Raw genomic sequence first — 72,089 nt, 5'->3', positions numbered from 1 at the left:
CTGTGAGCAGTGAGTCCCGGTCCAGATAGGGCCGCAACTGGTGCACCATGCGAACCTGGGCAAACGCCCCCCTCGCCACAGCTGAAAGATTGTTCTCTAATGTGAGCTGTGGATCGAGGAGGACACCCAACTTGCGGACCCTCTCTGAGGGGGTCAATAATTCCCTCTCCCAGGGTTATGGATGGACAGATGGAATTGTCCCTGGGTGGCAGAACCCACAGCCACTCCGTCTTATCCGGGTTGAGTTTGAGTCTGTTGACACCCATCCAGGCCCCAACAGCCTGCAGGCACCGGCATATCACTTCCACTGCTTCGTTGACTGGACATGGGGTGGAGATGTATAACTGGGTATCATCCGCATACTGATGATACCTCACCCCATGCCCTAGGATGATCTCACCCAGCGGTTTCATGTAGATATTGAATAGCAGGGGGGAGAGGACTGACCCCTGAGGCACCCCACAAGGGAGTAACCTCGAGGTCGACCTCTGACCCCCCACTAACACCAACTGCGACTGACCGGAGAGGTAGGAGGAGAACCACTGGAGAACAGTGCCTCCCACTCCCAAACCCTACAGCCAGCGCAGAGGGATACCATGGTCGATGGTATCAAAAGCTGCTGAGAGGTCAAGAAGCACCAGGACAGAGGACAAGCCCCTGTCCTGGGCCTGCCAGAGATCATCAATCTAATGTACACCAAAGGCTAGCTGGGAAAAAATGTGAGCCTCACCTCCCACCACTATATAAGAATAATATACAGTGGTTCCTCTACCTAAGAATGCCTCTACTTACAAACTTTTCTAGATAAGAACCAGGTGTTCAAGATTTTTTTGCCTCTTCTCAAAAACCATTTTCCACTTACAAACCCGAGCCTTCAAAACTGTAACCGGGAAAGGCAGGGAGAAGTCTCTGTGGGGCCTCTCTAGGAATCTCCTGGGAGGAAACAGGGCTGGAAAAGGCGGGAAGAAGCCTCCGTGGGCCCTCTCTAGGAATCTCCAGGGTCTCCACCCTCCTTGTGGTTTCCCCAGTCACACGTATTATTTGCTTTTACATTGATTCCTATGGGGAAAAATGCTTCTTCTTACAAACTTTTCTACTTAAGTACCTGGTAATGGAATGAATTAAGTTCATAAGTAGTGGTACCACTGTACTTGGTTCCTAAAGAAATGCATGGAGGAAGAAGCTGCTTGTGCTGTCATTTTTCCCATGTACACTTTGCCAACTCCTCCTTTTTTCCCATTAATCTTCAATATTGGTTGATTAACCTTCAATATTGGTTCCATCAACTCAAGAAATGCAACAGCAAGTTAAACCACATGGGCATCCAATAGAGGTGTGCCTTGGGTTGGACTGCAAAAACTATTTCAAATACCCTGTCCACCTCATCCATCCATCCATCCATCCATCCATCCATCCATACATACATACATACATACATACATACATACATACATACATACATACATACATACATATATTTAGGATTTCTATGCCACCCTTCTCTTTAGATTCTGTAGAATGCAGTGGATGGGATTTTATACACTGAAAATACATTGGTTTATATTCCATGAATCTGTTTTAGACATTGATCCAGCTTGATCTCTTTGTTCTAGCCCTCCTACTTTTGGAAATGTCTCTCCTGGCCCACCATGTCAAATGCTCGAATTGTGCAGTCCAGGAACATGCTTTTTACTTTATGGATCTCCCCATGTGCAAATTCAAATTCTGCTAATCCGGGCAAAGAAATGATATCTGTGAAACTAAAAATAAAACTGCATTTCTTCAGTCCTGGTAATATATATAGCACAATATAGCCCTTTGAGGATGAAGCCTGATCTACATGAAAAATTTGTGCAGAATCCATTTCAGTTTTTATTGTTTCTTTTTATACACAAAAATCAGAAGCTGTTGTCTCTCCTACTTGCTTCACTTGAACTTCCAGAAGAACTAACTCCAATGACTATGGAGGAATCACAACATATAAGGGCCAACATGCAACAATTTTGTGGTCACCAAAATGTTGCCGGCAATGTGATCTCCATTCTTCACACTTATTTCGATATGATTTTTCATTGAGGTCAATAAATTGTGCTGTTTAGAATCCAGTGGGCTAATCTGTTTCAATAAAGCCAGCCACAGGAATGATTAAATAAATGTACTGGGGTGTTTATATGGACTAAAATGTCCATATTCATGATAACAACACAATCAAGATACCCATCGTTTTTTTCAATTTGTTTGTTAGTTTCTTTTTAATTTCCGAGTTCAGTCCTCGGCTCTAGAATTTCTTAATTATTTTCTATCTAGGTTCTAAGCAGACCTGACCCTGGATTTCTAGATTTGTTTTCTTTAAATATTGACAAATCTTCCCAATCCACATGAACTGCTTCCTTTTGTTCCTAAAATCTAGCTGAGATGACCTCTTAAATTTTCATTTTTTTTCTCTTAGTGATTTGTGGTAGAATAGGCTAATATAGGACATTCTTGACCCAAGTGGTTCTGATAGAAAAGTTCCTCCCTATTCTGTTGTATTTGAGTCTGAGCCCTATGAAATTTTTACCTCTCTTTATGATTTTTTAATGTGCACTATTGGATACTGGGGGGGGGGGTTGCCACACATTATTGGTTCAGCTATTATATATCTTCAAATATATACAATTTGTCTGACTCTAGTTATCAGTTTCAAAAAAAATTCTTAACATATGTTAATCATTTTCTGTTGGGAGATCAGTTTTAACACCAAAAATACTTTTTTCAGAAATTGTATAAATAAATAAATACATGCATTAAATAAATCTTGCAAGATTACTACTCTTCATGTCCATAGTGGTTACAATTCCATAATATATTTTTTGTAATAATTTTATTGCATGTTACAAATATAAATTAACTAATACAAATTAAAAAAAAAATAAAGAGGAGAAGGGCAAACAGGTAGAAGAAAGTAAATAAAAAATAAGGATATACAAATGTGACTCTCCCTTCAGAAAAGTATAAACAACTTCATTAACTTATGACTTTCAATAAAATAAACATTTTACATAACATTTCGATAAAATAAAGATCTCTTCTTTCCAGGTCTAACACCTTATCAATAATCCAATTATAGAAACTCATTATTCAGTCCTAATCAGCAATATTCTACCCAAAACAATCACATATTATATTTAAACTGTAATCAATCTATTTTGTATTTCAACTTAACACTTTCTCTAAGAAATACTGTAAAACAAATAAATAAATAAACCTCTCATTTATAAACTGATCTAGTCTAGTTGCCCAATCCTGGTCAAAGAGAAATTCCATTAACAGCTACAACATATATATTAACCTTGATAAAATTAGTCTATTCTGAATTCCTTCTGTTTACTTTTCTTGATCTTTATTCCTGTCAAATAATGTCCAACAAGCTGGTTTCTTATCAGATTCTCTTTGTCTCCTCTCATGAATAATTTCATTAATTTAATGAATCCCTTTTATAAATCTAAGATAAGGACTTTCCAACTTCCAAGTCACTCTTTTGATGTGCTATTGTATGACCCTTTTAATTATTTAGGTAGCAGCTGGTTTCATCTGTAAATCCATTGTGGCATCTTTTTCCACATCACTCTTCTATTTTAAATACACTTTCAGATCCACAGTATCTTTTTCCATATCATTTTTGGAATCTCACATTAAAAAAAAATCCCAATCCACATTCAAATCAGCCTCAATCAATGTTTTATTCAGTAACATCTGTTGTTCTTCTATATCCTCTGTTATAGTATCAGACAATCTTATAAGTAATTTCTGAGTACACTTCTCCCAAATAGCCTTAATTTATTCTATAGTCAAACAGTATTACTCTATTGTATTTAATGGTCTCTTCTCCTTTAATTGTAATCCTTAGTTCTCTCTTGTTCCCTCTAGTCAACCTTCAAAAAGTTCCTTCTTATCATCTGTTTACTTTCCAATCAGCAACACTTTCCCACAGGAATATTTCTTACAATTAATTTCTTTATCTGTTTTAATCTTCATATATTCCTTTATAAAACTTTAAATATCCCACAGGTGATATTCTTTCATCCAGCCCCTTAGCTTTCCAAAATCAATTTACTAGTTCCCTTTTTGCTGTTTTCCAAAAATTAAAGTTACTTATTTTAAAACTTAAACTTACATAGAACTTTTCTCACTCAAGAGAGAAAGGAATTCTCCCTGTATATTAAAACCTGTCCTGAGGGTTCTTAATATCTAGAAAATTGGTAACAAGCAGCTTCCTAAAATAAGAGAAGATATGAGCAAATCAGGGCCAATTTGAAGGTATGGAACCTCATCCTAGACAAAATTATTTTCCCCCTTCGCTGGCTCCCAGAATTTTGAGCCTGCTGGAGATTATGATTTTACCATCTATTTGCAGGACAATTCTGGATGGATCAAAATTATGGATGATCCTTGTCCTCTTGCAAGGGTGCTCTTTGAAGACTTTAGTTCAGTATTCAATACATCATACCAGACATTCTTCTAACTAAACTAAATCAGTTAGCAGTACCTGAACAAACTTGTAAGTGGATCACAAGCTTCCTAACAGATGGGAAGCAATAGATGAAGCTAGGTCAAATCACATTAGAAGCCTGTACAATTAGCCTAGGGCCCCCCCAAGGCTGTATACTCTCACCACTTCTCTTCTCTCTATACACCGATGACTGCATCTCAAACGATCCATTTGTTAAACTACTGAAGTTTGCAGATGATACAACAGTGACTGTCTCATTCAAGACAATGATGAAACCACATACAAATGATAGGTTGAACAGCTAACCTCATGGTGCAACCAGAACAATCTGGAACTGAACACACTTAAAACCATAGAAATGGTGGTAGACTTTAGGAGAAACCCTCTCACTCAACCACCTCTTGCAATACTAGACAACATAATATCAACAGTAGAGACCTTCACATTTCTAGGTTCTATCATATCTCAAGACCTAAAATGGTCTCCTAACATCAAAAATGTCATCCAAAAAGTACAGCAAAGAATGTTCTTTCTGTGCCAACTCAGGAAGCTCAAACTGCCCAAGGAGCTGCTGATACAGTTCTACAAAGGAATTATTGTGTCTGTCATCTGCAACCCAACAAGACAGAAACAGACTTCAGAGGATAATCAGAACTGCAGAAAAAAACATTACTGCCAACATACCTTTCCATTGAAGACCTGTATACTTCTTGAGTCAAAAAGAGGGCAGTGAAAATATTTACTAACCCCTTGCATCCTGGACATAAAATGTTTCAATTCTTACCCTCAAAATGAGGCTATAGTGCTCTGCACACCAAGACAACTATACACAAGAACAGATTTTTCCTGAACGACATCGCTCTGCTAAACAAATAATTCCCTCAGTACTGTCAAACTATTTCCTAAAGCTGAATTACTATTACCATTAGTCTTCTCATCGTTCCTCTCACCCATCTCCTCCCACTTATGACTGTATGACTGTAACTTGTTGCTTGCATCCTTACGATTTATATTAATATTGATTGTTTCCTGATTGCTTGTTTGTACCATATAACAATCATTAAGTATCGTACCTCATGGTTCTCGACAGATGTATCTTTTTCTTTTATGTACACTGAGAACATATGCACCAAATTCAAATTCCTTGTGTGTTCAATCACACTTGGCCAATAAAGAATTCTATTCTATTCTATTCTATTCTCTCCTTAATCCCAAGAGGAGTACCGAGAAGCTCACACTTTCACTAGGTCATCATTTAGCTGCAGAGTCCTTCGGAAGTTGGTCAGCATATAAGTTCAATTAATAAATAAATAACAAATCTTTACTGAGTTTTGTATTTTAACTTTTTTTAAATAATAATAATATTAATAAAAGTTCTTCATCCTAAAATGGACTGATTCAGGATGATTTTTGTGTGTGTTTATGTTCACACGCATTGGATATTATTTAGCAATAATAACCTCCACATGGGTCTTTTCCTGGCATTAATGACAGTCTAGGCTGGCAGTGAAGGCGAACCTATGGCACGGTTGCCACAGGTGGTACCCAGAGCCATATCTGGTGTCACGTGACCGGTTGCCTTAGCTCAGCTCCAACATGCATGTGTGTGCCAGTCAGCTGATTTTTGGCTCACACAGAGGCTTTGGGAGGGTGTTTTTGGCTTCCAGAGAGGCCCCGGGGAGATAGGGGTGGGCATTTTTACCCTCCCCCAAGTCCAGGGAAACCTTTGAAGCCTGCGGAGGGTGAACCATGAGCCTACTGGGCCCATTAGAAATTAGAAAACAGGCTGTTTCTGGCCTTCAGAGGGCCTCCAGCAGGTGGGGGGAAATTGTTTTCACTCTCCCCCGGAATTATGGATGTGGGCACTTGCACCTGTGCAATAGCACATGTGCATGCTCTTTAATCACCCAAGGGAAAAAAAGGTTTGTGATCACTGGTCTGGGGTCATCATCTCCTCCAAGTTAGTTATAAATCCTTAGGAAACACTTGGTGCCTTGATTATTAAGTTTAATGAGCACTGAGAATGTGTCTGTATGAATTAGAAGAAAGTGGTTAGATTTCTTTTTTTACTTGCCCTGAGAGTAACAACATGCCATCTTTATCTCATTAATTTTATTTTTTTAGGGAAGAGAAGGCAGGAAGGAAAATCCAGGATTTTACGCCCAAAAACCTCAGCATAAGGTGAAACCTATTTAAACAGTATAAATTCCCTGTGAAACCTTACTAAAGCCTTGTATCTGCAGCCTATCAGGAAATGCCTTTCTCTAAAAATGTCAAATGTTTTTGTAAACAGGTCAGGACAAGCAAGAGGTGATGACTGGGAGCAGGAATAACTTCCCCAGGGTTTTGTGCAGAGCATAATAAGCCTTTGGGAGCTCGTGAAATAACAAGCACTAGCCCGGCATGAACCAGCTTTCATAAGCAATGGTATAAATAATTGTACATTGGGAATGTTGTTCTATTTTTTATTTTTCCAGTGTCCTAGAAAAGGAATGACAAAAAAATTATCTCAAACAATAAGGGCTCAATGAAACGTGGGAATGGAACAATTGGTTCAACTAAATCATGTGTTTACTTCAGACACCGCTAAACAGGAACTAGCTTTTAATTGGAATGGCTGCCCTATTATCCCAAAACTCTAGAAATCTTATAATTCATTCAGTCAACTGGACAAATATTCTCCTAAATACCAAAGAATACACTTGTCAACTTTGGGTTTAAAGGGCTGACTAATAGACTCATCTCTGAAGAGAAACTCTAGAATTTTCTATTTGTATTTTACTTCATTCCAGTTTTCTTAACTGAAACTGAAGCTAGATCTCTTTTGATTTCCTTCACAGCCATTTTGAAAACCAATGTAGCAGGAAGTGCATCCAAATGACTTAAGAGGTGCACAATCTCTTCCCAGTCAGGAAAGTAGTTGCTCTTTGACTCATGTGTCAGGAACAAAAGTCCAGACAAAGTAGGACAAAATTAAATAAGAATTAACTGTTTTCTCATCTGGGTTCATTTCACTGCATTTCATTCTAACCAGTGGTGGGTTGCTGCCAGTTCAGACTGTTTAGCCCATACTGGTGGCATAAATTCGTCCCCGCTTGCCGAACTGGCAGCAATGGCTGGCTGACCATGCCCCCAAACCAGTTCTCTAATCACCACTCCTTGAAAGCGTTTTGCCATGATCTCTCTGCGCATGTGTGACATGACGGGGGTGCACTTCCGGCACAATGAGAACCGGTAGGGAAAGTAAGTAGAACCCACTGCTGATTCTAACCAAATGATTATCAGTAATATGGGTTTGGCGGGTGAGGTCATAATTTCCTCTCTTACATGAAATATCAACATTTGGTCACTACCATACCCTTGGATATAATTTGTGTGTATACTGTTGTTGCTTTCTGGCCATATCTAGTGGCCTTGCAAAATACCAATATGCATTGTTTGGAAGATGATCCAGCTCTTTAAGGGTCATCTACCCATAAACCTTCACTCTCAAAACAAGGGCATCCAGGGAAGCCAAACTCCATTTCCTTTGGCAATTAGAAGGAAACAGAAGCACCAGGAAAAATCCAGCCTAATCCGTGGCGCATGTTCACCTGAGGAGAAAAATCTACATTCCGTACATCCATAGTATTGTTGGTGAAATTTAGATTTATCTGTATTTTGCTGTATAAGCAACTCGACACTGCTTATTTTGCACATGGTTTCCTATTGTATGTATTTCTATTTTTTCCAGTTTCATCATCCTGTTTCTTTAATAAAGCATCCAGATCTATGCACATGGTCTGTTTTATTAGAGGATAAGTGGTTTTAGCTGCATATCAAGCTGCATATAGTGTAACGTGTAGTGAGGACAGAACAGTCACAACTTTGGGACAGTTTTGGAAGCTGCACAAGGTTTTCCAAGCTATCTGAAACTGCACCCTCTGGAGATGAATGTCTTTGTTGCTATGAATGATGGCACTATTTCAAGGAAAAGAACGCCATCAAAAGTGTAACACTTCTTAAATGGAAATAAGAAAGCAGTTACATATCTCTCCTGTTAGGATGTTTAATTTATTTTTTTAATCTTACAATTAGCAATTTTTTAAAAAAACTGTTGGATCAAAATCTTCAAATATATATTTCCTGTTGCTACTGCTTTTGTTTTACTTCTTACGTTTCAACCAGATTTAATTTATTCTAAAAGTCATTTTGAAAAATACGACTATCATTCATTGAAATGCTTATGTAGATACAGTCATACCTCGTCTTACGAACCTAATTGGTTCCAGGGGGAGGTTCGTAAGACGAAAGGTTCGTAAGACGAAACATTGTTTACCATAGGAAACAATGTAAAGTCAATTAATCCATGCAACCAAAAAAAAAACCCCTGCAAAAAAACACTGCCGTCCGGCTGTCACCTTTTAAAACAGCCTGGGGGCTTCCCAGCAGCCTCCCGAACCCCGAACTCGGAAGTTCGGCAAAAGTTTGGGGTTCGGGAGGCTGCTGGGAAGCCCCCCAGCCTGGCTGTCACCTTTTAAAACAGCCGGGTGGCTTCCCAGCAGCCTCCCGAAGCCTAACGCCAAACCCGAACTTCCGCGTTCGGCATTTGGAGTTTGGCATTCATAACACAAAAAAAGTTCGTAAGAAGAGGCAATTTTTTTCCGAACCCCGGGTTCGTATCTCGAGCTGTTCGTAAGACGATGGGTTCATATCTTGAGGTACCACTGTATATAGTTTTATGTGTTTTTAAAAAAATCTTGGTTCCTTTTCTTTCCCCCCTTTTTAATTTTTTTCCTTTTTGTTTTTGTTTTGGCATTTAATCAATAAAAGCAAGAATAGTTAGTTATGTAAAAAGCTATCTGTAGAAAGCCATACCTGTGTACAGTGCAGGAATATTGAGCTTGGAAATATTTTGAATTTGAAGATGCAGATTCTTCTTTAGTTTATAAGTGGAACACATCATATTTCATTTGAAATGGCAGTCATTGCTCAACTTAACAGAACGCTTTTACTCTTTGTAAATCAGGATTTCCTTCCAACATCATTTTTACAATTGTTTTTAACAGGAATGTGTATATATTATGTCTGCATCTACTGATAACAGTCCTAGGCAGCTTGCAACAGATTGACAAAGATTTCTGACTTTCAGTTAAACAACAGTAAAAAGCAGATGACCTGATCTAAAAACACACACAGGCATGCATGGGCAGAGGGTGGGGGGGCTTTACTATTCCTACTTTTTATTAATTTATACAAAGTGAAACAAAAACAATGAAAAACACTCAGCCCTACAGGCGGCATGAAACAATGGAACCATAATCAAATCAAACCAAATGTGGGGACTCACAATCACCACAAATCCAGACCGTAGATCCATGCTGAGTTTTAAGTGCTTTTCAGGATTCTGGGAGGGAGGGTGCTGCCCAAATCTTGTTTCAGAGGTCAGGAGTTATGACATTAAAGTTGTGGGGTTCTCTAGGTATCTCAGATGCTGAGGAATTCTGGGAATTGATGTCACACATCTTAAAGATGCCAAGTTTCATTAAAGATAGCATCAGTCAAGCAACATTCATTATTTTCTTTTCAATTTTCTTTTATTTTTTTAATTAACATACAAACTCACAAAAGAACAACCAAGAGCAAAAAACAAACTAAAGAGGCAAAAAGCAAAAATAAGTGCAGTTAAAAAAAGAAAATACACATGTTATTTTTCCTAGTTGAATATTGGTAAATATATTACAACATTATTAGATCCCCCCTCCCCCCGTGAAACAGGACTACAGTATACAGTGATACCTTGTCTTACAAACTTAATTGGTTCCGGGATGAGGTTCTTAAGGTGAAAAGTTTGTAAATCAATGGAAAAGCGATTAATGCGTACAACCCCCAAATTCACCCCTTTTGCCAGCCGAAGCGCCCGTTTTTGCACTGCTGGGATTCCCCTGAGGTTCCCCTCCATAGGAAACCCCACCTCCAGACTTGTGTGTTTTTGCGATGCTGCAGGGGAATCCCAGCATCGCAAAAACAGGTGCTTTGCTGGCTATGGAAGTCCAGAAGTGGGGTTTCCCATGGAGGGGAGCCTCAGGGGAATCCCAGCAGCGCAAAAATGGGTGCTTCTCTGGCAATGGGAGTCCGGGGGTGGGGCATCCCAGTGGCGGCGGTGGGTTTGTAAGGTGAAAATAGTTTGTAAGAAGAGGCAAAAAAAATTAAACCCCGGGTTTGTATCTCGAAAAGTTTGTATGATGAGGCGTTTGTAAGATGAGGTATCACTGTATAAGCTTTTGCAACTCTATTTACCCAAAATCATCTATCTACTGTAGAAAAAAAAAGTGTTAACAGGTGATCCTAAAAAATAGAAACTAACTTTAAAACTCTGTTAATAATCCATTACTGTGTTTTACTTGCAAAAAGTCTGCAACAGCTTCAATTTCAACCTTAACTAGTACAGTGGTACCTCGAGATACGAGTTTAATTCGTTCCGGACCTGGGCTCTTAAGTCGAGCAGCTCTTATCTCGAACGACTTTTCCCCATAGGAATTAATGTAAATAATTTTAATTGGTTCCAGCCCTCAAAAAACTCACAAAGTTAGTCTAAATTATGCAGAAAGACATGTTTTTAATGAAGAAATGTACATGTACATATAAATGAATAATGAAGTTTCTTTCACTTAACTTGTAAACTTTCTTAAACTTTTAAATTTACATATGTTCAACTTCTCTGCCACCCAATCCTGTAGGACAGAGGTCCCCAACCCTTTTTGCACCAGGGACCGGCTTTAAGCGATCAAGAGAGGAATGGGTGAATGAATGGACGGAGGGTGGGAAGGAAGGAAGGAAAGAGGGAAGGGACAGGAACAGAGGAAGGAAGCAAGGAAACTTATGAAAGGGGAGAGTAAGAGAGGAATGAGTGAAGGGAGGGAGGGAGGGAAGAAGGTGGGAAGGAGAAAGAAAAGAAGAAATAGAGGAAGGGAAGGTAAAAGAGAGAAAGAAAAAGAGCAAGAAAGAAAGAAAGAAAGAAAGAAAGAAAGGGGGAAGGGACAGGAACAGAGGAAGGAAGCAAGGAAACTTATGAAAGGGAAGAGTAAGAGAGGAATGAGTGAAGGGAGGGAGGGAGGGAAGAAGGTGGGAAGGAGAAAGAAAAGAAGAAATAGAGGAAGGGAAGGTAAAAGAGAGAAAGAAAAAGAGCAAGAAAGAAAGCTGCAAGCACCCCCCCGAGCCCCCCAGGCTGGCTGCAACCTTTTAAAACACGCGCGCCGCTTCGCAGCTGTCTCCTGAAGCCGAACGCGGAAGTTAGCGTTTGGCTTCAGGAGACAGCTCCTTGGCGCTTGTATCTCGAATTTGGGCTTGTAAGTAGAACAAAAATATCTCTCCCCTCCCAGCTCTTATCTCGAGTTGCTCTTAAGTAGAGCAGCTCTTATGTCGGGGTTCCACTGTACTGCCATTGTTTCTTGTCCATCCAGGGTCAATTATCCTTGACTGATTCTTAATAATAAAGTTTTTCCTTAAAATTATAACTGAGATCTTTACACATAATCGCATTTCATTCCCCAGAGCAGGGCTGTCAAACTATGTTAGTGAAGGGGAGAAAAGTCACAATGCCTCACATGATAACAATGTGAGGACGCGCATTTGACACCCACGCCCCAGAGTCTTAGATCTCTGTAGTTGGTTTCTCTACAACATTTGTTGTTCAAAACGTCCATAAATTGTCTTAGGCAAGTCCATTTCATCACTTCATTCTGTCATCTCTAAATTTGTTGGATTCATAGGTCTTTCAGCTATCTCCGCCAAATCTGTAATTTCCCAGCAAAATTCCTTCTCCTCCAACTCCGGTCAAGCAACATTAATTATAAGTACTCTGGGTCTGCTCTTTGTACTAATCTCTTATGAATAGATTGGAGTTTCTAATATGAAGCAAAACAGATCTATAGAACTAATGGATCTGCTATCTGCCTATGCTTTTGAGAGAGCAGAACTCAGGAGAGAATGTCACTAAATGATCATTTTTGCCATAAAACAGGACCAAAACTGTTACTGGGTCTATTTCACTAAATTGTTAATCATCAAAGAAATAATCTCAGTTTAGCAATAACCAAAATGATTTCAATTTTCTACATATCAAATTAGCTTAGTGCTGTTTTATATGTCTAGTCCTGTAATAGCATGTATTTTTAGATGGTACAGTGATACCTTTTCTTACAAACTTAGTTGGTTTTGGGACGAGGTTCTTAAGGTGAAAAGTTTGTAAGACGAAACAATGTTTCCCATAGGAATCAATGGAGAAGCAATTAATGTGTGCAAGCCCAAAATTCACCCCTTTTGCCAGCCGAAGTGCCCGTTTTTGTGCTGCTGGGATTCCCCTGAGGCTCCCCTCCATGGGAAACCCCACCTCTGGACTTCTGTGTTTTTGTGATGCTACAAGGGAATCCCAGCAGGGGAATCCTGCATCACAAAAACGAGTGCTTCGCTGGCAACGGAAGTCCGGAGGTGGGGTTTCCCATGGAGGGGAGCCTCAGGGGAATCCTAGCAGCACAAAAACGGGTGCTTCGCTGGCAACGGAAGTCTGAGGCGGGGCATCCTGTCGGCGATGGGGGGTTTGTAAGGTGAAAATAGTTTGTAAGAAGAGACAAAAAAATCTTAAACCCCGGGTTTGTATCTCGAAAAGTTTGTATGACAAGGTGTTTGTAAGATGAGGTATCCCTGTATTTAATTCGTGGCTTTGTCCATGTTTACTGAGATACTGGGAGGTGAGTCAGGGATTGGCCATGTTCTATTTTGTTATGGATTCTTGTGTATACTCTTGTCTATACTCTAGTCCTCTTTCCCTATCTCATTCTGCTTCAGAGAATTTTCTTGGTCACTATTGGAAGAAGATTCTGAATACTGTATCTTCATCTATCTTGGGCAAATCTAAAGGATGTTAAAAGAAGGCTCCATTATTGTGCTGGCTTTTGCAGCAATTTTCTTCATATTTAGAGGCAGGGATGACTTCTATGGGTTCGCCCAAGTTCAGGAGAACCCATAGCTAACATTATGGCCAGTTCGGAGGATCTCCAAATCCCCCCTGGCTGTCCCACCCCACCCTGTCCCTCCCAAGAGTCTCCACGGGGCCTATTTTGGAGGTGAGGTAAACATAGGGCTGCACGAAAGCTCGGGGAGAGGGAAAATGGCCCTCCAAAAGTTCCAGAAGGCAGGAAATAGGCCCATTTCCAGCCTCCAGAGAGCCTCTGGAGCCCAGGGAGGCAGTTTTTACCCTCCCAGAGGCTTAAGGAAAACCTCTGGAGCCTGGGGAAGGTTAAAACACTCCCTCCCCCACTGTAGTGCAGGAAACCGACTATGCCATGCCCACCATGGGCATACCCACATCCACCCAGCAACCGGGCTGAGAACCCATAGCTGAAATGTTTGGAGGTCTAGGTAGTGAATGTCTAGTAAGAAACCTTTTCTAGCTTTGACTTGTGATGAAAGGCAAAGACATCAAGGAGTGGAAAGAAAGGAAGAGGTTTTAAGGCAACACAAGGGATTTCAATGAGGCAAATTGCATTTTTTTTCTTTTCTCCACAAAGAGAACTGTACCACCCCCTTTCCATAAAGCACACCAAAAGGCAAATATAAACTTCTTAACACAAGCCAAGAGAGATTTTTTTTCCCCTTCTCAGAAAATGCAGTGTTTCAAAACCACTATCATAATGGTTTTGATTTTGTTTCAGGAGGCATAAATATTCAGAGATAACCAAGTCACATCAGAATTTATGAAAGCTCATAATCCTCGAGTATCTGATTTATGATGTAACAGAAAGTGGCTTAATGGGTCTGGGGGTAAGGAAGGGGAAAGAGAACTTCTTTGTCTCTCTATAATAAAATAGCTCAAACCTACATCTGATATTTAAATTCAATCTAAATCTAAAAGGCTGGTCCCCATCTCTTACACTTCTAGTCTTATGCAATGAACGAACACATGAAAGGTTGACAGGTTGACCTGATTCCTGACAAATGCCAAAGCTATATATCCCATCATGATATGAAGAAAATACTTCCCTACTCTGCATTCTTAGGCCAAAGTAGGAAATAGTCTATCTCATGGGTGTTCGAACTCGCAAAAACATGTTGTCATCATGTGACATATCACAACTTCCCCCCCTTCGCTGAAACAGGGATGGGCATGGGCAGCACAAGGTACATCTGGCTCGCGGGCCAAGAGTTAGACACCTATGGTCTATCTTTTCTTATTTGATCATAAGCTTGGAGAACTAAGAGTGAATGGTACATGGCAAATATGGAAAAGCCTAAGGCAGTGATGGCGAACCTATGGCATGGGTGCCACAGGTGGCACGTGGAGCCATATCTGCTGGCACATGAACATTGCCCTAGCTCAGCTCCAATGTGTATGTGTATGTTAGCCAGCTGATTTTTGGCTCGCACAGAGGCTCTGGGGGAGCTGTTTTTGGCTTCCAGAGAGCCTCTGTGGGGATGGGGGAGGGTGTTTTTACCCTCCCCCAGCTCAAGAGAAGCCTTTGGAGCCTGGGGAGGGTGAAACACGAACTTACTAGGCCCACCAGAAGTTGGGAAAGGGGCTGTTTCTGGCCTTGAATTGTGGATGTGGGCACTCGGACATGCGCAATAGCACACACGCACACTCTTTTGGCATCTGAGGAAAAAAGGGTTTGCCATCACTGGACTAAGGCAATGCAACTGCAAAGCTTAGCTTCACACTGGGACCTCCATTTACCATCTTTTAGAACGTGTGACATTATTCCTTAATGACAACTATAGGGTAGAACTAGGCTGGGCTTCACTGTTCCATCACATGGACAGACACTGTGAATTCTATTTTGATATTCCCAAGTGTTAAGGAAGGGGTTCTCCCATTGTTTGCTGCCTTCTTTTATTCACCTGCCAAAGGCAAAGTAGCAAGTTTTCCTTACCTCTCTCTCTCTCTCCTCCTTGGCACATCCAGATTATAGGCTGAGAATACACAGAGCCCCAGGATTTTATAGAACATAGTGAACAAAATAATGTTTGATTTGCATCATGTAGAGAGACCAGAGAAGACAGCTTTTCTTGGCATGCTGCTAAGAGTTTCTTCGGGTAAACCAAGGGTGGTCATTCTGAGGCAGTCAGGGATACAGGCAGCTGCCAAACCCCTCTTCTGTGCCCCTTAGATTGTCCCTGTGACCTCAGTTGCTGAAAATCAGCAATGTAGTTTCCCACCAATTTGTGGCAGGAAGCAGATTGCATCAACAACTTAAGTAGCTCGTCTTAGTCCAACCTCCTCTCTCTTATCAGTCCACCTACTGCAGATGCTGATTTCTACACAAATGATGAAATCCCAATGCTTAACTTGCAAAATTTTGCCCATCCAATATAGGAATTTTAAAGATCATCCTTATTTACCTAAAATCACATGTGTGCTGCTACTCTTCCATTCTTACTGAAGTTTTAAATTTTTCACACATTTAACTGTGCAGAGACATCACACACACACACACACATGCACGCACACACAGGGAAAGGGAAAGGGAAAGAGAAAGAGAAAGAGAAAGGGAAAGGGAAAAGGAAAGGGAAAGAGAAAGGGAAAGGGAAAGAGAAAGAGAAAGGGAAAGGGAAAGGGAAAAGGAAAGGGAAAGGGAAAGGGAAAGGGAAAGGGAAAGGGAAAGAGAAAGAGAAAGAGAAATAGGCTGCTGCCGGTTCGGACCGGTTCGCCTGTACCGGTAGTTCCAACCACTGGATTCCCTCCCCCCTCCCCAATTCTATATATCTCACTCTCTGACTCATTCGCTCCACCGACGCAACCCAGCTGATTTCCATGCCTCGCCTGCTCTACTCACCACGGCTACCCAAGAAGGTGTGCTAGAAACAGCACACATGAAATCCCTGTGTGTTTGCAGCCGTGCAAAAGCCATGATTTTTGGTTCTGCATTAGACAAACCTTAAATTATGTTAAATTGTTAAATTATGTGAACCCCACCTCTGCATGCTCTCTCTCTCTTTCTCTCTCTCTCTCTCTCACACACACACACAGTGCAAGCAGGGGTGAAATGCTAACAGTTAAAACCAGTTTTGGCATACTGGTAGGCTGGTGGTTTGGAGAACCGGTATTGACGGCAGCACAAGGCTCCGCCCACCCTCCCAGATGTCCACATTTCCATTTTTTAAACCCTCTGTGCATGCGCAAATTGTGTGGCTTCTGAACCAGAAGGGAAGGGAAGTCAATTTTACCTCTGAATGAAAGTATGTATGTATGTATATAAAATGGAAAAAAATCCCTATTCCTTGACATAATTTCATTATTCCTGGACCTGTTTTTTTTAATTGTCTCCCAATGAGGCTGAAATTAGATATATTTGTGTATCCCCCTTGTGTGTGAAATCAAATATGCAGTTGTGATGATTTAATCTTATTTTAGTTATAGGCAGGGGTGGCCAGCAGGCAGGGCGGGGTGGAATGCAGTTCCACCGGCAGAAATGAAGATGCGTGAGTATCTCCAGCTAATCGGCAGCTGTCACTTACTGGATTACTGGTCTCGGCTCGGGTCTCCTTTTTTCCCCTGCTGCTGCCGGTGCATCTGTGCTTCTTGCTTTTTTCCTCTTTCCTCCTTCCTGGCCTCAGACGAGCTTCCCTCTCTCCTGCCTGGCTCCCCTCCAGCCTCACGTGGCCACCTCCCACCTAAGGTGCAAGCAGAAGGTGTGGGTGGAAGTGGTGCTGGTAGCATTTATGCTTCTGGCAGCACCCGTTTGCCTAACTGCACAGCCTGAGGTGGGGGGGGCAACACAGGAAGGAGAGCATGGGAAACCCGAAGCAAATTGTCACCCCAGCGAGCGACACTGGTAAGGTTGTAAGTTGAGGACTTAACAGTTCACTTGAATGATGATGGTCATTCAAGCCACTCCCACCTGATCACATGGCTGGCAAGTCACTGCTACCCAGTCACATGACCATTAAGCCACATTCACAGTGTGGCAGTAAAAATTTTGGCTGCCCGTTACTGGTTATAAGCCGTAATGGGCCGGAGCCGGTATGACTGAGATTGCTGATTAGTTAGGTAAAATGGCAATGCGTGTGCAGCTGCGTGCCCCCAACACACCTCCACCCCCTGCAAGATTGGCTGTTGCGCATGCCAAACAAGTGAAATCTCATGCAAAGACGCTTGCATGTTGAGATTTTGGCAATTTGGGGGCTTTTTTTTTTTGCTTCTGTGCATGTGCGGAAGCAAAGAAATAGGTGAAAATTGCCCAAATCTCACACATGCAAGCATTCTTGTGTGATATTTCACATCTGTGTGTATGCATGCACAGAAGCCGAATCTTGCACTGGGAGCGCACACCCATACCAGATGTGCCCGCCGCCGGGAGCATATTGATAGCACTGGCGGTGGGCAGCCCCTCAGTGATTATAGGGATTGTTGTTGTTGGTATTGTTATTGTTATTGTTAATACTGACATTTGTTATGGCTCTGAGTCTCTGCTTTGATTGCAGGTAGTTCTCTACCTAGGATTACAATTGAGGGTCAGAATTTCTGCTATTAAGCAAGGTGGTTATTAAGCGAGTGCTGCCCAATTTATTTTTATCACATTTGTTAAGCGAATCACCACTATTGTTAACTAAATCACATCGTGAATTCAATTTCCCCCACTGGCTTCGCTTGTTGGAGGTTGTCTGGGAAGGCTAAAGCAAATGGCGATTGCATGACCCAAGATGCTGCAACCGTCCCAAAAACATGACAGCTGTCAAACACCCAAATGTTAACCATGTGACTCTAAGGATGCTGCAACCATGGTAAATGTGAAGACTGGTTGTTAGTTGCTTTTTTCAGCGTCATTGTAACTTTGGATGGTTGCCAAATGAATGGAAATCTGGGACCACCTGATTGAAAACCTAGTAACAAAACATAACCTTGTTCTGTCTGGGTGCCCCCAGACTTCAACACCAACTGAAAAAAGCAGCCAGACACGCTGGTAAAAGCAAAGGCACTTTATAGTTGGAAAAACAAACACAGAGAAAAACCTGTTCTTCCCAACAGACAGGCTATGAGGCTTCACAGCAGAGTCATGACGGCCAGACAATACAGCAGACTTCTTGCTGGCACACACACCACTGTAGAGAATAAGACCCACGTCTTTCCCCCCAAGGTTTCAGCCTTCAGGGCCACAAGCCAGAGTCAGAAACATCAAAGATCACAGCCAGGTCCCAGGACTCCCAAAGATAATACTCCACAATACAGGAAGGGTGGGTCTGCCTTTTCAGCCTTTCTGGGGAGAACCACACCCAAACCCAGCTGTTGCCTATTTAGGGCTGGAAATACCTGGCTAATTGTCCCCTTCGTTGTGCTGCTCTTCTCTGCCTGAGATCGATGATGGCTTGTGCATTTTCATCCAAGGACTCCAGGCTGTTCTCCCTCTCCCTTGGCCTGATATTCCTCCTCCCCGTCTGCCTGGGCCTCCTCCTCCTCCTCCTGTTCCTCATCCTCCCCCTCTGAGCATGGAGCCGGCAGAGGTTCAGCCGTTCCCTGAGGAGCCTCAGACGGAATCACAACAAACCTGGAATAAAAAAAGCAACCCTTACAATTGGTAAAACACCCACAGGGGTTCCAGTAACCTCAGTCCTGCGAATAGAGCCAGAGAATTAAGGGCTTTCTGGAACCCTAGAGATGTGGGCAGCATTCTGTTCTGAGGGAATTTTATTCATGGCCTGAGGACTGTGGTAATCTCTAAAGCGCTTTTTTCAAAGGGCAACTGGACTTTCTGTTTTTGAAGACATGTCTTCAGCTCTGGCTGGATGGTGGGCAATGGAAGGAAACATATACCATGTTTCCCTGAAAATAAGACCCTGTCTTATTTATTTTTTTAATCCTGAAATAAACATTTAGCCTTATTGACATGCATTCAAAAGCCCAATTGGGCTTATTATGTCTTATTTTGGGGAAAACAGGGTATTTGAAGAAGGTATTCTTGGATGAGAAATGAAACATCTTCAAAGACAAACCCAGAACATCCAGTTGCCTCTTGGAAAAAAGCACCATTGGGAGAACCATGGCCTGGATGACTGAGAATCTCCATAGACATGATGGTGGTAAGTTTCAGGTCTGATTCAATAGGAAATTATGATAGTGTATGCCATGCCCAACCTTCCCAGTTCTGTCCTTTCACAGTAACAACGCTGGAGAGTGGTATGGCCTTACAGTTTTAAGGTGGGAAGAGTTAAACAACATGATTGCTGGATTTCCCTGGTTTTATATGATTGGTAGAAACATTCCGAATATACGATCCCAATGAACAAAGGTAGCAGACATAGAGATATTGTGGTGCTTATCAGGTCTGATGGCATAAGCCACTATGTAGAGAAAGCCCCATTCTTTTGAATGGGTCAGCTCATGGAGGATTGCAGCTTTCTTAATAAATTGCTGAAGACATCGCTAGGAAAAAAATATCTTGTCGTTGCTATTAAATTTGGGAACAAGAGCACTGTCTCATGGTTGCGAGTTTTAAAGTCAACATAAACTGTGGCCGAAATATTCTAACCATCAGTTCCTCAAAGCTAGCTGCAGTTAAACCAAAATATAGTTTTATTTGGCTAACCCCAATGTAGGATGTGGTCACCAGCCTCTGGAGCCACACAATCAGAATTCAATGAGACACCACCAGAGTTAAGTTGTTGTTTTAAGCACGAAAGCCATAACTGTATTATTCTCATAATTTCATTATGTTCAGCAAACAAATATCACCATAGCAACTGATTCATTGCTTTCCAGCTTTTCTTTCTAGGCTAAATTCACATAGTTCTGGGTAGTGCTTAAGATAAATTGAAAATGGCTGATTTTATTTTAATCAGCAGAAGTTTTCGCTGTGTTGCTCCTATGAACTGCTTCTTGCCTTCAAATACAGCAATTGAAACAGTGTAAGGATTTCATAACACCCTTTCTTTCATCAATTGGTCATTTTAAATTAGCTTTCTTTAGGGCTCTTAGTTGTCCAGTTTTTTCCCCACACATAGCTAGACAGAGCCTCTCCTCTAAATGTTCTGCCCTGTTAAAGCTTGAAATGTCTCAAAATATATAGAATTCTGTTGTATCATAACTCAAAGACCCATTAGGAGTGAGGAGACACTGGATCAGAGAAACTGCTGCCACCAAGATTTGATGTCATGCTGGCAGTAATGGGCAGCCAAAATGTTTACTGCCACACTGTGGGTGTGGCTTATTTTGTGGGTGTGGCTTAATGTTCATGTGACTGGGTAGGAGTGGCTTGCTGGCCATGTAATCAGATGGGAGTGGCTTGAATGATCATTGTTCAAGTGAACTATTAAGTCCGCGACTTTCAACCTTACCAGTGTCGCTCACTGAGGTGACCATTTGCTTTGCATTTCCCGCGCTCTCCTTCCTGGGTTGCCCCTATCCACCTCAGGCTGGGTAGCTAGGCAAATGGGTGTTGCCAGAAAGATAAATGCTGCAGGCGCCTCTTCCAATCATGCCTTCTGCTTGCACCTCAGGTGGAGGTGGCCATGGGAGGCTGGAGAGGAGCTGGACAGGAGAAAGGGAAGCTCGTTCAAGGCCAGGAAGGAGGAAAGAGGAAAAAAGCAAGAAGCGCAGATGCAGCAGCAGGGGGGAAAAGGAGAGCCAAGCCAAGACCAGTAATCCAGGAAGTGACGGCCACCGATCAGCTGAAGCTGCGCACACATCTTCATTTCCACCGGTGGAACTGCGTTCCACCCCATCCTGCCTGCTGCCCTCCCCTGCATGCTGGAGTATGCAGTGGGAGAAGATGGGTTGCCAAAAGTTGGCCTATCTGCTGTCCAAGGACCCAGCCTACAAAAGTTGAATCAAGAAGTTCTCTTTCCCCTTACTACCCCTCATTTGTTACCCTCAGACCTCCCCCAGCCCTGATATAGTGAGGACTGCTAGAAAGAAAACCAGGAGAAATCACAGCCCCAAAGGCAGACGAACAGCAGCCCAAACGTATGATTATTGGTAGGACCTGCTTCTCTTATTCTTTTTTACACTACACAGAACAAAAAATATAAATTAATAAAAAGAAATGGTGATAGCTGTTGCTGGTTTTTATGTCTGTGGATCTAATTAGGGAGTTATAACCCATCCCCAGTGAAGAAAACAACCAATATAGTTCTTCTGCCTTGATGTTGCTAAATTCAATAGTTACATTAGGAAACACTATTTTGGTGGACTCTTTCATTATTTGAACATATGTCTTGGCTTGGCTTAGGGAAGAGCGCTCTGACTGTGGTCAACTTGGCTTCTACCCATTATTCATGCCTTGAATCTATCCCATTCCTTTAGGACATGAGAGACAAACAGACTGCCTGCGGGGAAGGGACAAACCAACATTTGTTTTCTTTAGTTCTGATTTTATTTACAGTACAGTGCAGAAGACGGGTGCAGGGGGTGGGGAGAGAAGTAAATACATTTTACACACCACACAATGCACAGTATTTTGGATTCAGCAACTCTCTCTCTCCCTCCCTCCCTCTCTGTTCTGAGAAAGTTCCAGAAATCCTTCTTAAATGAAATAAGGATGCAATTGAGTTATATCCATGCTCTATGACTGTCATCATACAATGGCTTCAGCATTAAAAATTGGGGGGGGGGGGAGAGAAACTTCATAAAACCATGTGCAAAATCTTGTTATCATCCTCATCCTCATTTAATCTGGGAGGGCTTCAGGAAGTTTAGAGAAATACCCAATACCCAGAGACTGTTGGTACAATGTAAGAATAAAGATTCCCCTCCCCGCCATCAGATAATTTATTAAGAGTGATCCTTGGTAAATTAACTGTACATCAGGGGAATCATTATTGGCAAACAAAACAGGGCAGATCTCTTTGGGTGGCATTTTTTTAATTGAAAAATCGTTCCTCTTTTAAGAACTGCCTGGTTCCATCAATTTCCGCAAAGATTTTTGTTCTGTTTTGTTTCAGAATCCAAAGGTGGGGGAGACCACATTTTATCTCATCCTGATGGGGGTTTAGATGGCAAAATCATTCGAGAAAACTTTGTATGATAAGAGTTATAAAAATGGTGGCTTTTTATCAGGATACTTTGAGTTTCATTATGGAAGAGCAAATCAATAGGCAATAGGATTTGGAATGTGTTGTCCTAGGTCAGATACCAAGAACAGAAAACACCTGCCAAATTGAAAAGATCACTGAGGAAAAAAGTTTCAAAACGGCCCAAAATCAAAAACGATAAAAATGAATCGAGGATATTGTATGGTCAGAGTATAAGATTTGTTCCCTTGATAAAGTGGCATTGGCTTTCAAAGAAATATGTCATATTTGAAAACCTGAAAAATTGAAGTAAACAAATGTTTCAAGTAACCATAGAGAGAATTCAGCTGAGGAACAGAGGCTAAATTTTGGTCTTTTCCAAAACACTGGCTAGATAATAATAATTTATTAGATTTGTATGCCGCCCCTCTCCGAAGACTCGGGATGGCTCACAACACAATACACAATATACAAATCCAATATTAAAAACAGATAAAAAACCTTATCATAAAAAAGTTCATCACACAACCCAAACAAAACCATACATAACTCGTATTAGCTAAGGGGCATATCAACTTCCCCAAGCTCTCACAAGCATGGAAACAGATGGCATTCTTTGCATCAATGGCCAAGATCTTTACAGATTTGGAGGGGGGGAGTTTATTCCTCATTCAAGCTTTTAGGCGATGCTCGCGTCGACCCACTGAGACTTCATTCTTCAGCTTTTTATCACTAACCTCTGGGGAATACTTTTCATTTTCCCTGGAAGAGGAAGTCTCCACATGTCACAAAGAAGGAAGAAAGAATGAACACAAGATAGAGTCGGCTACCTCCACTTAATGACCAGCACTATATTCACAACCTCATTTGGTTTTGTTCCCACTGTGTGCTTGAATGCTGCCGATGAGAAGGAATTAATTTTATTGAGGGCAACTCAATGAATTAAATGGGGGGGAAAGGAGCCTTGCTCAGTTGGGTGGAAACATCTTGGCAGACGGCACAGCAGCCGGTTGGATTCAAAACTCTTTATATCTCTGGCAGCGTGAGAGGCCAGGAGGGGTCCGATTCCAGATAAGCTGTAGGGCAACGTATTCCAAGGCTCTTCGAAACAACAGAGGCACGCAGCGATCTCGTCTTTTGATTCTTGACCAGGCCGTTCTTTTCTTATGCCAAGATGCTCTAAAGCCGACATCCTCTCCCCGCACTTTGGTTCAACAAAACACCCAATAAAAAACTAATTGTCCCATGGTGAATTGGAGAAGAAGAAAAGGTGTTCGGCATAATGTTATGGTCGTGGAAAGCCTTTTTGCATTGTAACCATCTGGTGCGCCGCGGTCGCCATGAATGGAATAATAGAGTCCCCAATAAGTCCTTTTGGCGCCTACAAAGCAGTTTTCTCACCCGCACTGGTATCCTTCACAGCAGAAGTGCCCCCGTCATTTCACAATGCATCTGCACCTTCCTTTGATGGAGTGCAGAGCTACCAATAAGTTACTATATACTTAATTAAGCCCACATAATTCTCTTCAAATGAGCAGAAAAGAGGGCGAGCTGGCCAATAGAGGCAGAGAAAAGGCTTGCAAATGAGGCTTGAGGGGGCCAGCAGTGATTGAGATGGATAGCCATCCCATGCCACCATAGCTTCCTGCCACACAGAGGGAAATGCTGCAAAAGAATTAGACAGCTCAACAGCTGTTTATAATCCTACACAAGAGGTGGGGGGGGGGCAGCCTTCTCCTTGAAGGGATTGCAGTCCTTTTGTGGCCTAATCTTGCTTTTCAGAAAGTGTTACAATCCATTTGCTTAGATTTCTATAAGGTGCTCTGTTTTCAAGGCCTCATTAAAAGTCCTTTAAGAAACTGGAGGATTGACTCTATGGTCTTTGTTTGCATTCTGAAGCAGGTTCAAGAGGCTTCAAATGTGTGTGAGGAGATTTTAATAGCAGACCTACAGTTGTAGGGGTGTGGGGGGGAAGGAACATTTAATTTATGTTGTAATCAAGCAATAGATACACATGGAAAATCTAGAAGAAGAATATAAACTGTGACTTTAGCAGCATCTCATGGTTTACATGGCCTATTAAAAACACTGAGAAACCATCATTTCAAAATCCTTTAAAAGAAAAACTTTAAATACAGAAAGACTATCTTCTCCTTCTTTTTTCAAGTTCTCCAATGTGGAATCCATCCAAGCAGCTGCTGCTTCATCAATGAGATTTATCACTTGGTGATATATCCCACTAAAAAAAATATGCACACACTAAATGAATTTTGGCAATATTCAACCTGAATTCAACCACAGAAATTAACGGTTTAATTGTTGCTGAAAGAATGAGTCTACACAGTAAGCAACTTTTGATAGTTTAGATGGAACATAACAGAGATTCTCACCAAAGATTAGAAAGTAGCATTTTTAAAAATGTCCCCGGTTTACCAAAAATTAAATGGATTTTAGCTAATCATGGCTAAGAGCCATCTCACTGCTTTTAATGGGACTCTATGAATACATATCACAAATATTTACCTGGCAGTGATATGGAACTATGAAAATTATACATATTACTTAATAAAGCCCAAAAAAATGTATATTAGAGATCAATCCAACATAAAGTCAAAAAACAAATAGCATAATAAGAGTGTTTTTATATGTGTTTTGAAGTATAAAGGTTTGCAATAGGTGATATCTCTTGTCTATAACACATAAATTAGGATTGGGCTCCCACTCTCTATCTTCTATTATACAATGTAAACAATACAAGCTCTCTCTTTCCCATCCCTCACCCCATTTCTTCCACTTACAAACATATTATTTCACATTAACTTTCATACATACACAAAGCCCTCAATTCTCAGCATGTAGAGATGGTAAATTTTAAATCTCTTCTCCCAATGTGGGGAAATTCCATCACATCCAATCCCATCAATAATTGCCAGTTGATTGTCAAGCACCAGGGAAATCAGAAGATCTAGGCAGTTCAAATGGGTATAAAGATGTATTGCATGCTTAAGCTCTCTGCAGGAATTGGAATTACTAACTGTCCAAGCAAATTGGTGGTTGATAAGTGTTAATGGAATTCAAGGTAGGTGGAGTGAATCAATTCATGACTGATGATGCATTTGACCCCTCCCTCGGGCTCAGATTGGTCATCTACATCGATGAGCATATAGAAACAATGGAGTAATACGATGATCAACACATTTCTAATTGATTCTTAGCACTAACAATTTGGGAAGTATGTGGCATACCATGGTTCTTTCCATCACATTGTCCAGCAAATTGAGATTGGAAGCAGAACAGCAAGATGTTAGTTGGTTCCCATTCAAACTATCTTCAGTTCTAGCCATTTGATAACAACGGCACAAATCAGTGGTAATAGAGTTGGCTAGAAAGAAGATCTGCAAGCCACACTACAGTTGGCTTGTGTTCTTATTGTCCTGCATTTTGTCAATTGGTACAATATTCATGTGAAGGGGAATGAACATTACAAGATATCAGCAGTGTCTTGTTGTGTCAAAGATGTTCTAGGTAATGTTGCATCCTGGACTGTGTTCTACTTTATCACTGGTAAAGGAAGTGAGTATATCACTTTTATAGAAGAACATTGCCCATTGTGGAATGCTCGAGTCATCAGGATATTTTCCATGTCTGTCTTTTTAATAATTCTGCATGTTAAAATTATGAAACTTAAAACTCTTACGGTACTGCTCTGAGAAACCTGTCTTCTTATAGCACACTTTAACAACAAATAGATCAATTAATTTTAACAGGCAAAATGCAGGTTAGAAGAAAGGACAAACTATTTTCTTCTTCCTTCCTGGACTGGCACTGGTATCTTAGTTCATTGTTGGCAATAGGACAGCTCTTCTTCCTTGAATTTAATTAGTTAGTGGGGAAAATGAGAGACAGGGAAGAACTTAAGTGATGCTTAACATTTGCTTCCTGTAATGATTGGCTAGTATGACCTGTTCTACTTTTCACTATTTTGTTAAGAGAGCCTGGAACTCAACGTCTACCCAATAGGATGAGGTAGAAATTTAGAGGGAAATTTTAATTTGTTTGGGGGTATATTTCTTGAAAATCAACACATTGCAGAAGATCAAATTTATCTTAAAAATCAAAAAATGCAGAAGAAACACATCCTCGTGATACATTCAGTTCAACCAAGGAGAATTGTGAAAAGAGAAGAATGTGGGGTTTGTTTTCTCCCTTTTCAATGTTTATCTTAAAAATAAAAGAATGATATGCTGTTGTTAATATTTTATTTGCCTGAAGAACCAAAGTCCTAAATCTCAGGAGGCCTTGCAGATGTTTTGGGTGAACAAGTGGAAAGAAAAGATTCCAAAAGTGCTCCAGGGGTCACTTCACAGATACAACTTGCCCCTCATTTGTTTATCTAAATGCTGACAAATTGCAGCATTTGGACAACATATCTTTGGTCCTGAACTTCATTTGCATGGTCTGCCCTCTTTCATTGAGCTGATAATGAGGCTAAACATAAAGCCCTCATTCAGTGTCACAAAGGAGTCTGGAAGTATGAATACCAAATGGGAGAATTAGGTGTTTTTATAGGAAAGCATGCCATTGTGTTGTGCCTTGCTTTTTTTTTTTTTTGTAATCTCTCCTTCTGCTATTTTCAAACCTTTCCAGTAAGCTGTTGCTGCCACTTTCTCTTGTGATTTTCCCTTTTTTTGTGTGTGCTTCTATAGCAGTGATGAGGGAGATAAATTTGAGGAAGTGACTAGAAGCCACCCAGGTTTTTATGTCAGTGGAAAAATACCAGACAGGAGGACAGAGAGAAGATAAGAGAAGGGGGAGAAGAGAAGAGAAGAGAAGGAAGGGAGAGAAGAAAAGGGAAGGGAAGGGAAAGGAAGGGAAGGGAAGAGGGAGAAGAGAAGAGAAGGAAGGGAGAGAAGGGAAGGGAAGAGAAGAGGATTAGCACATAACATATGAAAATGCTTTCATAAATTCCTCGTAATCAATAGCCATTCATTTCTGCAAACAGAAGACTCTACTGTCACCTGGGAACTCTTTGACAGAGAGAAAACAAACATTTCTCTGTATCAGAAGCATATCACGTTCCTCCTGATTAGCATGAGTTTCAGGAAAGGTATCTTTTTAAAGGCTGCTCATGTGATGGATCAAATAAACACTTCGTTTATGCTCCTGTAACAGGGGCAGTGCCTTAGAAAGGCTAGGGACTGGCTTGACAGGATTTCCCACATGCCATTCCAATATTATCCTCTGGCTCTGCTCTTTCCCATGTTCCCTGCTTTTCATTTTGCTACAGGAGCATGTGGCATACTGTAATTTTCAATTCCCATTTCAATTTTCATACAAACAAATGATGCCCAGTGGCACACATGCCCATTGATTAAATCATTTCAAAGGGAATAAAATGTGCTTGGGCAGCCACATCATATTTCCTAATTTGAACAATTTAAGCAGTGTGTAGAGAGGCATTGTTAATATGCATTGGATATAAGAAACATTAGACATAGTATTCTGAACATTCATTGCTATTAGATGGATACTGTAGATGATAGTTGATAGATGATACATGACAGATGGATGATAGAGGGATGATAGATAACTAGATAACTGGATGGATGGATTGATGGATGGATGGATGGATCGATTGATCGATCAATTGAAATATGATGGACAGACAGACATCCATACTGAAATTTACATGTTTTATCTACATTTTTTCCTAACTGAACAGGTTTCTTTTTGAAGATAGCTAATTCATTGGATCATTGGATCTCCTATTTTCATTCTTCTGTAATACTATCAAAAATCAAGGTGAAACAGTTGATATTTTGTCCTAAGGGGAAGTGGGTGGGAAAAACAGAATCCATGCTAAATAAAATGTTAAATGAGGTTAAAGTGGCTAAGAACATTTGGTAGGGCTGCAGTTGTTGATAGCAGCAATAGTGGGAATTTTGACTGACATCACTTTTATAGCAATCTTGACTGTTATTTTCTCTCTCTCTCTAAACATCTCTGGATTTTAGATGGAAAAGAAATGGACATCAGGAAAGGGAAAGGGATACTACATGAAGATATTGTTTGCTGCTACCTTTAAGGGGACAAAGGAGCATTTAGTCTTCAGATAAGTGGGATAAGTTGTTAATGAAAATCAATATTTTGATGAAAAACTAAGTCCAATTTTCAATATGCAAAAACTATCCTGGGATTCAAGAGGCTGAAAACACTGCTTAGAAGATTTAAAATGTAAGATTAAGTCATGTTTAGAAGGAAACTTGAAACCACACATTCTTCTGCAAACAGTTCTAAAAGCTGTGTTGACGGGTGACATGTGATATTTTAATTCTTGATATACTGTAATCATAACTAAAATATCTACTTTCATTTTGCAACTACTCTGCACTTACAGCATCCAGACTATTAGTTGCAGAACATATCACACCCTTGATATAATTAAAAGGTAAAAATACTTCAGTTTAGTACTATATTTAGTATTGTATGTTGCTTTAAAAAAATAACAAGGAATTGATCTTTTTTTTCTTTAATGGAATATTAGGTTTGCAGTATTTGCATTTTCCATGTGTAGAACTTTTGCAAAATATATCCTTGAATGATTTAGTTTTTCAGTACAGTGAACCCTCGATCATCGCGAGGGTTCCGTTCCAGGACCCCAAGCGATGATCGATTTTTCGCGAAGTAGCGGTGCGGAAGTAAAAACACCATCCGCGCGTGCGCAGATGGTGTTTTTACTTCCACCGCCGCCCGCCCTTCACCCGCCGTTGCCAGCTCCGCTTCCCAAGCCTGCTAATGAAATCCAACCCACGGCGGCCCTTTCCCTCTCCAGGCTGCGGGCGGGGTCCGGAGAACAATGCCTGGCGCCACGCTCCCGGCTGGGCTTTTTCCCCCCATTTCCCCTCGGGTGGAATTTCAGACCCTCCGCCGGTTGGATTTCATTAGCAGGCTCGATAGCAAGTTCTTCCTCCCTTTAGAAAGCCCCGCAGCCTCCTCCGCCCGACGGGAGGAGGGAAAAGGCCGCCAGCGAGGACCCGCAAAGCCGCCGTCGCCGCCGCAGCGAGGCCGAGCTGCCCGCTCCCACGGCACGGGCTCCCAACACAGCGCCGCTCAGCCCGGCCTCGGCGACGCCTCCGCGGATCCGCCAGCCCAGCCGAGCGACGCCTCTCTGGTCTGGGTGAAGGCAGTGGGCAGTCCCCGCCGCAGCAGTCCCCGCGGGCACCGCGCGCCAAGGGCCGGCCAGGCCGCCGGCCAACAAAGGGGCTCCCTCGCCTCCCTCGTTCGGGCAGGTTTACAAAGGCAGCGCGGCAACTTGGAGCCCGGCGCGCCCCGCAGCCCCCGCCACGCCTCGCCCGCCCCCGCCTGGCCGGCGCTCCGGCTACCCCCGGCTGAGGAAGAACCGAGTAGCCCCCGCCCTCCCCCGCCCGGCTCCCTTCAGCCCCCCGGGGTCAAGCGGGCGGGGGGCGGCCGGGACCTCGCCTGTCTCTGCCGCCCGCATCGCCCCTCCGACGGGCCGGCCTCCCCCGCCCGCCTCTGCTGCAGCCACCGCCGCCTCCCCGACTGGCACAAAAGGGCCCCGCCCGCCCCGCCCCAAAGTTTACCTTGCGGCGGGATTCAAAGTGCTGGGGTGGGGGGTGTCACTTCGCTGCTCGTGTCCTGGCTAAACCGGGCGGCAGGAGACAGGCTTTGAGTTTTTAGCTGCGGGGAGAGAAGTAGGACTTTCCTAACTCCCTCCCCCCGCAGCCAAAACTCAAAGCCTGTCTCTTTTTTTTCTTGCGGCGAGCCCAAGCCGTTCCTCTCTCGACCGCAGCCGAGCTTCCCTCGGCCCCCTTTGGCCCCGTCGCCTCCTCCCCGCCTGCCTTTCCTCGCCAAGCGCACAAAAAAAAAGAGAGAAGGCTTCTACCAGAAGCCGGGGATGGCGGGCAGGGGCATGAAGGATCTCTTGCGGGGGAAAAGCCGCTAGCCAGCTTTCGGAGCTCCTCCGCCATCACCCGGCTTCTGGTAGAAGCCTTCTCTCTTTTTTTTCGTGCGCTTGGCAAGGAAAGGCAGGCGGGGAGGAGGCGACGGGGCCAAAGGGGGCCGAGGGAAGCTCGGCTGCGGTCGAGAGAGAAACGGCTTGGGCTCGCCGCAAGAAAAAAAAGAGACAGGCTTTTAGTTTTGGCTGCGGGGGGAGGGAATCCCGCCGCAAGGTAAGCTTCGGGGCGGGGCGGGCGGGGCCCTTTTGTGCCAGTCGGGGAGGCGGTGGCGGCTGCAGCAGAGGCGGGCGGGGGAGGCCGGCCCGCCGGAGGGGCGATGCGGGCGGCGGAGACAGGCGAGGTCCCGGCCGCCCCCCCCGCCCACGGAGAAGGCTCACTGGCAGCCCTTGCCCATCGCCGCGCCTTCGCTTCCCCCCCCTCCCCCGCTGGATCCGACAGCGTGCTGAGGGGAATTGCCGCGGACTGGAGGCAGTGAGGCAGACCGGCTCCGAGGCGAGCGGCCGGAGCTGCGCCCTCCTTCGCCCGCCAGGTGAGGCGAAGGCGAGGGGCACGCGGCTGCAGCGAGGAGCCGAAGATCCGGGCGGGGAAGACCCAGGGAAGGTTCCTTCGTCCGCCTAGCAGCTGATCTGCTCGGCAGCGCAGCACCAGCGAGGAGCCGAAGATCTTCGGCTCCTCGCTGCTGCTGCGCTGCCGAGCAGATCAGCTGCTAGGCGGCCCGCTCGAGAGCAAGAGGGGGAGAGATAGAGAAAGAGAGAGAAGGAAAGAAAGAGATGAGAGAGGGAGGAAGAGAGTGTGAGAGAGGAAGAAGCAACATAGAGAAAGAGGGGGAAGACCCAGGGAAGCCTCTGCCCGGCGGGGAAACTCCACCATCTACGCATGCGTGGAAGGGCACGCATGCGCAGATGGTGGAGTTTACTTCCGGGTTGAAAACTCGCGAAATAGCCCTTTCGCGATACTTGAGGACGCGAAACTCGAGGGTTCACTGTATTACCTTAAGTTATTGTTTATCTGAGGAAGAGCCATGTTATTAGAAATGAATGAATGAATGAATGATTGAATGAATGAATGAATGAATGAATGAATGAATGAATGAATATTTGATTTGAATACTTTGGATGCAGATTTGTGCAACTCTCCAAAACAGAGTCAAAATAGAGTCAATAATTCTTCTTTAGTAATTAAATATATGTGCAAAATACATGAGATTAGGACTGCATATATTGGAAAGTCATAAACAAAAAGGAATGGTTATATTTTAAAAGTATTCTTTAAAAAGACACAAGACCCTCATACAAGCTCCACATCTTGTTCCTTCACTATCAGTGACCAGTTTCTTGTTTCCCTTCCTTAAGGCTATTTTGGGCTGGTGTCCTAGTCTAGAAATTATCCAGACTGGAGAAAAACATCCATCACTTGATACTCTGGATTTTCAATAACAGGTATGTTTATATTCCATTCTGTTTGTTTTCAGAGCTACAGCATTTTCAGTTCTACTTCAAGAATGATAAAGATATGGCTTGCTAGATACTTCTGAAATGTAATTCTCATTGGCCCTTGTCATTAATCAGTCTGGATAAGGAGGCTAAGATAATTAATTCACCAACATCCCAACTGCCAGAGGTTTTTCACCTCAAATCAGCGGAGAATCAACTCGGTTGATTTAAATAGAAAAAAAAGAGATCCTAACTCCAAAGTGGTCTGTCAATTATCTGTTGTTGTTGTTTTTGTGACAGTATGTTTTCTCCCTTGGATGACAATAATGATGTTCATCTATCGTTTTCAGAAAGGACCTTGACATCTTGGGTGTGTGTGTGTGTCAAGACTTGAGCATGAATTGGATTAAAGTGAGGGAGAGATGCACATAATCAGTCTCACTCTCTCTTCCCATATCACCATATCTTAGTGCACCATATCATTTGCAGAGACCACCTTCATGACTGTTGTCCTAATCTAGTAGATTTCATCTGCTCAGTCTGTCAGAATCTCTCTTCACATGCTCTGGATAGACAAGTCCCTATGTTGCCCAGAGTATGGCCACTGCACGTGCTACAGCTACTGGGAGCCACAGATGAGAGCTGAGTGACAGGTGGGGACCAAAGGTGAACGAGCTGCTCTAAAATGTGCTGCTGTAACAGGACACAACATGCTCCTACACCAGAGGTGTTACCCCTCCCTTGGATACCCAAGGCAGTAAGTACTCAAAGGAAGTGTTTACAAAACTGAACAGTGTTTAACATAGTAAAATATATCTAAGAAAGAAGAGAAGAGAAGATATAGTAATAAAACATATCAATGAAAGAATAGAAGAAGCGATATAAGAATAGAAGAAAGGTATAGGAGATATAGGAGAGCAATAGGACAGGGGACAGAAGGCACTCCAGTGCACTTGTACTCGCCCCTTACGCACCTCTTAGGAATCTGGATAGGTCTTACCTGGCTGACTCACACAAGCCATCCAAATCACAGCTTTCTTGTGAAAGAAGAATGGAATGGAGAGAGAATGGGCCTTTTGTTTTCATGCTGCATGGGATACCTTCACAATATCTGACTGTGGAAAGCTAGGATATAAACCAACTTATCCATAATTAAGAACACCTCAGGGCTCTTATTCAAAACACTCAGTAATCACTGTGAAGACAGTACCATCAAAGTGATTTTGGATGGAGGATAATTAGGTTGAGTTACACAAGCAGGAATTTTAACTCCCTCAAGGGTGCAATTTTCTTTTTGTGGGTCACAGTGGGAAGATGTTATGGAAAAACCAAATCTTTCCTGCTTTCTTCTTTGTTTGTTTTCTCTTTTACTTTTATAAATGCCCACAAAACAAAGAATTTCCCAAGCACGTCATGTATAGATTTTATCAATTTCTTTTACCACCCATGCAAATGTGTCAAATCGCCATTGTCACGCCAGGTTGTGTCATTGGCCTACCAGTGCCAGAACAATTTGGCATTTTAATTAATCGAGTTTATGAGAGATCAATGAATTCCGCTGTGCCCCAAGGGAAAAAAAAGTGGTTTTTGATTCATTTCACACCTTACTAACTAAAATGTAAATGTTTGCCCTGTAAATGTGGGGCAATGTGCAACTTGATCAACTCATTTTCTAATCACAGAAAATCAGAATGAAAACACTTTGGTTTTGGCATCTGTTGCTCCTCTTTATTTTCACAAAGGGACCACCAGCCTCTGCACATATGATAAGAGTTAGAATAATGTACCACTAGATGGCATTGAAGAATATGTAGAATACATCCAAACATTAAAGCTTCTTAAGTTCCCTATAGTTCACTTTCTGGAAATGATCCCAAAGTATATAATTGGTTTTCTGCCTTACATCTGACTCACATATGCCTTGTCCATGTTATAAAATGAGGTAATCCAGGCCGGATTCCAGATTCCCCCTCCCCTTCATCCTAATGATGCAGATTTAGGACCTCCTCAGCTCCTACTGCTTAAGCGCTAAGCAGAAAAGGATAATAAGGGAAGGAGCAGAGGAAGGATAGGTTCTTCATGTTGAATTAGTGCAGTTTACAACAACAAAACTGATTTCCAAAATGATTCACTTAATCTGTTTGCCAACAAACTCAACCAACAGCGCTTTCTCTACAATGGTGGAACTGTGTAATTGAAGGGGAGTTGTACTTTGCAGAGAAACAGTTTCATATTTCACGACTCAGTGTGTCAGAGAGTAAACGTTGGCACAAGGCAATGAGTGACTTCACAATCCAGCCCTGAGCTTTTATACGATAGCAGAATTCTGGCAGGTAAATGTCCTTAGAACACATGAAGAAAGAGAAAACACAGTTCCGTTATTTCACATCAGCCCTTAGAAACCCACAGATGAGTCCTCTTTATACTTCTGTGTGGCAAGAGGAAGGGAAATGTTGTCCTAAGCAGATTTTTTTTTTTAAAGAAAGCTTTGTATTTTGTAAACAAATCCATCTGGAATTGCTAAACTTTTCCAAGTCAGACCAGGCGCTTGCCACCTCCACATCCCCCTGCTCGCCTGAAAAAATTCCAGCTGCAACCATTGATTTCCATTGCTCTGCAGTGTTGGGATATGATTACACACCACCTCTGGGCCAAAACAGAACACAATCACTCACTCTGAGTCACTATATAAGCTGAAGTATGTGATTTATTAAACCACAAAAAATAGGTTACATTAACACTACGAGTCTAACTTGAAGCCACAGGAGGAGCAACATTCAGAGTTAAACTCTGCTTGTGTGTTCTTCAGATTTGTAAGCTCCGAAATATCAGAACAGAACAGAATAATAAAGTTTCAAGGGACCTTGGAGGTCTTCTAGTCCAACCCCCTGCTTAGGCAGAAAACCCTACACCTCTTCTAGTGTTGGAGCATTCACAACTTCTGGAGGCAAGTTGTCCCACTGATTAATTGTTCTTACTGTTGGAAAATTTCTCCTTAGTTTTAAGTTGCTTCTCTGCTGGATTAGTTTCCATCCGTTGCTTCTTGTCCTACCCTCAGGTGCTTTGGAGAATAGTTGACTCCTTCTTTGTGGAAGCCCTTGAGATATCGGAACACTGCTATCATGTCACCCCTAGTGCTTATTTTAATTAAATTAGACATACCTACAACCTCGTTCTTCATATGTTTTAGCCTCCAGTCCCATAAACATCTTTGTTGCTCTTCTCTGCACTCTTTCTAGAGTCTCCATGGCTTTTTACATCATGGTGACCAAAACTGGATGCAGTATTCCAAATGTAGCCTTATCAATGCGTTGTAAAATTGTATTAACACTTCACATGATCTTGATTCTATCCATCTGTTTATGCAGCTTAGAACTGTGTTGGCATTTTTTGGCAGCTGCTGCACATTACTAGCTCATATTTAAATGGTTGTCCACTAGGAGGCCAAAATCCCTCTCACAGTTACTATCATCGGTGGATTAGGTGGATCCCCTAAGTTAGTAGACTGTGAAAAAGTCAGATAGTATGCTTTTTTTTTAAAAAAAAGAAAGATATAATTTGCTTAATTCTTAGGATGTTTCACTCTGTTTCAACTGAAAATGCTTAATGTTATTTTCCTGCAGAGATGATCTGAGTTCAAACTCTACATTCACATCCATTTCCATAGAATGAAATCTTCAAAGTCTTACAACACCATTAGGACAGACTAATCACTTGCACTTTCTGAAACATTTCCATTTTTTTTTACATATTTAGAATAGAATAGAATAGAATAGAATAGAATTTTATTGGCCAAGTGTGATTGGACACACAAGGAATTTGTCTTGGTGCATATGCTCTCAACGTACATAAAATAAAATATACATTTGTCAAGAATCATGTGGTACAACACTTAATGATTGTCATAGGGGTCAAATAAGCAATGAAGAAGCAATATTAATAAAAATCTTAGGATATACGCAACAAGTTATAGTCATACAGTCAACATGGGAGGAAATGGGTGATAGGAATGATGAGAAAAACTAGTAGAATAGAAGTGCAGATTTAGTAGAAAGTCTGACAGTGTTGAGGGAATTATTTGTTTAGTAGAGTGATGGCGTTCGGGGAAAAACTGTTCTTGTGTCTAGTTGTCTTGGTGTGCAGTGCTCTGTAGCGACGTTTTGAGGGTAGGAGTTGAAACAATTTGTGTCCAGGATGTGAATAATCTGTACTTACTCTTCTATGCAGTGTTCTATAATATGTGACATTTGGGCAATCATTTTCCCAGAATATGGAGATTCTAGACACACACCATATACTATATTTTCTGATATAAATATTCTGATAGGCAATTGTCCAGCTAGGCAAACAACATTTTTGTATGCTTTAAAAAAACCCACCAAAGCAAAGGTTAAAAGTTTTGTGATTGTGTTTGTCTGGTTCTTGAATTATGAAATTTGGGAGTGTTCACAATAAATTCTGAACTGCCAAATCTTGCTTTGTGGGCCATTCCATCTTGGCTCCCAACTTCATCCATGCACTATATATTTCAGTTTGCTTATTCAGTCAATGACATCAGTCAAACTATGAGTTGTATATTACAGAGGCTTCTCTAGGAAATGGACAGGTATTGTTCTTTTCTCCCCTGCACTGCTCGGAGAGTCCAATGTGGGTTGTTCTTCAGCCTCATTGGCAGGGACTGAGTTAAAAATTAACATATTTATTATGTCCCGCCCACCTCTGCCTCCCCAGGTTCAGTCTTAAAAACTCAGTCATAGTGTAGGGACTATGAGTTTTCTTCTCACAGAAAGTGAGATTTATAATATTGCTTACTAATAAAAAAAATAATTTTTTTTTCCCTCTCCTTTTCCTTTAGGAGGAAGACCTGGATCTTCGAGAGCCACTGCCCTCCGGGGTATTGCTCTCCGTCTCGTCAAATCCCTGAGAGGCCACTGCTCTCCGGAGTATTGCCTTGTTGACAGGGATCGCTAGATTGGGGTCCCTGACGCCCGCGATCAGACCCCCCCCCCAACCATCTATCCAGTGCAGCGAGCCTCCGAGTATCGGTTCTTACCAATTAGTGGAGCCTTCATCTTACAGAATCTCCCCAGAAGGGAGAATAGCTGTGGGCGATCTCAGCGGCTCTTGCAGCGTTCCTGCCGATCGCATCGGCAAAGGAAGAAAGATCAGCTGTTCGGCGTTTTTTATGCCTGGCACCCCATGGAGCCCCGATCGCTCGAGGAAAGCAGCGATCGGCGAATTACAAGGGGGGGGGCGATAGTAAGAGATCGCCAAGCCGCTTGAGGTTGCGCCCGCCATTTTGGCGCAGGGCCATAGCCGCTGGACTCCCCTCCAGCCGTTTGAAGGGCAGAGGTTTTTCCCGCCTGACGTCACGGCCGCCATCTTGCCCAGGCAAAGAAGGGAGGATGACTAGGCTTTTCAGCCTATCTCGGGGCCGCCATGTTGTTTCTGGGCGTTGCCAGGACAACGAGGGCTCTGCTCGGCAGTCAGCCAATCACGAGTAAAGGGCTAATGACGTGTTATTTAGGGGACACCATGTTTCCCTAGTCCACCATTTTAATTGCTATTTTGATCAGCAACCTCGTGAGTTTTGGTTCGGTGTTGCTCCAAAAACATGTCTCAACAAACCAGCCCCAGCACCCCGGCCGCCTCCTCTTCCAAAGCAAAAAGTAAGGACAAGGGGCCCAGCTCCAAATCAAAGGGGAAAAGCTCTCAATCCTCGACTGCTCTAAAGGAAACTGAGAGGAAAATAAGGGCTCTGGAGGCCCAGCTTGAGAAGGCCAAGCCAAAGCAGGGGCCTAGCCCCTTGGCCACAATTATACCACCTACCCTCAGTCCGCTGGGCCCACCTTTCCCAGCAGCCACCTTTGAGGGGCCTACTTTCACAGGTGCTGGGGACCTCTCACCAGATCGCCCACTAAGCGCCCCCCCACCATCTGAAGGGCTTCAGAGAGCAGACTGGATCAGACCTGCTTCCCAGCCTCAACCGGCAGCAGCCACGTTTACCCCCACGGCAGCAGGACTCAGGGGGCCCGCAGATAACTGGCAGACCATGTCACCATCATTACAGGACATGATAGCCTCAGCATATGCTCAGGGCATAGCAATTGGCGCCCAACAACACCAATCCCCACTACCACCTCGCCCCAGCAGGCAGGATATTTGGGCAGCTCCTACATCTGCCCCTTCTCTTCATGACTCCCTGCAGGAGGAGCAAGAGATGAGGGAAGCCCTCTCTGATCCAGAGAATGAGCTATCAGAGGATGAAGCCACCTTGCCTGAGCAACCAGTAATGACAGGCTTATTCAACGCATCCCTTTACAGGGTTCTTCTGAACAAGGCCATGACCACACTGACTTTGACAACTGCTCAAAAGATAGCTGGCCAGGATGTGGGTATCCTCCCCGCTGCTAGGCTCATTAACGAGCCTCAAAGAGAATCAGAAAATATCCCTGCAGTGCCAATATTTGCAGAAAACATAAAGAGGCCCTGGCAGCAACCAGCAGCGGCTCTGGGCCCCTCTGCACTGGACAAGAAGTTTTACTCCTTCGATCCAGAGATAGAGGATTTACTCCAATATCCATCGGTGGATACCACAGTTACCTCATTAATCTCTAATGCTCTGGTTCCATCGGACTTGGCGGATGGCTTGCGGCCCGACGATAGGAAGGCTGAGAACCTGATTCGAAAAATGCATCAACTCTGCGCCTGGTCCCTGAGGGCAGCAATGGCGGCATCCTTCTTCAACTGGGCCTCAATCCTTTGGCTTCACGATATCCTCCCCAGGCTTGGCCCGGAGGACGCTCGCCTCTGTCAGGACATTAATAAACTGATCGCTTCCACGGAATTCTCCGCCGACGCCACCTTGGCTGCTTCAAGGTTTTCAGCCCGGGCCATGGCTACCAACCTTTCCACTCGACGACTAATATGGCTCCGCTCATGGCAAGCAGACGCCAAATCGAAATGGCGCCTAGCAACCGCACCCTATCAGGGGGCCAAACTCTTCTGAGAATCATTGGATCCAGTCCTAGTCGAGGACAAGGACAAGAAAAAGGTGCTGCCGAGGTCGGCAAGGAGGCAGGAGAGGCGGGCAGCGCCATATTACAGAAGGCAGTCCTTTTGGTCGGACGCGGCCGCGCCCACAGCTCCGAGCCCCAGGACCTATGGACAGAGCTCCTACACACAGCCATCCTTCAGGTCGGACAGAACCGGTTACGGAGACAGAAACCGACAGTTCCAGCAGTCCCGCAGACCCTTTCGGGGCGGGAACAGAGGAGGGTATCGTAAACAGAAATGACTCCCCCATCGAAGTGCCCATAGGTGGACGCCTGCAGTCCTTCTCAGAATCCTGGGAGGCTATTTCCACAGACACTTGGTCGCTGGATACCGTGACGAACGGACTGCGAATCAACTTTCTACAGACCCCTCCAAACAGGTTTTTGCAATGCCCGACGCTATCTCAGCCGCAAAAACGGTCCCTGATTGCCCAGGAAGTACAACACCTTTTGGACATCGGGGCGATAGAACCGGAGCCAATCCAACAACGGGGACTAGGATTCTACTCCATCGTGTTTGTGGTCCCCAAGGCATCCGGCGGCTGTCGGCTGATTCTAAACCTCAAGCAGCTGAACATCTACATTCGCTACCAACGATTCAAGATGCATTCTCTGCAGTCAATCCTGGCATCTATCAGGGGTCAGGACTGGATGACTTCTATCAGGGGTCAGGACTGGATCGACCTCAAGGAGGCGTATCTGCATGTACCGGTGCACCTGCAGCACCGACGATTTCTCCGCTTTTGTATACAGGACCAACATTTTCAGTACAGGGCAATGCCTTTCGGCCTTTCATCGACTCCCAGAGCTTTCACCAAGCTCTTGGATGTGTTGACAGCCGACCTGAGAACCAGATCCATACGTCTCATGGCCTACCTGGACGACGTTATCATCTTGTCCAGCAGTCCTCAACAGGCCAGGCTAGACCTTCAGCAGACAATACAATCTCTAGAGGCCTGCGGCTTCACGATCAACTACGTCAAAAGCCACCTGCAACCAACCAGGAGGCTGTTACATCTGGGTACTCTGATAGACTCTGCAGCCGGGATCGTTTACCTGTCATCAGAGAGGCAGCAGAGGGTAAGGACGCTGATAGATTCCATTCAGCACCGCACCAGGGCCCCTTTGGCCCTTCTATCCCAGCTGCTCAGAGTCTTCGTTTCCTGCATCAGCATTGTCCCATGGGCTTGGCTGCACGCCCGCCCACTTCAATGGCTCCTCCTCCCCTTCCAAAGGGCACGCATGAGCCACTCAAAACACCTAGTGCGTCTCACTTTGCCGGTCCTTCGCTCTCTGCCCTGGTGGATGTCTCCAGCGCTCACCAGGGGCTCTCCCTTCCTCCACCATCGGGAGGTGACAATCACCACAGACGTGAGCCTCTCCGGCTGGGGAGCACATTGCGGTTCCAGAGTGGCCCAGGGTCTCTGGACAGCAGACAACCTGAGGGACCCCAATATCAACCTGTTGGAACTGAGGGCAGTCTTCAAGGCACTCCACTCCTTTGCAGACAGGATAGAGGGACAGCACGTCCTTGTCATGACGGACAACGTAGCAACAAGGGCCCATATAAATAATCAGGGAGGTACGAGGTCGGTCCATTTGATGGAGGAAGCTCATTCCCTGATGTCTTGGGCAGAAACACATCTGGTCTCGATCCAAGCAGAACACATCTCAGGATCAGACAACACCCAGGCGGATTGGTTGAGCCGCACAACAATCGACCCGGGGGAATGGTCCTTGAACCAGGAGGTTTTTCAGGACATTGTACATCGTTACGGGGAACCGGTAGTGGACTTGTTCGCTACGCACCTCAACCACCAAGTGCCCCGGTTCTACTCCCGATTCCCGTGCCCGGGAGCCGACCGTATCAATGCGCTCCTCTCCCCATGGCCAAGGGGACTGCTCTATGTCTTCCCTCCGACTTGCCTTCTACCCAGGGTAGTCTCCAAGATACTCTCAGAACGAGCGGAGGTGATCCTTGTCGCTCCATTTTGGCCGAGACGACCATGGTTTGCGGACCTGATGGACCTCTCAACCTCCCCTCCGTGGAGGATCCCGTACCACAGACTCTCCCTCATGCAGGGGTCGTTAGTACACCCAGACCCCCAGTGGTGGAGGCTTGCCGTGTGGAAATTGAGGGGGACCGTTTGAGGGCAGAATCTCTGTCGGAAAAAGTGATTCATACCATCCAATCGGCTCGACGCCCATCCACAACTCGCATTTATCAGGCGACATGGGCAGCATTTTGTAGATTCTGCAGAGCTCGAGAGATCCCTCCTTGCTCATCCTCCATCTTGCATCTATTGGACTTCCTACAGAAGGGGCTAGACGAAGGGCTGACCCCAAATACCCTTCGCAGGCAGGTGGCAGCTATAGCCACGGTCTTACGACCAGACCCCCTTCGCCCAATCTCCCATCATCCATGGGTTAAAGACTTTCTCTGGGGTGCCTCGAATCTCTCTCCTCCGGTTATTCATCATTTCCCATCCTGGGACTTGACTTTGGTCTTACAGGCACTTACAGGACCACCATTTGAACCACTGAGAGAAATCACGCTGCGCCTCTTATCAATCAAAGTGGCATTCCTAGTGGCCATCACATCTGCTCGCAGGGTGTCGGAACTCGCAGCGCTGTCAGTCCGGCCGGACCTTTGCGTGTTCCACCCAGATCGGGTTACTCTTCGGTTAGATCCCAGTTTTCTGCTGAAGGTCAACACGAGATTCCATAGGTCCCAGGACATAATACTACCGGACTTTTGTTCCCACGGCTCACATCCGTCAGTTTTATGCTGGCACAAAGTAGACGTCTGTAGAGCGCTAAAGATTTACATTCGACGGACTAATTCTTTCAGGAAATCAGAAGCATTATTCGTCTCCTTCTTCCCAGGATCCATGGGCAACAAGGTGTCTTCTAAAACTATCAGTCGATGGATCAGGTCCTACATCATGGAAGCCTACAGGACACGAGGTACACCTTTGCCAAGGACAATCACGGCTCACTCTACCAGAAGTGCAGCCACTACAGCCGCCTGGAACACTCAGGCGTCGATCGATGACATCTGTTGGGCCGCAACCTGGGCGGCCCCCACGACTTTCATCAGACACTACCGTATAGACACGTTCGCTTCATCAGAAGCGGCATTCGGTCGCAGAGTGCTGCAACGGGTTTGTGTTCAGGCACCCCTGGTCCAGCCTATCCCGCCCTAGTTTGGTTGCTTGGGTATATCCCACATTGGACTCTCTGAGCAGTGCAGGGGAGAAGGACCGTTGAACTTAACTGAACGGTCTTCTCGCTGCACTGTGAGGAGAGTCCAAACCCTCCCGGCTTCTTGGCCCAGGGGTTCAGTTCGTTTGACAGTTTAACTTTTTAGTTAATAAAGTTGGTTACTTACACTATTCCTTCGTTTTTCTTGACTGAACCTGGGGAGGCAGAGGTGGGCGGGACATAATAAATATGTTAATTTTTAACTCAGTCCCTGCCAATGAGGCTGAAGAACAACCCACATTGGACTCTCCTCACAGTGCAGCGAGAAGACCGTTCAGGTAAGTTCAACGGTCCTTTTCTGCCATGCATGATATATTGTTAAATATGTAGGAAATAACCAAGTTGAGCCTGAGGGTGGAGCCAAATGCATCCTCAGTTTGAAGTTTCTACATCTCCGTAAGATACCTAAATCCAACAGCCTCTGAAGTCCGCTTACTCTTATCTGGTTAAGGTGACAGTCCCTCTTTTGAGCAATTTGTCCTGCATCCCACGGCGTTTTTAAAAAATCCTGATTTTTTAAAAATGGGACATCTGGTCACTTTAGCTTTGGAGAATATAACCTATGGTTCTCATTGGTTGCGAGCGCCTGACGTCAACGGATGCTTCGCTGCACCGCACCAAAAATTAAATGGAGGAATGAAACAGAACGAGGGAATAGACTTGAAGAGATTGAGGCGAGGCCAGCTGGGGTTGCTTTGAGGTGTCATGGCCATCACTCACGACTTTTGCTCAGATAGGTTTTCAACTTCTCTCTCCTACATTTGGCGGTAAATAAATAAATCTAGTCAAATCTTTCCCCATTCGGTGGAGTGGCTGAGGATTTTTCTTCCTCCCTGCCCTGCTCTCCTCAAATGAAGGTATGGATCACATGGAATGTGTGTGTGGGAATTGCCCCTTGCTCACCTGGCCCTCCTGCTTGTCCATGCCTACAAGATGGGGGCCCTGAGCCTCCCCAGGGATGCGCCGAAGCAGCCACCCTCCTCAGCAAGGGGCCCTGCACCGTCTGGTCCAGGAGGAACCCCCCCCCCCCACGGCCGCTGTCCTAAAGTATTTTTACACACACACACACAAGTTGTCTGCTGCCCCATCCCCTCCCCCCTAGCAATAGTGTCCTGCTTTATCTAAATTATAATCTGGTCACTTTATATCAGGTGCCAGTTCATCTTGACCCTTAGTAGTCCAGATTCTTGTATACAGGTGGCATGAAATAAACTCAGACTTTTGAACTCTATCCTGACTCCTGACCTCTTACACCTGACAAATATGAGGTCCGTACCCAATTTTTTCTTTTCTGTAAAACACAACAGGGGAGGGCGGACTTTCTGTATCTAGTATTTGTCTACCTGTCTGTCTTTCTGTCTTTAAACTTTTAACACATTTTTTTAGAAAGTGAAAGAGACAAACCCCGAAGTAAGACAGACATTTTTTCTGACTTTTTTTTTAAAAAAACCCCACAAATTTAAGGTGCAAAGCTCATAACGTGAACAATTACAAAAATGAAGTAGCAGGAGCAACAAACAAACAATTATACTAGCTGATACAATTTCGTCTCACCACTTAGCTGTATATGCTTTAAAAAATACCTCATGTAATCTATTTAGCTTTACTTTGAGGAGGCATAACTGAGAGCAGGCTGAGGCCTGCTGCATTAATTCAAACACATCCCAGCTCTGCAAATCGCAATGGCGCATTCCTTTAAGCACAGAAGGGGCCCAGAATGCCTCCATTCAAGAGGAGTGAGCGAGAGAAGGAGGGAGGAAGAGAAAGAGAGACAGATGGCAATAGGGCTTTAAAAGGATCTCCTCTGGGATTTCAACAAGTGAAAAGGCTTAGCAGTCTTCAGAGGGCAGCCTTTTCAAAGCCAGGTGGCCAGTTTACTCCTTCATCCCAATCTCTATTTATCAGACTTTTGGGGGGGGTGTTACCTGAGCCTTTTAGATAAACAAGGTTGCTTTGTGTGTGGATTGTTCCCAGCAAAGAATACAGCAGCTCTTTGAAGTTCTCCTGGCTTATTGTGTGAAAGTTCCAATAGAGCTCTTCAATGTCTTTCCAGGTCCAGGAATTGTTCTTGTTGACAGTGGATTGCTTTGTATAAATGATTCCACTCTCAGCAATAGAACCATTGGTTTACAGTAACAGAATGTGGACAGATAGATTAAGCCTAATCAAATCAACCTTGTTGCTCTATTGCTCCTTAAGCAGGAGACTCAGAAGTTACTGTCGGTTCTAACAATAATTCTTGAGGAATTATTATGGGGGTGAGGTAGAGAGGAAATCTTGAAAACAAAATGTGGCTAGAAAACGATAATAATGCCGGCTGACTCACCGGCCCCACGGCGATGTTGCTGAAGGGCCGGGCAGACTCAGACCCTTCAGATGGCGGCCGCCATCTTGTTTTCAGCCGAAATCTCGCGAGACGAGATTTCGGCCGGGAATGCCCTGCCCACGTGGCCGGGCATGACGTCGGGTCCGGGCGGGGCCTGCTGGCCCTATTTAAGGGGCAGCAGGCCGGGAAGCAGCCTTTTCGCCCGGACCTGGTTGCCTGAGCAGACACCCACCCGCCCTTCCCTATTTTGCAGTGTGCCTAGGGGTCGCCTGCGGGGGCCGAATGGGAATTTTTTGCAGCCTCGCCCATTAGGCCAGGCTGTTTTTTCGCCCATTCCACACTGGGGAGATGGATGTGCGGTTAGGGGGTGTTTTGCATTTAATTAGGTTAATTGGCTTACTTCTGGTCATTGGGTAGGCAGGTTAGGGGCGGAAATCTGGGTGGTTTCAGCAACTGCGCGTTCTCCCTTGGGCATCTTTGGGGATGATTGACAGGTTCTCTCCAAGTCCATGGTGGGTGCTACCTGCGCACTTGGGGGGAACCTGTCTTTGGGTCCCGCTATTGAAGTCCCAGGGTAGGGGTGAGCCGGCGGGACCCCCCTCATGCGAGTGTATGGCAGGGTCTCAGGTGAGGGAGAGGTCCCTCACCTGGACCAGCATCGATTACGCCCATAGTTGCCCAGGAATGTTGACCTTTTACGTCATTTCCGCCCCGGAAGTGTTTGTTTGACCCTGCAGGTCCACTGTTTCCGGGTCATAGTTGAGTATGTTGATTTATGCAAATTTATGCTAATTCATGCTAATTTAATTAATAAATTATGCAAATTTATTATAATAAAAATGACCCAAGTTTAAATCCAGCTCTGGTGTCCGAGTCGTTACTCCGTCTCTTCTGCAATCTCTGTTGCTGGAAAATTGAGTCTGTTTTAAAAAGACTCACACAGTAATATATTTGGCGTGACATTTTATAGAACACCAACTCTACTGCAGAGAGTAAACTTAGGGAACTAAGTTGACAAAAGCAAAAAACCCACACATTTTAGAGCAGAGAGTGGAATCAGAGAGTGGAGAAATGAACTCTCCCATCTTAGTGAAAAACCTGGCTTTAGTCTTTCTGCAAATGCTGGAGACTGAGGGTTGTGCTGCATTGCCTAGAAATCATGCAGAAGATGATGCCCTTTTGTAGTGCTGCGTGGCATCTTTCTGGTTCTTAATTGAAAATGATGCTTGAAGATGTAAAAATGTAGCAGACATCAAGTCCTAGCAGTCCCCATGAGAGATGGTGGTGATTATGTTCCCAGGCACAATGTTATTCTTGGAATTCCAGAATGCTCTTCTAAATGCTCACAATTATTGTGTTCTGGGAAGCTAGGAACTCTGTGTGTCTCTGTACAATCTTCATATGTCTTATAAGCAGCTGGGTGGCCACATATTAATGTCATAAGGTATGTGAGCTAAGTGGTGGGGTGGAACCTGGGTTAGAAATAGGGTTAAAGATTAAGCAGCCAGCCCCCAGTTTGTCTTACAGTTAATGGTTTTCCTAGTAAAGAAGAACATGAAAAGGTAAAAGAAAAAAAGAATGAGGGTAGATTTTGCAGCTAGCAAGATTGTAGGGGCTTCTTGGTCATCTACAAACTGGATAGGAATGTGAGCTCAGTGGAATTAGTTTCCTTCACTTTTATGAATGAATATGTTGTAAAATCAGGATAAGGAAGGAAGAGAAGCCAAGAGAGGGAACTGCAGGTTTTGCGTAATTCCAGCCATTGCGCTTCAAAAAGCCTTTGACGGTATAGAGAATGGCAAACAAAGGATTAGAACAACTGTCAGGGGAGAAGTTACTGAGGCTTTTTACACGATTAAAAAGGCAAGTAATGGTGGTGCACACAATTAAGAAAGGAGGGGAGAACATAGATGGCAGAAATTTGTCCCTACATGTCTCATAACAGCAGAATCCATAGCCCTAGGATGAGAAATTTGGGATGACAAGAATGACTACTTTTTACAGCGAATAATTATACTATGATCTCACTAGGCCTTTTAGTCCTAGTTGCTGGGGAATACCAAGCGGGTGGATGCTATTGTGCACATATCCTGTTTGTGAATTTCCCATGGGCATTTGGTTGGCCACAGTGGAGACATCGTGCAAGCCTAGCTCAATCTTTGTCCTCCTCTGCTATGGGATTTCCAATATCTTAAGGATGCTATTAGTCATGTTAACTTGTCCTGGGAGTTTATCAGATACAAAATGTTTTGGAGACCATAATGTTCCTCCACCAAGTGATTTTCTGTTAAGCCCTGCAGATTTCTAGCCATCGCTGACTATAATGAAGGAATTATATGTGTACTGCCAAGGGCTGAATTTAACTATATGCCAATTAAAGACAAATTCAGCCTTTGGCAGCCACACATATGGCCCAGGGTTAGTTGCTACTATGGGAAACTGGTTGTAAGTTGTGCTAGCACATACTGCATATTACATATTCCAGATGGAACGTGTTCAACTTCCTTGTTGGCCAGCTACACAAGCTGTCAATTAAGGATGTAACCGCTTGCCAAACAGCCCTATTGGGAGTCCATGGCAAAGTCATCTTTATCATATTTCCATTCTAACCAGGTGTGAGCTTAGTGGATGGCCTTTAATGGATGCCCCTACATACTTAGAGAAGGTCCTGTAATTTCCACAATTTTATTCCAGAATGATGTTCAGGAAAGCAAACCATTTTTGTTCAACTAGTATGAAATCATGCCATTTCCAGTCTCTCTCTTTTTTTTTCTTTCTTTCTTTCTTTCTTTCTTTCTTTCTCTCTTTCTCTCTTTCTCTCTCTCTCTCTCTTTCTTTCCTTTCTTTCTTTCTTTCTCTTTCTCTCTCTCTTTCTCTCTCTCTTTTTCTCTCTCTTTTTCTTTCTTTCTTTCTTTCTTTCTCTTTTTCTCTCTGAGTTTCATCCGGTGGAGGAAAATGAGATATACCAAAGCTCTGCAAAAAACATCTCTCTGTGTGTGCTTCAGAGTCAACATGTTTCTATCTCTATTGCATAAGGGTTTATGCTCTTGTGGACAGAGTAATCACTTCATCAGAAAATCCCTTTTCAGGCTTCCAAAAAATATACAAATATAATCCTTTATTGAATCAAATCAAAAGTGCTTTCAATGAGAGTCATAGTCCACAGTCCTATGCACAATTGTGTTGGATCCTCTAAAAAAACCCTCATAGGATTCTTCAATTACCTACTTCAAACCCCATCATATTAGGATGCCATCTATCCCTGAAAATGATCCTGCTATTTGTTCCATCACCTGCTTCAGTAGCTGCTTAAAGCTTTATCTCACGTTTTATTCTGGAGTGACAGATAAACCTTTCTTCCTTTCCCAAAGACTGGCATTCTGTAATTTATATAATGGCTAATGATGTTAAGAAGGGAAACAATTTAAAAGACCTTAAAGACCCGATGTAGATTTAATAAACTCAGGCAAGTAAAAGAATGTTTGGCATACTAAAAGGGATCCAGTTAAATGATTGAATAAACAATCAAAGATTTTTGAAGTAGGAGAACATTCTAGAAATGCATGTGAACATGATTTGGTTAAATAATGTGGCAGTTACTTCTTAAATGGAAGAGAAGGCGACAAGAATCACAGGCACTTTTTGCCCTTAATTGAATCTTGTTTTGAAAAGTGAAAAATATATCTCCGAGACCGCCTTCTGCTGCACGAATCCCAGCGATCGATTAGGTCCCACAGAGTGGGCCTTCTCCAGGTCCTGTCAACTAAACAATGTTGGTTGGCGGGCCCCAGGGGAAGAGCCTTCTCTGTGGCGGCCCGGACTCTCTGGAACCAGCTCCCCCCAGAGATTAGAACTGCCCCTACCCTCCTTGCCTTTCGTAAACTCCTCAAAACCCACCTTTGTCGTCAGGCATGGGGGAATTGAGATATCTCCCCCGGGCCTATACAATTTATGTATGGTATGTTTGTATGTATGTCTGCTTAATAATGGGTTTTTTAAAATATTTTAAATTGTAAATTATTAGATTTGTTATGAACTGTTTTATTGTGTTGTGAGCCGCCCCGAGTCTACAGAGAGGGGCGGCATACAAATCTAATAAATAATAATAATAATAATAATAATAATAATAATAATAATAATAATAATAATAATAATATTTTGAGACCTTAGCTGGGCAGTCTGTGGCTAAGTTTTAAAGTGCTGGCTTTTGACTTGGAATCTCAGTGGAAAGTGCTGTTGTGTGAATTTCAAGCCCATATCAAGATTTCGACCCAGGATGCTATAAGAATACGTGTCAACCTATATTTAAAAAGTAAAGGTAAATGTTCCCCTTGCACATACATGCTAGGGGATGGTGCTCATCTCCATTTCTAACCCAAAGAGTCAGTATTGTCTGATGACGATTCTGTGGTCATGTGGCTGGCATGACCAAACGCCAAAGGTGCATGGAATGCTATTACCTTCCCACCAAGGTTGTCCCTATTTATCTACTTGCATTTTTTTATGTGCTTTCGAACTGCTAGGTTGGCAGAAGCTGGGGCAAGTAACAGGAACTCACTGCAGTATGCGATGTTAGGGATTCGAACCGCCAAACTACCAACCTGTAGAAATTACCCCCTCAGAACGGATTCGCAATTTGAGTGTCCTCCTGGACTCCCAGCTTAAATTAGAACAACATCTAACAGCTGTAGCCAAGGGGGTCCTTTGCACAGGTTTGCCTGGTACACCAATTGCAACCCTATTTGGATAGTGAGTCTCTCGTCACAGTCACTCATGTCCTTGTCACCTCAGAGTTAGTTTATTGCAATGTGCTCTACATGGGACTACCCTTGAAGAGTGCTCGGAGACTGCAGTTGGCCCAGAATGCAGCCACCTGAGCTGTGGGTGCACCTGGGTACACTTACATTTCATCAATTCTCTACAAGCTGTAATGGCTTCTGGTTAGTCTATGGATGCAATTCAAGGTGTGGGTTATTACCTTTAAAGCCTACATGGCTCAGGGCCAGGTTATCTTCGGGACCGACTCTTACTCTATAGCTCACAACAACCAGTAAGATTCCATAGAGTCAGGCTTCTTCAGGTTCTGTTGACTAAAACAATGTTGACTGGCAGGTCTGAGGGGGAGAGCCTTCTCTGTGGCTGCCCCAACCCTCTGGAATTTGCTGCCCCACAAGATTAGGACTCTACCTTACCCTATTGGCCTTCTCTAAAGTAGTGAAGACCTGGCTCTTCCAGCAGGCCTGGGCCGATTGAACTCACTATTATATCCTTATAAGATCCAACCAGAATGAAAGATGTATATGTTTTTAAATTGTTTTTAATAGATGTTTTTAATGATCTTGATATTTATAATGTTTTTATCTTTGTTGTGAGCAACCCAGAGTCCTTTGGGAGTGGGCTGGCATACAAATTAGATAGATAGATAGATAGATAGATAGATAGATAGATAGATAGATAGATAGATAGATAGATAAACAAAATAAACAAAATAAACAAAATAAACAAAATAAACAAAATAAACAAAATAAACAAAATAAACAAAATAAACAAAATAAACAAAATAAACAAAATAAACAAAATAAACAAAATAAACAAAATAAACAAAATAAACAAAATAAACAAAATAAACAAAATAAATAAATAAAATTCTTCTGATCAACAAGCTCAGTGTCTTAGCCACTGAGCCACCGCATCCCCTTCATTAGTATTACATTAATATTCTCTACTTTGCTTCTCTGCAATGATGTGTTGATGCACAGTCCCTAGCACAATCCAGGCTGATTCTGGTGGTACCTATTTGTCCATATTGCATGGAAAGCATTTTACAGGAGATAGAAGCTAATAGTCTTCACCTGTGGCTCCTTCTAGTTGCATGGATTTTTTAAAAATGACACAGAAATGTGCTTCTCCACTTCAATAAAATACAAGTAGTTCTCAACTTATTAGGACCAGAGTTTTTAAGCAAGGCAATTGTTAAACGAATCACACCCAATTTTATGACCTTTTACACCACAGTTATTCAGTAACTGTTGTGAGTGGTCCTTGACCAACTCTGGTAATGAGAGATTCTGAGGAGGATGAGCCAGGCCCATCTTGGTACCCTGGGCCAGTGGTTTTGCCAGCTGATACAGAGAGTGAGGGAGAAATAGACCTGGATGAACCCGAAAGACCACCAGAGGTAGCAGATATGCCAATGACAGTAGGGTCAGACTTGGAGGAGAAGAAGGAGGAAGGCCATGAGCCTTTATTAGATGCCCATTTTAGAAGACTAAGAAAAAGACAAGAATACTTGTATGGGAAAAGGAAGTAGTCTGTAGTTTGTTAACTCTAGGGAATTGTGGACCACTCCCCATAGGTATTTAACGGTGGCTGCTGGGAAATTCGGGGTGGAGTTTCAACGTTTTGTAATGGAGTCCGTTGTTTGTTATTTCTCAGCTAAAATCCTTGGAGTAAAAGTGCCCTGTCTGCAGAGAGTCTGGAAAGCTGTAAATGTAACTCAGTGAAACTGGTGACTCTTTCACTCATAAAGGAATGCACAATTAGTTTTGATCTTCGGCAGCAGCCTAGCTGCTGGACTGTTATCGTTTAAGTCCTCTCACTGAGAAGCTGAAAAGATGAAGTCACATGCATGAATTTGGCTTGTATAAATGATGCTTCCTATATAAAAAGGTTGATTTAAAATATCAGCATGTGTATTCCTTTTTGTTTTCAATCTGCATAGGCCCAGAATAGAACAGTAACAAATATTTGCAATTGTTCAGTGAATCAGGTACTCATTTAGTGAATTTTGCTTTCCCCCATTGGCTTTGTTTATGAGAAGCCAACTGGGAAGGTCTCAAAGGGTGACCATATGACCCCCCAGTATGCTACAACCATCGTCAATACATGCCAGTTGCCATGTGTCCAAATTTTGATCACACGACCTTGGGAATGCCATGATCGTCATAAGTGTGGTGGTCATGAGTGTTAGCTTTTTCTCAGTGCTATTGTCATCTTGAACACTCGCTAAATGAATAGTTGCAAGTCAGGGACCAACCTGCAAGCCAATCTCGAGGATTGAGTATGTCCAATTTAATCGAGATTCTTTCTGGCTGGAATTTCCTAATGCGTCGGAGTGTACATTTGTACAAATCAAAAATATCAAAATGAGCATTGATGCGGTCAGAGTATGTATATATCAAGACTGCTGTTAGGATTTATGCCTTTCCATTGCTCTCTTTATTTTAAGAACATTTTCTCTCAGTTTTAATACATTTCTTTAAGGTATTTTACGTGGCTGCAGGCTCTGAAGTCATCTTTTATTCCCAAACGTCGTTTCTTTTGGTATGTGTTAAAGGGATTGAATTTTCATATGATGCTCCATCATAGCTGGTGCTGGGAATTGCAATTTCAAGGGCTGAATAAGTGTGGCACCATTCGCATTCAGGCACCAACATTATGAGCTGGCAGGGAATAGCCTGGAAACATATGAGCTCCTCTTAGAACACTCCCTCTAAAGCTTTGCAAACAGCATTTTTTCCAATAAAATGCAAATAATTCACAGTTACCACACAAGTCCATGTATAGTTTAGCATGGAAGCTTTATCCCTCCCAAGAGGCTGCTTTTTAATACAAATTTTAGAAGCAAATGAGACTGTGAATTCTAGCCATGCCTTAGCCATAAAAGCCAGCTGGGTAACTTTGGGTCTGTCTCTCTCGCTCTTTCTCTCCCTCTCCCCCTCTCTTCCCCTCTCCCTAGCCCCCTCTCCCTCCCTCTTTCTCTCACCCTCTCTCTGTCTCTCCCCTTCCCTCCCTCCCCCTTTCTCCCTCCCGCCTCGCTCAGTCCAACTCACCTCACAGGGTTGATGTGGGGAAAATAAAAGGAGGAAGGTGTAGTGGATATATTTGCAGTCTTGAATTATTTTTTCAAAAATAAAGGTAGGATATAAATATGTAAATAAAACCAGGTGTATGCATTCTGAATAAGTGGGGATTTTTGGCACACAGCCACTATCTTTAAACTTTTCAGATGATGCCAAAACCAGACTGCTTCTGGCGATAATTGATGATAATACAATAATATTGAATGGATTTTGGTGAAAAGCCAAATTGCAATTTGCTTGCAATGCTTTTTCGGTTCATAATTTGGTGATGGTCTAGGACAGTGATGGTGATCCTTTTTTTCCTCGGGTGCCAAAAGAGTGGGCACACACACTATTGCACATGCACGAGTGCCCACACCCATAATTCAATGCCTGGGAAGGGTGAAAACAGCTTCCCCGCCCCCTGGGGGGACTCTGGAGGCCTGGAAACGGCCTTTTCCCAACTTCTAGTGCATCCAGTACACTCGTGTATCACCTTCCCCAGGCTCCAAAGGCTTCTTTGGAGCCAGGGGAGGGTTAAAATGCCCTCTCTCATCACCCTGGAGGCTGTCTGAAAGCCAAAAATGCCCTCCCAGAATCTCTGTGTGAGGCAAAAATCAGCTGGCCAGCACACAGATACACTTTGGAGCTGAGCTAGATCAACGGTCCGTGTGCTAGCAGATATGGCTCCGCGTACAGGGGTGGGCTACTGCCCAGATGGGGGGGAACGCAGTGGGGTAGTGAAAATGGAGCTCCACCCCAGAGCACGGAATTTACACTGAAAGATGTTGAAAGAAAATGCAGGGCATCCCGCATAAGCCACGCCCACAGTGTGGTAGTAAAAATTTTGGTAGCCCTTCACTGTCTGCATGCCACCTGTACCACCCGTGCCATAGATTGGCCATCACTGGCCTTGGACAGTGATGGTGAACCTATGGCACATGTGGCACGTGGAGCCATACCAGTGGCTGCAATGGGCAGCTGATTTTCAGGCCTTCTTCTGGGCCCACTGGGAGGGGAAACAGCCTGCTTTCAGCTTCCTGGGGGAGCTTTTTTGCTCTCCCCATGCTCCAGAGCCTTTGCTAGGAGCCTGAGGACAGCAAAAATGGCCTTCCCCCTCCCCACTGGTGGTCCTCTGGAGGCTGGAAACATTCCACTTGCTGACTTTTGGTTGAACAGGAAGTTCCATTTTTTTCCTCTCCCCAAGCTTCAGAGCCTTCTAGGAACCTGGGAAGGGTGAAAATGCCCTCCGCCCTAAAGGCCCTCTGGAAGCTAGAAATGTCACATTTCATGTTGGGAAATGTTTTTGCCCTCCCCAGTCTCCTGAAAAGTTTCTGGAGGTTGGGGAGAACAACAACAACAACAACAAAAACCCCCACGGGCTTTCCTGTTCAACTGGAACCTGGCAAATGGGCCATTTTCTGCCTTTAGAAAGCCTCCCGGCAGGGGGAACCATTTTCACCCTCCCCAGGCTACTAGAAAGGGTCTGAAGCCTGGGAAGAGTGAAAAACAGGTGTGCCATCCCATGCTGGGAGGGGTGGTCATGAGCGCATGTGTGGGGGTTGCCACATAGAATTATGGGTGTGGGTACACATGCGTACCCCCTCTGTCTTAATACGCAGACCAAAAAAGATTTGCCACCACCAGTCTAGGAGCTTTCTTTCAAAAAATCTTAAAAGACTTATGTACTTGTGGGCTATCATCTAACATTTAAGTCTTCTATAAACTTTCACATCTGCTTTCACAAGAGAGAAAAAGGAAATGGGGGTGAGAGAGGCAATCCTCATGTCCATTGTTGGCTTCAGCTAGCTAACATTCAGCTAGCCATCTGCCCCTAGTCAACGACTCCATGGAATTATAGACCTCGCAAGATTTCATAGATAGAGGCTAGTACTTTAAAACTTCATCTTCATAATTTCACAGTACTTTTGCTTTGTTGCTTTTTGCTACAACAGGTTCGATATCCTTCTCAAGGGCTGCCCAGTGACTGGCTGTTCTGCCTTTTTTGTTTCTGGTTATGCTTCTTCCAGCACTGATCTTGTTGCAGCTGCACACTTGTGCATGCAGTGACATCTAGTGACAAACACCACAAATGAGACTCATGGAAATTTTCAGGGCACACGAGAAGCAATATCATGACAAGTAACGTCCCTCCTACCATGCTCCCCGCATCTCAATTGTAAGATTGGCTTGCAATTTTATTCCTTTGTTCTGAAATCCAGTGAAAAATGCAAACTTTTCAGCCTCATTGCATTGCAGTTTCAAGGTCGGATGCTTAATAATAGAGCTTCTTTAGAATGAAAGGTACTTGTAATCATTCGTCCTTATCCCTCGCAGCATCTTTGTTCCACAGAAAACAGGAATAGAAGCCTCAAAGCTCCATTTGCTGAGCTTTTTCTGCAGTAATATTTGTGGCTGAGATAGAATTTGACCTCCAGAGTGATCTAATCCAGAGAACCACTTTGACACAGTCCACAGCTTTTTGTGATGATTAGGGAAACTATTAATATTGCCTTTTTATTTTTATTTGAATGAAACACTTGGTCCTTTTTACTTTTTCGCATTCTGGGTCTTTGCGGTAATCAACAAGTTTCATGAGATGTGAAGTGGGAGTTGCTGATTGGCAAAAAGAATCAGAACACAAAATACAAGCTGAGTGGATACAACCTTGTAGACAACCCTCATTCTGTTAAGGACCTTGGAGTACTCTCATATCTAATGGTCTAAGTGCCAAAGCCCAGTGTAACAACATTGCCAAAAAGGCATTAAAACTTGTAAACTTAATCTCGCATAGCTTCTTCTCAACAAATCAGAGCATACAAAACATTTGCTAGACCAATTCTTGAATACCTCTCATCCATCTGGAATCCGTACTGCATATTGGACATTCATACAATTGAGTGTGTGTCCAGCAGGGATGCTTTCTAACTTACCTCACTACTGGTTCACTTCCTCCCAAACTGCATGGCCACACACATGTGTCACATGCACCTGTGCGCAGTGCCGAAAGATAAAAATAATTCAAAAACAAAACAAAAAATATGATGGTGGTGCATGCATAGTGCTGGAAACTTGGCTTCTGCACATGCACAGAAGAAAAAAACCCAGACCCCCCCCCATTTTTTAAAATAAAAAGAACTAAAAAAAATTCCCCGAAAAGATGGTGGCACCCACAAACTTGCACCGACACAACTGGTGCCATGATGTCGTTGTGACATCACGAGCAGGTTGCTACCGGTTCAGGTGAACCACTCTGAACTGGGTAGAACCCACCTCTGGTTTCCAGAGATATTTCATAAGAATAGTCCTCCACTCCTCTGCTCACAACAGAATACCTTACATCACCAGACTTGAAATTCTGGGCTAAGATAACTTAGAACTATGCCACCTTCGATATGACCTAAGCGTAGTTCATAAAATTAGCTCTACAATGTCCTATCTGTCAATGACAACTTCAGCTTCAACCACAATAATACACAAGTACACAATAAATACAAACTTAAATGAACTGCTCCAAACCTGATTGCAGAAAATACGACTTCAGCAACAGAGTGGTCTGTGCCTGGAATACACTATTTGACTTTGTGGTTTCATCTCCCAAGCCCCAAAAACTATAACCTTAGACTGTCTACTATCAAGTGTGCCAACCATCCCTGTCCTAATGTTCCCTTATATTCATAATCATTTGATGTATTCAAATCATTATCTAATAAGTGCTTGACAAATAAATAAATAAGGAAGAAGGAAGGAAGGAAGGAAGGAAGGAAGGAAGGAAGGAAGGATGGATAGATAGATAGATAGATAGATAGATAGATAGATAGATAGATAGATAGATAGATAGATAGATAGATAGATTCAGAGACTGATAAACTCTTTTTAAGATTCTTCATCCTTTTCTCTGGATCCAGGACAATCTTTTCTTCCCCAAAGCAAAACCCACATTGGCTTCTCAGTCTTTTTACAGATTGTGACTGGTTTTTGTTTTTTTAAAAAAAATTGAAACAATCAAATACTGGCACATCCAGCAGGACAGATGCTATTTTTCCTATTTTATTTGATGCTTGCAAAACGTCTGACATTTTAAGATAAGATGTATGTCACTTGATCTCACATAAATGAGTGGTGCTAACCACTTAGCACCAATTTCTTATCATCAATATCCAATCCTATGCCAATTGTAAGCAGGCAGGCCTCAAACACAAGGCAGAAAGATACAGAACAATTATGTTAAAGGTGTACAAAATCTGTATGGTTATTTTCAAATTGCTTCCTGATGCGCCATGTGGGTGCAGTGCTAAAAACCCAGCTTACTGAGCATAAGCAGAAGCAAAAAAACATCTTCTGTGTGTGCACCAAAGCAAAAAACAGCTTCTTCATGTGCAAAGAAGCAAAAAACAAGATGGTTTTTATCCCACCTTTATGCTTCCAGTGACCTAGGCCTTCAAGTTACTACCGGTTCCATAGAACTGGTTTGAACCGGGAGGAACCAACCTCTGAAAATAATTAAATAAATGTAAGTTGAATTAGAATCACAAGTTCAATAGATCTAGAATTGTTAATAGCTTATTTAAGTAGAAAGCTTATTTCGCAATAAGTTCACTAAATGTAGTACTAATTGAGGTTCCATTTCCTCTGAACTCAGTGGAATTTAATTCTGAGAGGGCATGCCTAGGATTGCACAGTAAATTAACTGATTTTCCTAAGAACCAGGGAAATAGGCTAAAAGTATTTTTGACATTGAAAAATTAATTGGGCTACATTTTTTTTGCAGCTCATAATTTATGTTGGCTTTAGCATCTTAATGGGGAAGGGGCAGTGCAGAATATGATGAGAGCAGAAAGCATGGGAAACACTTTAGCAAGGTTCACCTTCCCAAATTTTACTTGGATATCTTCAAAGCCACTCACTGAAATAAACTTTCCCATGCATCCCTTTTAGGGTAGAAAGAACACAGATAAGGAAAGGACAATATAGAACCCAAGTGGAGCTGAATCAATGCAGTAGAAAGCAGCATAAGAGATATCTATGACCTTACTTTTCTACATGCCTTTTTGTGGTGCCGGATCAGACAGAACCCTAAGGAATGAAACCTGACTTGTTTTTGTAGAATGGAGAAGCATTGTTTTTATTTATTTATTTTATTTATTTATTCATTTGTCCAATGCACAATACATATGGAAGAGAATAGACATGAAGTAATATATATATAAAGATAATATGTAAAAATAGAGGAGAAGATATATGAAAGGAAGAAAATATATATGATATATGAGATAAAGGAAAGACAATTGGACAGGGGACGAAAGGCACACTAGTGCACTTATCTACGCCCCTGACTGACCTCTTAGGAACCTGGAGAGGTCAATCATGGATAGTCTAAGGGAGAAATGTTGGGGGTTAGGGGTTGACACTATTGAGTCTGGTAATGAGTTCCACGCTTCGACAACTCGATTGTTAAAGTCATATTTTTTACAGTCAAGTTTGGAGCAGTTAATATTAAGTTTGAATCTGTTGCGTGCTCTTGTATTGTTGCGGTTGAAGCTGAAGTAGTCATTGACCGGTAGTTGTTGCCTCTGATTATGGCTTTTCCAGGGTATCAAATGATTTATGTAGGTAGCTGACAATCCAGATTCAGTGATGGTGTCAAGATGTAGTTTGTTGGTCATACTCTATGATGGTTGGTAAGGAGAGGCAGCAGATACGGAATGGCAGAATAAGTTGTAATGCCCCAGAAAAAGAGGCTGGCTAAAAGAAAATGTCCTTCCTAATGTTACCATCCATCCTAGGGGTGGGTTCCACTTATCCTTGCCACTGTTTTGCATCTTGATGTTTCGTGCAATTTTACATCCGTGCATACTCCATAGCTAGAATCAGCCCAAAACACAACCGAGGAGCTGATCAGCTGTGCTTTGGCAAAGGAATAAAGGTCGGTATAGACTGGAGGCAGGTGGGAGGGCCCTTTTACGAGCAGCAGAACAGGAAAATACTTCAAAATAGTAAAAAAGAAAACCACAAAATTATGAAACTATTTTGAAAATGTATTGAAAAAGTTTGTATGGAGAAAAATTTAAAAAAAAAATACCGTTTCACAGGCTTTATAGCTCTTTCTAAGCAGTTTATAGAGTCAGCCTATTGCCCCCAATCATCTGGATCTTCACTTTATCCACCTCCGAAGGATGGAAGGCTGAGTCAACCTTGAGCGCGGTGAAACTCGAACAGCAAAACTGCAGTCAGTCAACAGTCAGCAGAACTGTAGCCTGCAGTACTACATTCTAACCACTGAGCCACCGTAGCTCCAAAAATTCAAAACAGAAAGGTATACAGTACATGCATATTTATCTATACAATTATATAGCTATATTTAATGTATAATTTGAGATTTTATACACACACAACACATATATACACATCGTTTAATGTTGTGTTAAAAACCTACTTTAAGGAATGTAAAAAATAGAGATTATCCAATAATCTTTTTGTAAGTTTCAAAACTACATGTTAGTGAATCATGGCCTCATGCATCCAAGCAAGTCAACAGCAAGAACTCCAAACTTACCCGGGATTTGTGAAACAAATTGATATTATAAAGACAGTAAGAACATTTATTTATTCATTTTTATTTATTTATTTGATTTTTATGCCGCTCTTCTCCTTAGACTCAGGGCAGCATACAACATGTTAGCAATAGCACTTTTTAACAGAGCCAGCATATTGCCCCCACAATCCGGGTCCTCATTTTACCCACCCTGGAAGGATGGAAGGCTGAGTCAACCTTGAGCCGGTGATGGGATTTGAACCACTGACCTACAGATCTACAATCAGCTTCAGTGGCCTGCAGTACAGCACTCTACTTGCGGTGCCACTCCGCAGTACATGAGCTTGTACTTGCAAAAAAGGAAGAAGAAGAACTTGCAGACCCAAAATATGGAGAGAACACGTTTACAACTGATAAGGAAGATAGATAACAAAATTGGAGAAATTGGTTTCACTGAGACTGCGAAGACACTTAGAGACACTGTATAATCCTTAAAAGGTGACATATATGATAAATGATAGAAATCAAGTCTCTATTATTCTGTCAAGCTCTCTCTGTATTTACTGCAGGAGGAGGAAAGAAATTATAGGACTACACCATCTCTTCTTGAATCTGCTGCTTAGCATTTACTATAAGCAATTGAACCACAAAACACAGTAGCAGTAAAATTCCACACTTTAAAAAGCAAATAGTAGGAGGAAGGAGTATTATGTACAGTGTATTCACTGCCTTGAGTTACTTATGAAATAACAACAGTGGGATAAAAATATATTTAGAAATTAAATAAATGAAATCTGTAAAAATGTAATCAAAAATACACAAAGGCGTGAAATACACAGCCGACGGATTAAAACCGCCGGCTGAAATTACCTCCGGGGCTGGGAGACGCTGGCAGCAGCTCTTTCGAGCTCCGGACTTCCGGGTTCCTCAGGAACCCGGAAGTTCGGATTTGGCAGCGCGCCAGGGTAGCGCGCTGCCTGCTGGACGGGGGAGGTCCTGAGTCGCCCTATTTAAGGGCGATTCAGGCAGCACCTCCCCCTTGCCCTCGGCTTAACGAAAGCGAACAACCCGGCGTTGGTTGTTCGCTCGCTGGATCCTGCATGTGGCGAGGCCTACCGGATCTCGCCCAGGTCGTGAGTCCGAGGATGCTGGCCTCGGATTTTTTCATTTCAAACCGGTGGAATCAGAGCCTTGAGCTCTGATTCCTTATGTTTTTACAGACAAGGGATTTTTAGGGGTTTCGGGTTTTCCTTCCTGGGGAGGGGTGGGAGTTCGACACCCCCCCCGTGCGGCGCGTCCCCCCCCCGCGTGACCTCAACCCCCCCTTACACCCCCCCCCAGTTAGTTTGGTTTGGCTTGGAGAGTAGGATTGCTTACTCTCCATTTAGGGGGTGGGATAAGAAATTTTTTCAGTGTATGTGGCGGGGCGGCCTCGGCCTCTGAGTCGTTCAATTTAATTAGTTTTCAAAGTTGTTGGGGTTTTTTGTTTAGTTTCCTTTTTCTGGGACAGGAGGGGAGCCTTTGCACCCCCCCCAATTTAGGCATTTCAGGCGGTTGGTGGTGGGGGACAAGGGCTGGTGGGCCTTGCCTCTCCTCCCCCCCCTATTCGGGGGAGGGGTGGCAAGGCCTTGTGGCCTTATAAAGCCATCCCCTTAGGGGATCAGGCTCTGGATTAGGAGTAATGCAGGGCACCTGTGGTTTCCCAGAGGGTGTTTTTTCCGTATTTTGTTTTTGATTAATTGGGTTTTGCCTGGGTTAATCAGGTTTTTTCCCCCTTTCAGGGTTCCCAGGCCCTCCCATCCAGGGGATGGGGTGTTTTGGGCCTAATTTTTAGGCCTTCTTTTAATTTTTCCATCCTTTTAAATTTTCTTTTTCTGGGCCTCCTGGGTCCCGGGCAATTTTCTGTGGACTCAGGGCCCTCTGCTTCTGAGTGGTTACATTTAATTAGTTTTTGATGTTTTTTGGGGGGGGGTTTGTTTATTTTCCTTTTCCTAGGAGAGGAGGGGAGCCTTTACACACACCCCCAATTTAGGCATTTCAGGGGGTTTGGTAAGGGGGGACAAGGGCAGGGGGCATTGCCTCTCCTTCCCCCCCCATTCGGGGGGTGGGGGGAGCGGGGCCTTGTGGCCTATAAAGCCATTCCCTTAAAGGGATCAGGCTTTTGATCTGGAGTAACGCAGGGCCCCTGTGGTATCCCCTGAGGGTGTTTTTTCTGTATTTTGTTTTGATTACTTGGGTTTTGCCTGGGTAATCAGGTTTTTCCCCCTTTCAGGGCCCCCATGCCCTCCCATCCGGGGGCTGGGACATTTCGGGCCTAATTTTTGGGCTTTCTTTTATTTTTTTATCTTTTCAATTTTTTCTGTTTTCAGGGCCTGCACAGCGTGGGCCCCAAGAGGCATGCCTCTTCACAAGGTTCCCAGGGTCCTCGCCCCAGGAGGGCCGGGGTTCCTTCAAGGGGCCAGGGGGGCATGGGAGGCTGCTTCTGCCCCTGCGTGCTGCCCCTCCAGACAGCCGGGCTGCCACAGGGGCCGAGCCGATCATATCTGCTCAATCTTTTTCTTCCCTCTTAGATCGCCTGGACCACATGGATGCCCAGTGGGAGGCCGCCTCCGGGGCTTGCGGCCGATCCAGGCCCTCGGCAACGTTGGGAGCCCCTCCGGGCGCTGAGGGAGTACGAGACCCGGCTCCAGAGCGGAGTGCCCCGGCACTATGGGATCCCAGGTCGGCGGCCGGGACCCCCTTTGGATGGCAGGGGTGAGTCGATTGCCAATGCACCCACACCGTTTTCACGGGGGTTCACCCACCGTAAACCCCCCCCCCCCTGGCGGGGCCGACTGGTTTGGGCCCCATTTTGGGGTCCGGCACTTCGACAGTGTGCTCGGCAAGTAGGGTGGGGACCCGGGCGACTCCGCGGTGGCAGGGGGGGTTGGTCACTGTACCAGGATTTGCCCCCCCTTGCGGCAGCCTGTTCTGCAGTGGGGCCGGCCAGTAACAGCGCGGCCACCTCGACTGACCCATGGTGCGGCCATGGGGGCGATCCCTGTGGGCCTTCCATCCACTCCCCTAGGGTACCATATCCACCCCCCGATTAGGGATGAGAGATGGCGAGGTGAATATATAGACCTCTTCACTTTGTTGAATAGGGAAGTGCCCAAGAAGGAAAGGGATTAGGAGGCCCTAGCTGACCGGGCCAAGAGGTTAAGGTGCCAAGGTGTTTCAGGTCTCGGCTTTACGCCTTCCTGACCTATGCCACCCTAATAATACAAACAGAACCGGGCAGGGCCCCGGCATTTTAAATATATCGACCTCATTGCCATGACGTACTTTGAGGTCAAAGGGGATGCCTGGCAGAGGTACGACAGGCTTTTTGTATTAGGGTGGCTCATGATCCTACCCTGTCCTGGGACCGGGAGGTGCCCGACCTCTGGTTCCAGGCAACCTGGAAGGGTGGGACTGGGAAACGGACTGATTGTAGTCATCTGATGGAGGAGGAGGAGCCACCGCATCCCACACAGTTGTGGGGCAGGGTGTTTGGACACCCAAAATCTGTTTTGAGTTCAGTGCAAAGGGCTCATGTGGACGCTCCTCCCGTAAATTCTGGCACGTGCCAAGTGGGGGGGCTCCCACGCCACACACACACGTTCGCGCCACAACAGGGATGGGAATAACAGGGATAGGACCGAACAGGCCATTATGGCGACCAAAGGGCCCCATCCCGGTAAAGCTTAATGTTTAGCCAAACTCTTGCGGGGATATTGCCCGCCCGAGTGGGTAGCCGCGATCCTTAGGGGTTTTAGGGAAGGTTTTTGGATTCCTTACCAGGGTCCGTGTAGAGTTTTTCCTTCTTCAGACCTTCGATCGGTGGGGGGAACTGAGGAACTAGCTAGGGCTAACATTCGGAGGGGGTTGTTGAAGGAAGGGCGGTAGCCCCCCCCCACTTTCCTTCCCCCGCAGTGCCTAATGCCAAGCTTTAAATAGCAGCATTTGTGGGGCCATGCTTTTACCTGGGGGTGCCCCTAGCGCCAGGGAAACAGAAGGGCCATCCTCCAGGACTTCTTTTACGGGGTTTCTGACGGCAAGATTTGCTTTTCCAAGCAGACTTGCACTTGCACTGTGACGCCTCGGGTTCCCTTGGCTTCGGGGTGATGCTAGGAGATAGGTGGTACCACTATCACTGCCAGCCGTCTGGGAGGCGGCTGGCATATGTAGGGATTTTACCTTTTTTGGAATGTTTTCCCCTAGCGGTCGGATTGGTTAGTGGGTCTGGCATTCATCGCCAAGGTGCATGGGTTCTCGGACCTTGTAGCGACTTTCGAATGGGAAAGGTGATAGAGGGATGGTCACGGGGACAGCCGCCCCAGCGGCTTTGTCCATAGCGCAGCTGTCGGCCTTCAGCCACACGTGGGCAGGCTGGGTACTTTGCTACGAAGCCTCCCTTTCCCAGGCAACAGCTATGAGCTTTCCCTTGGGGCTTTAGAATACGCGAGGTTGTGGCCACCTCCTTTAGGGTAGCTAGCGTGCGCGCACTCCAGTGGAGCAATGCGCATTTTCAAGGAACAGGCATCGGCCGCGGGAGGTCTGCGGCCTTTCGCTCTCAGGTGAGCCCCCCCCTCAATAGGGTCCCCATTATCGGCTGTTTTAATTGTCTGTTTTGTCTTTCAGCCACTTGTGGTTCTCAGCCCGAGGGTGGCTCTTTGGGCCACAGTTTTGTTTCTGGGCCGGGTGTTTTGCTGCGAGGTCTCCATAGGATCGCAGCAAGGTTGTGAGGGAGTTGGTGGGGTGTATAGTAGAGCATCCCTGGCTAAAATTTAGAAAGCCCTGGCTCTACCGGGCCGTCGGCGTTCACCTCTCAGATGAGGGGAATGCCATTTCCCTGTCGGACCTGCAGAGGTGCCTCCAGGAAAGTTTTAGGAGGCTGGGTGGGGGTCGGGGGGCCAAGATTGAGATCTGACCCCCCTCCGTGGCAGGTTAGGGGCGGAAATGGGCATTTAGAAGTGACAGCGCATGCTCCTTTGGGCATTCTTCAAAGGGTGATGGACCGCCTCTCTCCAGGAACTAGAGGTTGGAGCAACATCGGGGATTGGAGAGAGGATGTCCATGGGAATCACCGGATCCAATTTCCCACGGGGATTGGAGGGTGAACTCCTCCCACACGTGAAGGGGCGTGGCTTGGATCCAGGTTACCTTCACCTGGTTCAGCAGGAGTTTTTGCCCAATGTTGCCAAAGATGGTCAAAAAACCCCGGCTGAAATTACCTCCGGGACTGGGAGACGCTGGCAGCAGCTCTTTCGAGCTCCGGACTTCCGGGTTCCTCTGGAACCCGGAAGTTCGGCTTTTGGCAGCGTGCCAGAGTAGCGTGCTGCCTTCTGGATGGGGGAGGTCATGAATCGCCCTATTTAGGGGCGATTCAGGCAGGACCTCCCCCCGGGTTCCTCAGGAACCCGGAAGTTCGGATTTGGCAGCGCGTCAGGGTAGCGCGCTGCCTGCTGGACGGGGGAGGTCCTGAGTCGCCCTATTTAAGGGCGATTCAGGCAGCACCTCCCCCTTGCCCTCGGCTTAACGAAAGCGAACACCCGCCCACCCTCCGCTATCAACAGTATGTCCTGAGGAGGTCACCTCGGGGCCGAATAGGAATTTTTTGCGGCCTCCCCTTTAGAGGCGGCCATTTTTTCACCTATTCCACACTGACGGCACGGATTGGATTGGTTAGGGGGTGCGGCGCACTTAGATGTCAGTATAGGCCTCCCTTTGGTCATTGGGGTTGGGCAGGTTAGGGGTGGAAATGGGCATTTCAAAGCGACAGCGCATGCTCCTTTGGGCATCCTTCAAAGGGTGATGGACCGCCTCTCTCCAGGAACTAGAGGTTGGAGCAACGTCGGGGATTGGAGAGAGGATGTCCATGGGAATCACCGGATCCAATTTCCCACGGAGATTGGAGGGTGAACTCCTCCCACACGTGAAGGGGCGTGGCTTGGATCCAGGTGAAGGTGGTTACCTTCACCTGGTTCAGCAGGAGTTTTTGCCCAATGTTGCCAAGGAATTTTCTGGTAGGAATTTCCGCCCTGTTAGTTTTGGCCTCTGCAGGTCCTTAGTTCGTTCTGAATTTAAATATTTAAATTGACGTATTTAAATTTATTTAAATTTATGTTAATTCAATAAATGACCCATATTTAATCCACAACATGTCTCAGCGTCATTACTCAGCATCCGGGGGTAATAAGATTCGACTGTCTGTATAAAAGAGATCTATAGAAAGGCATAAGCAAATCTGTAAATTTTTACAGATAGTACTAACTTTACAACCATAACAGAATTCAGTATTTCTGTCATATATCATTGTTAAGAGATCACCGTGTTTTTATGGCAGTCCTAAACTAAGCCATTGGGGCCAATAAGCAAATCACATGATCATTAAGAAAACCACATGACCATGGCAAAAACATTACAAATTGTGCTCATGTGTGTTAGCTTTCTGTGAAATGTATGTTTTTGAGTAATCTTCACTTCACTTAGCAGAGTATTATCATAGCAGAATTATGCAACACAATGTATTATTGGGCACATAAATACACTGACTCCAATATAAGCTCACATGTTTTATTTCTTCTTGATGGAACTTGTTTTATGTTTTCACAAATAACAATTTGATAGCAGAACTATACTTCTCTTCTCAAGTAATAACATATATGCAGTCCTCGTACTTCATTTAGATCCTATCCTAATCCTAAATATTCTATCTATGAACATTATGTATATATTCACTCATGAACTCTAACATTAAGAGAATACATCTGCTCTCTGTGATGCAGATTCACCAATAATCAACATACTAATAAATAGATTTCTCCCTTCCAATTGCCAAAAATGACTATGTACCAGTATGCAAATTAGCCCTCATGTACCATTTTATTCCCCTTTTTCCATGCTGTATGCTAACAATGTGACTCCGATTGTTGCAACAGGTGGTAAATGTTAGCTGGTTGCTAAGTGCTCCAAGATCACTGCAAATAGGGACTGCATCCAAGAAATTAAAAGATGCTTGCTCTTGGGGATGAAAGTTATGAGAAATCTAGACAGCATATTAAAAGGCAGAGACATCATCCTGCCAACAAAAGTGTGTATAGTCAAGGCTATGGTTTTCCCAGTTGCAATGTATGGCTGTGAAAGTTGGACCATAAGAAAGACTGAGAGCCAAAGAATTGAGGCCTTTGAGTTGTGGTGCTGGTGAAGATTCCTGCAAGTCCCTTGGACTGCAAGGTGATCAAAGCAGTCAGTCCTACTGGAGATCAACCCTGAATGCTCTTTAGAAGGCCAGATCCTGAAGATGAAACTCAAATACTTTGGCCATATAATGAGAAGGAAGACTCACTATAGAAGTGCCAAATGCTGGGAAAGATTGAGGGCAAAAGAATAAGCAGACAGCAGAGAATGAGGTGGCTGGATGGAGTCACTGGAGTAGTAGGTGCGATCTTAAATGGGCTCCAGAGGATGGTGGAGAACAGGAAGACCTGGAGGAATATTGTCCATGGGGTTGCAATGGGTCCAAACATGATTTTGCAACTAACAAAAAAGTGCCTCAAATGCCATCATGGGTAACCATGGATGACCATGGATGAGGGGGATGCAACTATTATAAATTTGAAGGCAGGTCACAAAATAGTTTTTTGGTTGTCCATCATAACTTTAAACTGTCATTAAAAAGATTACCTGTATCTCAGTTCTTCAGAAATATAAAATCAATCATTAGAATTCATGAACTGTATTTCCAAAACCTCATCAAATACTCAATATCAGTTGAGCCCAAATTTATGCAATGTATAAGGTTATGTAAATTTATGGCAAACATTCAGAGTTTATTCATTCATAATCAGTTCCTGGTGAATTTTATAAGAAAGCAATAGTGTGTTATTGAAGGATTGTAAGCCATCAAGGACATTTACAAATAGGTCTGATTGGTGTGCTTTGACAGTCTTGGAGAAATAAAAGTATTATGGATATAGTAGACTTGCTCAGAAGTTTCAACTTGCTCACTCCTGCAAAGTCTTTCCTTATATACGATATTATATCTCCTTTCTGAGACCTTAGAGGAGAAACCAGGTTAACCCTGATATTCTCCTTGGGTCTAAAAGGACACGAAATGAAGTTTGAGACTCTGTAAAAAAATTTCCCTGCATATCTGAAACTTGAAATTCCATGACTTTTTCTCATTTGAGGGGTTCTTTCTAAGGGTGGTGAGGGCTTTTTTTTTTGGGTGGTGATGGTGGGTTATAGTTTTTGCTGGGCAAAAAAAGTTACCAATGTTACCCTCCAGGTCCTTTTAGACCCGGAGTATAAAAAGGGTGATTCTAGCTACTGGAATGGTCTTTTTGAATACTTTTTTCACTAGTATACTAATTTGAACATTTCTGAACACAATGAAATGAAAATTGAAGTGACAAAAATAATGCTTATTTGTTTGTTTTGCTCATCAAACCCCATCCCCCATTTTTATGAAATTTTGTTCATTTTCATCTAGATTAGGCTGCAAAATCTTACTTTTTTGACCATCTTTGGCATTGAAATACTAATTTGAACATTTCTGAACACAATGATATGAAAATTGAAATGAAAAAAATTGATGCTTATTTGTTTATTTTGCTCAGAAAAGGACCTATCCCCACAGCTGTGTGCACTTTTTTCAATTTATAGATAGAATAGCCTGCCAAATCAGAATTTTTTGACCATATTTTGCATTGGCATACTAATTTGAACATTTCTGAACATAATGAAATGAAAAAAAAATTATGTTTTGAACACTTGTAGTCCTCCGGGACATATGTGACCCGGAGTAAAAAAGGTTGGTTCTAGCTACTGGAATGGTTTTTTTTGAATACCTTTTTTTTGCTAGTATACTAATTTGAACATTTCTGAACACAATGAAATGAAAACTGAAATGAAAAAAATAATGTTTATTTGTTTATTTTGATGAGAAAAGCCTGCCCCCATGGCTGTGTGCAATTATTTGAATTTATAGATAGATTAGCCTGCAAAATCCATTTTTTTCATTTCATTTTTCATTTGTTTGTGATCAGGGATATTCAAATTAGTGTACTAGTGAAAAAAGTATTCAAAAAACCCATTCCAGTAGCTAGAACCAACCTTTTTATACTTCGGGTCTAAAAGGACCCGGAGGAGCACAAGTGTATAATCTTTGCGAAAATAATTTTTTCTCATTTCAATTTTCATTTAATTATGTTCAGAATGTTCAAATTAGTATGCCAATGCCAAAGATGGTCAAAATCTTCTGATTTTGCAGGCTAATCGAGATAAAAATGAACAAAATTACACTAATGGGGTGGGCAAGCTTTTATGAGCAAAATAAACAAATAAATATTAATTTTTTCACTTCAATTTTCATTTCATTGTGTTCAGAAATGTTCAAATTAGTATACTAGTGAAAAAAGTATTCAAAAAAACAATTCCATTTTTTACTCGGGGTCACACTCCAAGTGTTCAAAACATTTTTTTTTTATTTCATTATGTTCAGAAATGTTCAAATTAGTATGTCAATGCCAAAGATGGTAAAAAAAAATCTGATTTGGCAGACTATTCTATCTATAAATTGAAAACGTGCACACAGCCATGGGGGGGGGAGACCCTTTTCTGAGCAAAATAAACAAATAAGCATCAATGTTTTCATTTCAATTTTCATTTCATTATGTTCAGAAATCCTTTTTTTCATTTCATTTTTCATTTGTTTGTGATCAGAAATGTTCAAATTAGTATACTAGTGAAAAAAGTATTCAAAAAGACCATTCCAGTAACTAGAACCAACCTTTTCATACTCCGGGTCTAAAAGGACCCAGAGGGTAACAAATGTATAGTAAACGCAAGGAGAATAGCAGGGTTAAAGGTTCTAACTACTAGGCCACAGGTTCTACTCATTCTTATCAGTTGAGCCAGGGGTTTTTCGGTCAAGTCACCAGGCAGATCCAAATATGGGGAGGAACTCATATATGTATGGTTATTTTCTGTGATGTGCTGATGTACTGCACAGATGAATGCCAGACCTGAAATTGCATGCCTACCGATATGGCTCTGCATACTACTTATGGCACGTGTTCCATAGGTTCACCATCACAGCTACAGAAGGGTACAAAAAAGAGGCAGAGACCAGAGAACCTGGTATAGGCCCAGGCAGTTGGCATTAAAGAATAGGGCAACTACTTTGAAGAGGTGAATTATTGCCCTTTTCCTAAATGGTGCCTCTGAAAAGAAGAGAGAAGAACTTAGACATACATAGAGTGATAACTGAGTTGGAATTGGTGACTTTTAAAGTCTGAGGTGGATGGAAGGAGATAGAATAGAAACTGTCATCTATAAAAGAATTACAATATTATCCGTTTAATAATAGATGTATACCCCATCTTCAGTAGTGGGTTCTAAAACCTGTTGCTATTGACTTGTGTACTTTTAGCATATGCAATGTTTCTACACACGTGCAGAAGTGTCCTGGGTGGGTGGGCGGAGCCTCCCACTGCCGCCGTTACCAGTTCGTCGAACCGGGAGCATCCCACCACTGCCCATATTTCTTCTTGATGGGCTACCAAAATTTTTACTACCATACTGTGGGTGTGACTTATGCATTTTGTTTCAACATCTTTCAGTACAAATAGGGTATTCTGGGGTGGAGCTCCATTTTCGCTACCCTACTGCGTTCTCCCCAGTCCAGGCAGTAGCCCACCCCTGATTATTTACTATATAAAGTGTATGTACGCACACGCACCCACAGCTCTTCTAAAATTATACACATTCAACCTCATTTAGTGTGATAGGAAAAACATATCCAGAGGCCAGAAGGGGAAAAAAAAGAAAAAAAATCAAACTTTTGCTACCAGTACTGCGTACCTGACCGTACCCATAGGAGCCCACCACTGGGTGTCAAACTTGTTTGTTTGTTTGTTTGTTTGTTTGTTTGTTTGTTTATTTGATTTTTATGCTGCCCTTCTTCTTAGACTCACTTTTTAAACAAAGCTAGGCTATTGCCCCCACAATCTGGGTCCTCATTTTACCCACCTCGGAAGGATGGAAGACTGAGTCAACCTTGAGCCGGTGATGAGATTTGAACCGCTGACCTTCAGATCTGCAGTCAGCTTCAGTGGCCTGCAGTACAGCACTCTACCTGCTGCGCCACCCCAGCTCTATCCACAGGACAGATGTGTCACATGCTAGCCCTGCCCAGATTAGTGAAGGGGGGAAAGTCTCAATACATCAGGTGATGCTGCCATGACGATGGGAGTTTTACACTCCTGTCCTAGGGGATGAAAGAAGAACAGGGTTAAGTTTCCTTTCATTTTATTCCTTTTAGAATGACCAGTTTAAGGTAAGATTGGCTTAAAAACAATAAGTGATTCAGACTCATGCACTTTGTCCCTATCATTGGGTAAGAATTGGAACCTGGATGACCCTATATTACTTCAATCCCTTAACCAGTAAGCTAAATTGGCTTCCTAGAAAATGCAATAAAAATCAACAGTTCATATTGCCCATTAGCCATAGGATTGCTGAGTGTGCATTCTACGCACTTGGCTATTAAAAAATGTAAATGAGCATATGGATTTTTATTAGATTTTTCTCCAAAATCACTTTAAATATATATAAAGATATTTATTAAACAATTCCCCTTTCAGGCAAAATAGAACTGAGAAGCACCTTCCTTTGTGGATGTAGTATGAGTGCCGCCTACATTCCTGGCTCCACATAAACACTACTTTTATTAACTACAATTATAGGATCACTTAATGAAATTGTTTCTTAATTATTTTGGAGATTAGATGACTCTAAAGAAGATTGCATTCCTACTAAGCTAAACATGAAAATCAGCTCTCTCCCCCCCCCCCCCCTGTATTTATTTTACATTTTTTTGCGGGTCTGTTGAAATATATTTCTTATGTTCATAGTAATTATCGGTACTAAAATCATAGAAGACATGATCAAATGGACTAATCTGGAGGTCTGTAGCATGTTGCAGGTCTTAATTAAGTGTTTTTAAAGAATTTAATTGCTTCCTTCTAGATCTGTGGACTTTAGGTTTCAGAAGTAGATGGTCTGGCTAGGAAGCTTTTACATACTGACAATAGGTGCATGGAGGCTAAAACATATAAAGAACAGGCTGCAAGAATTGGGTATGTCTAGTCTAAAGAAAAGAAAGACTAGGGGTGACATATAGCAGTGTTCCAGTATTTGAGGAGCTGCCACAAAGAAGAGGGAATTGACCTATTTTCCAAAGTACCAGAAGGCAGGACAAGAAGCAATATATGGAAACTAATAAAGGAGAGAAGCAACCTGGGATTAAGGAGAAACTTCCTATCATTGAGGACAATTAAGCAGTAGAATGGCTTACCTTCAGAAACTGTAGTTGCTCCATCACTGGAAGCTTTTAAGATGAGACTGGTCAGTCCTTTGTCTGAAATGGTATAGGTTGTCCTGCTTGGGCAGGAGATCTCCAAGATTCCTTCAAACTCTATTGTTATTTTGTTAAATTCATCCACATCAGCGAAGGGTTGTGAAAATTTTTACTATCACACTGTGGCTTATTTTGTGGGTGTGGCTTGCTGGCCATGTGACCAAGTAGACTTGCTTGATGCTCATGTGATGCTCATGTGACCGGGGGTGGCTTAAAGGTCATGTGACTGGCTTAAAGGTGGCCAACTTGACGTCAATCACGTCAAGGGTTTGAGTTAGGGTGCTTGGCCACTCCTCATCTCAAAGAGATACAATTTCCCTATCTATTTACTATTACTGAACATCCAAAATATACTATTTAATTTTATGTATATATGCCATATGTATATTACACACAGGCACACAAAAATATACATTATCTACTATATAAACTGTCTGTTATGTAGACACACACATGCACTCACAGCTCTTTTAAAATTATACACATTCAACCTCATTTATTGCGATAGGAAAAATAAACCCAAAGCCCAGAAGGGGGGGGGGGGAGAAAAAAATTCAAATTTTTCCTACCGGTTCTGCATACCTGACCATACCCGTAGGAGCCCATCACTGATCCATGTGTACTGTATAATGTATAGCAGCCACAGATTTTATTAATCAAACTTTCCTCAGTATTCCCACGAACTAAAATCTGACAAAGTTGAATTGCACAAGTATCAGATACTTTTCATACCATTTATCTCT

General features: G+C 43.5%; 1 long non-coding RNA gene across 1 annotated transcript; it reads right to left on the bottom strand.

Moving 5' to 3' along the window:
* Positions 1-18,490: 18,490 nt before the first annotated feature.
* On the bottom strand, positions 18,491-59,823 carry LOC139160388 (uncharacterized). The gene is made up of 3 exons (XR_011557931.1): positions 59,772-59,823; positions 20,798-20,990; positions 18,491-19,011 (listed from the first exon to the last, which is right to left on the bottom strand). It is a non-coding gene; the product is annotated as an uncharacterized lncRNA (long non-coding RNA).
* Positions 59,824-72,089: the final 12,266 nt, after the last annotated feature.

This window comes from Erythrolamprus reginae, chromosome 1, assembly GCF_031021105.1.
Source record: "Erythrolamprus reginae isolate rEryReg1 chromosome 1, rEryReg1.hap1, whole genome shotgun sequence".
NCBI classification, from domain to species: domain Eukaryota; kingdom Metazoa; phylum Chordata; class Lepidosauria; order Squamata; family Dipsadidae; genus Erythrolamprus; species Erythrolamprus reginae.
The sequence above is the reverse complement of the archived record's forward strand: the minus strand, read 5'-3'. Positions and strand labels throughout refer to the sequence as shown.